This window comes from Lineus longissimus, chromosome 1, assembly GCF_910592395.1.
Source record: "Lineus longissimus chromosome 1, tnLinLong1.2, whole genome shotgun sequence".
Classification (NCBI taxonomy): Eukaryota; Metazoa; Nemertea; class Pilidiophora; order Heteronemertea; family Lineidae; genus Lineus; species Lineus longissimus.
Genome location: NC_088308.1, coordinates 26,938,203 through 27,010,291, shown reverse-complemented (window position 1 = coordinate 27,010,291; position 72,089 = coordinate 26,938,203). Strand labels below are relative to the sequence as shown.

General features: G+C 40.2%; 1 protein-coding gene across 1 annotated transcript; it reads left to right on the top strand.

The window, feature by feature from the left end:
• Positions 1 to 12,268: 12,268 nt before the first annotated feature.
• Positions 12,269 to 42,094, top strand: LOC135495088 (somatostatin receptor type 2-like). The gene is made up of 2 exons (XM_064783506.1): positions 12,269 to 14,874; positions 41,128 to 42,094. Exon 1 carries the CDS (start codon positions 13,037 to 13,039, stop codon positions 14,255 to 14,257), a length of 1,221 nt encoding a protein of 406 aa, XP_064639576.1. The 5' UTR covers positions 12,269 to 13,036; the 3' UTR covers positions 14,258 to 14,874; positions 41,128 to 42,094.
• The last annotated feature ends 29,995 nt before the right edge of the window (positions 42,095 to 72,089 follow it).

Genomic DNA, 72,089 nt, shown 5'->3' with positions numbered 1-72,089 from the left:
ATCGGAATAATGAGTCTCATAGCGTGTTAGACATGGAGGGTAACGACCTTGATCCATATTGGGCTCCAAAGTAGTTTTGAGTTGGTCATCATATTAAAGATTATCACTGAAAAATAGCAGCAAAAATCGTTGTCGGCGGTGATAAATGACGATTACGTCCAGGCGTGCTTGGTGCATAAGTAGCTCTTTTTAACATTGGTACCCAGATCACAACTTTGTCGATGACTGATGAATCGCATGCATGTATTAAGCAGAACAGACATTTTACACAGCAATATGACAAGACATTTTCGACTGTTTCTCGCTTGTACTATTACAGCATTGCGTAGCTTTCGGAGAGAAAATAAAATTTCCTACTTCGGAAAGTTTATGTAAGACAATCAGCAATATGTTGACTGATCGCGATCATAAAGGGCGTATCCCCGAGGCATTCTCTTAAACCTTGAAATAATTTAGCGGCATACCTAGGATATCAGACTGATCGTCCTGGTGTCGTCTCAGAGGAGCAAGAAATGTTTAATGTGATTTAAATCATATTCTAATGAATAATCATGAGCACAGTCTCTAAATCTCAAAATTTCGAATATTTGACTAAAACTTCCGGAATGTGAGATTTGGTAATCATACCTCGGAGCCGTTTACTCTCGTAAATTATTACTAGAAATCGACCATTGGTTATCATCCTTCAATTTTTCTGTTAAAATTCATGTCAAGATAAAATTTATTTTGAACAGCTGTCATATTAATGGCAATAAAAAGAAATCAGTGCGGGCGCATATAGGGAATCACCCATCCGATAGAAATGTAGGGCTGCACGTGACGTATGTGAGGATGTAATATTGACAGATATTTACTCTTGGATGATTGAACCGTTCTTGCCCCTCGGGTAGAAGTCTTATGAAAGGAAGTGTAAGGAAATTAATGGTTGTTATAAGCTTTCTCAAAGTGGTAACTGCAGAAATGGGCATCCATCCTAGTTTCTGCTTATTCGCGACATATGGCTGGATGGTGATGTTGCCTGAATTCTTCGAGATTGTGCAACCTGTCGTTTGTGGCAAATTGGGATGAGGAGTAGGCCTATAGAAATCCTGAATTAGTTACTTCCACAAAGAAAGGACAGCTTATTAAATTGATGGCATCTAACGGCTTTTGGAATTATTACTTATCTATACTCGGTACCGTTGCATACTGCAGGTTGCTCTGTGAAATTGATTTACCACTTCTAATCATCGAAACAATGGTCATAAAGTAAATGATGTTACGGTATCTTGGTAACATTCATATGATATGGACGTATGTATCGGGCATTCTGTTTGGCCGCAGTCAACACATTGGCCTGCGCACCGCCAAGGTCATTAACTCACGCTAGATCGCGTCGTCATCTCGGATCATTGGCATGATTGGAGGGAGATATATATGACGTATGACGTATTCAAAGGTTCAACCAAGGTGCCCCTTTGGTGTGACTACCATGTGATTATGATGTGAAACGAATAAACGCTTAAAAAGTGGCAACATTTCATCAGTTGGTGACACCATAATACTTCGTACATTTCGGGAATATTTCATGAATTGGTCAATTTCGATTCAACATTGATATTCATTCGGTCCCCTCCCAGTTCACCCTCAATTGCTGAGCTGAGCTGGTCATACGGAAGCCACAGCACTTCCATTGTTACCGTTCATCACGTTAGGATTCACTTCAACTATCAAGAATAAGATCCAACGCTGCCCTCTTCAGACATGTCAATTCTATCAGAGATCTGATCAAAGGAAGATGCCTTTCAAATAGGACAGTATTCTTAACATGTCCGATGAAAAAAATGCGGCACAGTGACCGGTCAGGAACATAACAAGGTTTAGTGCACCCGGTCCAGATTCCGGCTAATCAATCAATCACTTTTATCACGAGACATGCATTGCGATAGCACTGGGGAGTAATTGACATCAGTTATCACTTGGCTGTGGAATGGTTGATTGCATGTCCATTACAAGGATATAGCCTGTGATGTCTATCAAGGGAAGATAGGTAAAGGTAGTGTCCGTCATCATGGCTTACCAGTGGGTATTGAGTGTGATACTCCTCATTTGAAAGTAAGCCTATTTAACGCTGGGTGTTTGGCGGTTATACTCTGAAGAATAATACAAATGTGATATTGGCTAAATGTATATTTGACGTTTTCAGAGGGGTTATACTGCAGCTTTTGGGAGGTTCATGAGTGGTTAATTCTCAAAGGGGAAATAAGATTGTTTCTCTAACGGGACAAATGACCTGATACTAGATTGAGGTTCAGAATCTTTTACACGAATTGTGCTGTCCACAAAGCAGTTGTGCATGCTGAAAACTGGTGGAAAGGGTGTCGGGGATCAACAGGTGAACGCGAAAAATCCTGATTGAGATTGGCATAGATATTTATGTTTATGATACACACAGACAGCATCAAAGTAATATCTAACTTGGCATGTACATGACCCATCTTATAAATGAGAGCTTACTTCCACGCCGTATTCCAACTCGCCATATGCAGTGAGTGCTTGGGGGCGAGTTTGCCATCGCCAGCTGACCATATGGTATTGATGGAATTTGGTCTTGGCAATAACTGACCCATGGCGTTGAACCTTCTCTGCTGAATTGAATATGCTAATTATCAATAAGCCAAAACGATTTCCAGACACATGATTTGATCGTCGATATTACCTCACCATGTAATAGAAACCTGATATAGCCCCCCCCCCCCCCCCCCCCATCTCGCCATTATCACGATTGCTGACAAATACGATAGTGTCAATTATATATATGTTACTCAAATCTGGATTTACGGGAGGTGTCGCATTGGATTCAAGCCATTACCCAATAATTTACTGACTTGGCCGTTTGTTGATTTATTGAGTAAGTCATTTGATACCAATAAGGCAATACTGAAGAAGGCTATGGGCTTTGGGTAAGGCCCATATACGGAGGACACACAATCTATTCAAAGGTCACCTTTGAGACAACCTCATGTGCACACCTTCAATGATACTTTCTCTTCCATTCGAACCAAACGTCTTCCTGTTGGCCAGTCAAGAAAGAACAAGTCTGCGTTTCTCCATTGCTTGTTCGCCATTGTGTGTTAATGGATGAAATATTGCATGAACCCGTCATTTTAGTGGTTTATAATATAGCTTCAGTCTTCCGTACGTATGTTCGTTTGTTTGATGATACATTCGACAAATTAGGTTAGACAGAAATGCCTTTCTTTGAACGGAATTCCCTCTCGCCACATTAGCTATCATAATCTGAAATCTCGGCTGAAGTATACCTCGGGTCGTCCATGGCTACTGGTCGATAAATCAACTTTGAAAAAAAAACACCATTTGTAAGTATCCTTCTGTATCTAAATTTTGGCTAGTGTTTCGCCGACATCTGCTCACTGCTCATTCCATTACCGCGATATCACTTGTTAATAGGTGGTTTGTGTATTGCATCTACTTAAGTGGATTAAATGGTAATTGACAAGGCCAGTGGTTCATAATCTTGTTATTATAAGTAGGTTAAGGATAAATCGTCTGTCGGAACTCATTTGCAATGCCGAATTAAATGAATATACGATACCTGTTGACAGGCACGTGGTTTATGAGAGACATGGGCACAGTGAAGTGACCGATATAACCAAGGTAGGGGGAAAATAAGAAAGCTTCATTGACGAGATTGACTAAATTGAATCACTTGACGATAATTTACGAGTCAGATGCCCTCGGGTTAGTGCCGAAGATTCTTTACATGTTCATCGTTTCAGCGTGGGGGTCGACGAGGTACCATATTGGGTATTACATTTGAGGGGACCCGTTGCTTTTGTATGGTAGCTATAAGTTACATCTATGCATCCATTAAGCAAATATTTCTTAAAAGCTATCTTACAAATGTCCACATATTCTGTCCTTTAAAGAGGATGACACATGATAACCAGAGAAAACAAACACGGAATGCTGCACCGTGGTCGCACATTAAGCTTGGGATTAACAGAACCAAGTGTCATCCTATATTCGCTGTGTGACCCTTTTTCCGTACACCATGTTTACAGGATGTGAAAGCATGTAAACCGTCGAGAAGACCAATTATGACACCATACCCCTGAGCCTCTCACCCTTAGAATTTACACAACCACGAAAACGCTGGTTACCAAGCGTGTACTACAACAGGAAAAAAACTACAAAATAATGATTTCCTGTCTTCAATTTGTCAATAATGGTATTGCTTCTTTACTCTGCGTGTTGTACTAGAGGCACTATCAAATAACTCGAACATCTGCATGTAGCAGTGAAGCAAATAATTAATAGGTCTTTCCAAAGATGATTTTAAATAATATGGAACTCTGGATCTAATAGACTGTGAGGGAATGTAAAGTACCACTGAAAATATCCCTCAAGGGTATTTTGATAAGTGTTTTACTGTAGAAGGAATTGAAACTATATTCAGGTAACACTTTAAAGTTGCGTTGCTTGAGAAACTCACTGATGGTGACCTTGGCTGTTTTATACTGAATACAATACCAACAATGTTTCTTAGAAGTGAGATTATTTAGATCTAACATGACCCACCTTGGCATTAAACTGTCAGGACGGAAGCCATAAACCTTCCTTGTTTTTATAGCAATTATCTAGATTAATGCGCACATAGTCTCATGAGATAGTAAATTTAGCACTCTTCCCCATCAATTTTCTCCTCACAAAGCATGGCTTAATAGTTTTAAGATGGTGAACAATGTCTTTTGGCAAATTTAGGAACTGTTTCGTGTTTGCCGTGTACGTATGCCAGGACCGGCCGAAAACCTCCGGATTACTAGCGGTACTGTCTATTCTTACTATGCGTAGGCAGTTGCAGTTGTAAGATACTAAAAGCCGAGGACAGACTACCATCTATTGCTCACCAAGATCAAAAACAGATGTAGGGTCACCTGGCAAGTCACTCTTGCTGGCCTCAACAACTGTGCGTTCACACCAATGTCAGGCCCAGACAGTTTTAGCTACCTGTACCTCTCTGTGACGTCACTGGAGGGAAAAATTTTCCCAACTGGTACATTGCATAATCATCATGATCACCTGATGCACAGCTTACTTATGAGACCCATTGCTGTCATTGCTCCTGATTAATCAGGTATATACCTGTAGTTTTATAGGCCCATGGACATTCTCAAAACAGCCACCCATCTTCAAAGTACGGGTTTACATGTCAAAAACATATAATCGGAACTCCACCTTGAAATGTAGACTCAAATAGCTAAAATAGCTAGTGCCTAGTAACATGAATTCATTTTTTCTTGGTGTAAAGGGCTTGAAAGAGTTAAAAACAAAACCTCTTGTTTACATTTTCCTTGCTCGAAACAGTTGGTGAACCATTCACAAACGACAATTCTACCTGAAGTAGCCCCCCTGTGGTGGCAATCTTGGCGAAAATATAGAACTCCCCACCAACTCACCAAGACTGGGTGAGAGTATCTAATTTCATTGGCCAAGTGAATTGCCGGACCGTTCACATATGACAAGACATCTGCAGTCAATTAAATTAATCACCATTGGCCAATTTTTCTTGGTAGTCTGTCCTCGCCTAAAGAGTGGTTGCATTTCAATGCAAAGCTCATTCTGGCTTTGACAAGCAAAATGGCTGACAACATCTTAATTGCACGCCCAGTTGATGTGGGGCCAACACTGCAAAGTAAACCGAATGAATTTTAGTTCAGTTAAGACGGATTCTTGCGTGTGTTTTTCTGATACTGAGGCTGGCATATTCAGCTTTATTGACAACGAAAAAGTGTTACATCTGATTTTCGATGATCTTACGTTCGTCTGAATACTGCGTGCACATTCTCAATTGCCATCATATTAATAATTGTTCCCTCAACAATTCTGTTATACCACACTCGCGCGTCTTAATTGCTAGCTGTGGTAACACTTATCTTGTTTACTTTCTGATCATATTTCATAATATGGCTCTTCCAAACAACCTCTCTCTGTAGTAACGGTTATCCATACACGACAGCCCGGTAGAATATCAAATATGAAACGGAAAATGTCCACTTCAGCCAACTCCGATTCTGAGAGTAAACATCTTCTCTATTCGGTGTATATGAACAGGCATTTCAATACCTGTCAACGTATTTGTATAAGCTTTTCCACAGCAATTAACCTTATCATAAACGTGTTCATCATCTTCGAATGAGTACCTTCCCTAAGTAGTTGAAAAAGTATGGTGCGGTTTTTGCTGACGACGGTGAATCAGATTTCATAACGCTTTCGAATGTTCGGCATTGCTTGGCACAAACGAAAGTCGTGATACAAATTTTTTACAATTATCTTACTCTAAGAGTAAGTATTTTGGTTTGGTTAATATAAGCTACAATGATATAATGCCTTTCGCAAAGAAACACAGTGATGAAAGTTATCAGTATTTTATACGAAGACTGCCCATGGTGAATAGTTTTGGAATATATTCTTCAGCCATCGTCGTTTTGGTGAACAATGTATCTCCCATTTTACAATTTATCAACAGCGTTGCAACATGACAAAGGTTCCGTTGATACATCGTTGACGTGCATACAAAACTAACCAATGACCCAATCCATCTTAGTTTGGACCATTGTCAAATCACTGACAAGTGGATGGGACATGTACCCAAGCATGCATATCAGGAAGTATCGTGTTGTGAGAAGATCTTCACGTATCACCCGGGGTCTGCAAGATGACCTTCGCACCCACAACTAACATGGCCAATGATTGTGACGCCGGTATATCTAAGCAATATGATGATAGGACAGATTAAGAAGTATACGGTCATGTCAAGGCTACTGGCGTGATGGCTGATAAAGGCAGTTCCACATGTTTATTATCAAGTGAGGCAATTTAGGGTACAGTGTTATTTAGAGTCTGCTGTTTGGTGATATGGACGCAGCCTCCGAGTGAATACAGCGACTTTGGGGAGGTTTGAGAGACCAAAACGCACGAGTGTCCAAAGCACTAGGCTTATAGTCTACTTAGTCTCCTTGGTATGAAACCTTAGGCATATTATGCCTTACCCTTAGGACATTCCTCTAATAGACGGGTAGCGAAATACTGCATAAGTTTATATTGATGCAGTTAACGAAGTTGATATTGAATGATTCAAGATGTCCTTTTGAGAAGAAGTACTTTGACAGTACATTTTAGATCCGCTGTCATACTCCGAATCCAAGCACAGGATGTCGCAGGGTAGCAGGATGAACACAACCTCTATAGGTTGTAAATTATAGATCAATGTCCTTCCCTTCATCAAAGCAATCACCACACCTACCATAGCATTATGTCGCACGAGATCCCTTCTCTTCCGTGCTCTTTTCTTTTTCGGAAGTGAGGTCATCGATGTGGCTGGCATAAGACATCTCGTTAAGGGACGATAAAAGGTGTCCTGTTCCTGAGTTGTAATCGGAAAAGGATGGTCCGACTGGTCGTATATTTGCCAACAGACATGCTAGTTGTTAGTAATTGTAGAGGACATGCTAACGAGTGAACTATACTGGATGAATCAGAAGGATGATCCATTGTGATAGGCGCAACTTTGATTCGATGAGCCTGTCTGCTGTCAGTAATATGGCCTTTCACGGTTTGCAAATTCCTTAATCTTAACGATTTTATCAGCCTGAGCAGTTGACTGATGCAATTAACTGATCAAACTGTCTCATAACAGATCGACACAAGCCTGCTTTATCATAACGTCTTATTGTTATATCTGAAATAAAAATATTTATTGATCTACTTCAGCAATATCGTTCTCAAATCGGATAACTGTCCACTGCCGAAGTCCCCGACCCATTATAGTCCTGTATTTGTCCTCCTACTGTATCATGTTATTCTGTTGTATACCTGCTAATGCGTATGGTCAATTAATTGCCATTGCTAAGCAAATATTGAGACGTGAGTTTTCAATTAGGCTTCCCATATTTATTATCACGTCATTACTGGTTATATGGATCTCCACTGACCGAAATAGGATACCCTCATAGATTGAATGGCTTCGAGTAGTGCAAGGACTGGTGGTGAGCAGCATCAATAACGTAGATATCGTCAGCGACCAGATGACTTCGATAGGTACCGTGCTATATAGATTGGCAATTCTAAACTCAAAATATCGGTCAAGTGCAAGTATCGAAATTTTATACGATTTACAACCGCTTCCATATCCCAATTCGCATGACCACGTAACCTCTGTCTCTCTGGTACCATCATGTTATCGGGCGATTTCTGCTATTTCGACTTAATAATTCTATTTTGGTTGGTCAGTAACTTGTATCATTCACCGCTTACTCCTCTTACACGTAATTTGTTTGAGAAGTTAGTGATTTCGACATCGCGTTCGAACTAATCGACGCAACTACAGAATAATAACATATTTTGCGCTCACCTGATTCAAAATTCTTAGCAGTTTTATTGTTGCCTCGGATGACTACAAAATTCTGATAAACGAAAAATCCTGCAATAGTTTCCTGCAGGTAATTTCAGTTTGTTCTGATTGATGGCCAGCAATAATGACCGATAACCTTAAATTGGCTGTGAAGTTTAAGAAAGCTAACTTAAAAGCTTGGTTCTTCCTCCTCCTCTTTTATCTGGTTGATTTGTCTTGGTTCAGATTGCAACAGTTTGATACTTGTGATATCTCAAGTCTAAGTCTTAGTCCTTTTTAAAACACTTCGAACATTACCAGTTAAAACCAATAATATGACTTATCAAACCCATACACGGGTTAGGCAACCACTCTGTGGTATCTGAAAGACGGCCCTTAATGGTGTAGCCGGCTCGGAGGCACTCGGTTGGCTTCTCATAACTGTTTGGCTTCAGTCGTAGGCGAATGGATCCTGTGACAGTTAAAACTAAGTAGCTGTGGTACTGGAACATTGCTGTTTTCAAAACAATGTGGAACCAGTGATTGTTGTATGCACCCATTTGACAAGAACAATACAGCTTTGTGTTTATTTTTTGGCCTAGCTGTTATTAGTTGATATTTGGCGTGTAAGACATCATAGTCGCAAACACCGTAAAACATGTTACATGGCATAATTTCTCTCGGGAAAGGATTCGTTAGTCGGCGGTCGATCTTTTTCTCATGGATTGAAATCGAAAAAAAGACAAACTTGCCATGAGTCTAGACATCACAGCCTCGTGTTTTTCATCCCTGATCAAATGTAACAGTGGAAGTATTTGCCTGAACCAACTACGAAATTAATCATTTGAGCATCATTCTGCTCAAATGAATTCAAATAATCGAACAGTGAATTCAGTTGGAGTAGTCTCTTTTCTAGCAATTTCGTTCACCGAACTCATCATTCTGACTGAGTCTAACAGACTTACCCACCAAATGGTAAACATGGTCACTCCAAAAACTGTTGATAATCTGTCAATTACGAGGAGAATATGACTTTAGCTGATTTTTTTCCTCTCGATAGATTGAGCGGACTCGTTACCATGCGACATAATGAACCAAAAGCCAACATATCATTGATATGTCTCTGAGACGCAGTCACTTTCTCTTAAATGCTTTCAGAGTCCCCTTTATCAACCTCTTTATGTTTCGTATCGAGTCAAAAATGACAACATACCATAATCAATAGCAATGACATTTGGGTATTCGCGACATAAGACCCGTCTGGGAAATTTGTCATGCCACCAATGTTCTATAAAGAGATATGCTATTTTGCCTGACGGTCGGATGTTAGGTAAGGTGAGTGACTTTGCTAGCAATTTGCTAGCCATTGTCATCTTAAAACGAAAAAAGATGGAAAATGGTGTGGATTTCTGGTGAGGCTGGAACTAGAATTCGAGTTGTTAATTGTATTGAACGTCATGGGTGGGGGGGGGGGGGGGGGGAGGTATTCGCTGAATGAAGTAATACTTTAATTAATATATATATCAACAATCATGGGAGTTTCTTGCTTTATCACAATAAGCTTCCTTTAGGCTGTAAAATGAACCAAACTGTTAGATTTTGCCAAGCCTTCATAACTGGAGTCCGATGACTATCTCGTTATAACTGCACCATTTAGCAATTATTACGGCCACAATATCATAAGGACAAGCAGATGATATACGACTCCCTGGTTTTACCTTTGACCAATTCCAAAGTTATCAGTCATACATCACGCCGACATCCCTTAGATATCACCACATTATAACGTGTGATTATTTCGCGACCAACCTGGTGTGGTTAAATCCTTCCTTCCCAAGAAAGACAAACCTCTCTTTTTGTCTTATCTTGAATAAATGGCGTTAACGACATTAAAACCACTGACGTGGCTAAGATTAAGAATGGAGGAAGTCATTTTTCTAACCAGACTTGCTTTCGAATTTAGATAGATTATTCTCAGTTATCAATGTCTCCCTCAGTAAATCACGATAGATTGGCCTGATGAATGGATGAGATCCAATGTTAATATGGTTTTATTCATTGAGTGCCCATTTCCAAATTGCTTGCTGATGATCGAGCTTTTGTCGGTTGTTGAAAGGGAAATATATATCAGACATGCCAGCGAGGGCAACATTGCTGTTTAGCTTATGTCTATGTACTATCAGAACAATCTCAACTTATCATTCTTCCAGTGTTAAGGGACCAGTTGATAAATGCCTTGCCTGCAGATAGCATTCTGTACTGGGACGAGCAGAGGGTATCTACCACATGTGTAGTCTAGTCCCTAACCAGGCTTTATTGATAAAGAATTGACCATACCTCCCAACGGCCAACGAAGCCCACAAATAATGACATGGGGGCTCGGCCAGTCCATCAATTAGCTCACCTATGAAGCCCGGACGAGTGCCAAAACATAACAAATGGATATTTATCGTGGACATTGAGAGAAGGTTGCTAAGGGTCAATACCCCTCCTGGTGAAAGCAGAGCCATCATGAATGAATCTAAACCTATCAATCTTGGAATGGTCTTGAACATCACGTACAGGGCGCAATGCCGACAGAGACAATGAATGTTGTACTATCACGTACTTCGAGTTATCGTGGGATCGCAAGGCTATTAGAATTGGTCACGCTACTGAAATCACGTTCCGCCAAGAATCTTGATGACATTCTTAGCAAGTACTGTGTAGAGGCCATTCATTAATAAACCACAGCATTGCCTCAGCCACAAGAATGCCTGCAAATAGAAGGGAGAGACCCCCTTGTCAGTAACTCACATAACACTTTTTTCACATCTTCTCAAGGAAAACGAGAAATAGTTCACAAATATGGTCACTAAATGTGTGTGTGTAGTATCAGATGCCTAGTTTGCTTTTAGATTGCTGTGGTTAGTCTGGTGTGTTGACTCCATTTACAGATTCAAGGCATCTGATTATGTAGATGTTTTCTCGAATTGCAGACTGTTCTTATTCATTACCTTTTACAACCCTCACCATGGGTATTAGTTGGGATCGAGAATGGTCTGAATAGAGTCTGTTATGGAAGGTTTTCTGAAGAGAATTTAGGTACAACCCTATAGACGAGAAAAAAGGTGGTGCTACTCCAACCCATATTCAAGCGAACCTCTTGATTCTGTGAAGTTTCATCCCTTTATCACTCTAACTAAAACCCCAATATAACTTACTCATTGATATTGATTATATCAGGAACTTATGATTGCTCAAAATACACGACTCCTTGCCTATTCAGCCATACTTGAGACAAACTTGAACTAGTATCATAGGATCCCTGAGAGTCACAGTCCCCCTAGTTATACAAACAAACATACATGTGTAGTTGTATGAAATGTTGAATCAGGATGTTTTTCAAGTAGTTCTACGAATCATTTGAAAGTATACAAATCCATGAGTGTCAGCGAAGCAGCAAAATCATTTTATGGTTTGGAAAAGTGACACATCTAATCAGTTTTACCATTAAAATTAAATCGCAATTTCTACTTTACATTACAGGTAACAGCTACCGTTACACAATATTCGATCCAGCTGTATCCCAAAATAAGGCGTGGCAGATGAAAAACATTCATCAGATAGTCCTCCTACTGACGTAGCCTCGACTTTTGACAAAGAGGAGATAAATGATTTCCCAAACAGTTCCTCATCAATTATAAATCAAAGGACCAGGTATGAAAGCCCTGCACGTAGTAGGTTGACTCTAGCAATTCTGTGGTTACTTATAGTGTTCTGGTCTCAGAGAGCGACATCTCTGCGCAGTGGTATCAGGCGGTGGTGAGGAGACGGTAGCGATGATAAATTCAGAGCCAGCCGGCCACGCCAGCAGTTGTATTCAGTCCATTACGAGCGCACAAAGTTCTCCTGCGAGGTGTCTTCCCTGTCGCGATCTTTTTGTTTGAAAGGATTACAGGAAATCAATGCATGCAATTGTTCATCTGGAGCTTCCTCGATTTCTGTTGGAATGAGTTACCCGATTTGGACAATTTCTTTGGGTGTGTGGCGGTTCTCCACACCAACTTTAATTGATTTTTGTCTCACGTTATAGTGCAGCAGCTGAGCAGTGTCAGGTGTAATTTTCGCTCCAGTTTTATTACAGACGTATATCACTGGTGATATTCATGAAAACTGCGGATCACACTCTGACGGAATAAAACTACGGTAATTCTTTGCCCTATCTGCACTCACAGCATAGGGCCTTCTTCGTCCGCTGAGAACACTACGGTAACCAGAGATAATTTGATGCTTACGACACGCGGCAGTGCCTGCAGTTAGCGACCATCATCATACCACCATTAAGTTGTAAGTGTGTCAACCTGGGAGATAATTATCTGTCTAGATTTCTGTTCAAGGTTGGCGGAACGTTTTGCACCTTTTTGATTCGACTCAGTGCATGATACGCATTGCATCTCAAACCGCATTATTACAAAATTCACTACCAAATGACTTCAGTTTTTCAGAGCGAGGATTCTTAAAAAACATCAATTCAGTCTATTAAGGATAAAATACAAGGGATAGTTACGTATCCAAAAGGCTCTTTAGTGTAAGCAAGGAAGTGTTGCATCTGCTGGATTTTTCATATTATGAGCAACTGGGTAACAATTAACAACCAGCAATATGTCTACGATGGCGGCTACCCCGCTTTATACGGAGATAACTTCGGATTACAATGAGAGTGACCCCAACTCAACCGCGGAGTATGATGACTACGGCGGCGGTGGGATGGCCATTGACAGCATATTCCTGGACCTGACGGCAGCGATTATATATTCTTTAACCTGTATTATAGGGATTATAGGAAACTCCCTAGTCATATTCGTTGTTTTTCGTTATGCAAAAATGAAAACCGTCACAAACTTATACATTTTGAATTTGGCCATTGCAGATGTCTTGTTTCTCATTGGCATTCCTTTGATGATTGTGACGATGATGGTAAAGACGTGGGTGTTTGGCTACCATATGTGTAAAATATTCTTCATATTGACTTCTGTGAACTGGTTTACAAGTATGTTTACTTTGACTGTAATGAGTGCTGATCGGTACATGGCTGTCTGTCACCCCGTGACATCAATGCGCTACAGAACACCTATGATTTCAAAAATAGTTTGTGTGATTGTTTGGGGGTTGTCGCTACTGGTAATGATGCCTATAATGCTGTACACTAAAACCGCCCCACGCGGCGAAAATATTCTAGCATGTACGATATCCTGGCCGAGCGGACAACCTATTCCTCCGGACAAAGCCTTCATATGGTATACATTTCTTCTGGGATTCGCAATTCCTACAGCCTTGATAAGCGTGTTCTACTTTTTAGTAATCACCCGTCTAAGAACAGTCGGACCAGTAAAAAAGTCTAAAGAACGCCGTAGATCGCACCGAAAAGTTACGAGACTAGTTTTAACTGTTATAGCTGTATATTTCTTTTGCTGGGTCCCATACTGGATTTTCCAAGTTCACCTTACTTTTGCCTCGCCATCGTTTGGCGTAAATGATAGCTGGAAGATATACGTTTTTCAAGTGATTACCATCCTTAGTTATGCGAACAGTTCACTGAATCCTATTCTGTATGCATTTTTTTCGGATAACTTCAGGAAGAGTTTCTTAAAGGCCTTCAAGTGCGCTGGAGCAGCAGAAGCAAATAGTGCGCTAACAGTAGAAACGAGTGTGTTCCCGAGACGCGCCAACCAGAACTCGAATAAGAGTGTTGCACAGGACCCGCCTTCTGACTGCGATGATATGGAGCTGACAAGGCTTAATTCTAATTCCAATAACAAGGAGCCTGTGCACACGCAGGTATCCTGTACAAAACCGAAAGGCTGTTGTAACTGTACCAAGTGACTAGTGGTAATGAGATGCGATGTAGACCGAAGGAAGGACGATAACTTACTTTGAGTTGCCTCTCAGAACTGTGAAGAAGTCACAATAGTACGCTACCATGTCCATCTCAGCTGAGCCTCAACAACATTAGTCTGATAAATGCGCATTCGTTAATGAAATACAATTATTACGTTATTTCACAACGTGCCTGATATACAAACATTATAAAGCCAAGACGTTGACCTCTTTCCATCGCTGCCGAGAGCTTGGAGGACGCGTTGGTGCTCCGTCTCTTACCGAATCATGTGTCTCTTGTACATACATATATAAACACCATGTATCGATGTTAATGTACGATTCCTAATCCTGACGAAGCTACTGAAGTGAGTGTTTTGTGGATATTGTTTCATAACCGACACCGGGGTGACTTTAAGGCGCAGCAACGTGAAGTGGTTGTTCTGAGGTTTAGATGAATATATAAGAGACGATTGTAAAATTCAAAAGGATAGCTTATACCCTTTTAGAAAAATGAACCAGGATGATGGAATCGCCGATGTGGTTTGAAGGATATCTCATCTTTGGAGATCGCCTTGTACAGGATCAGACAACTATAGTAAAAACTGTGTTGGAAATTAAAGGTGAATTCGGTCTGAAAATTGTCACGCTGAATTTGAAATGGATGTAGGGTTTATTGATTGATTTGAAAGGTAGTGGTAAGTTTATAGACATAGCGATATTGCATTGTGATTTTGTGTGAATGACATTTTATTGTTTTTGATCAACTGTACATACATCATCCCTTTCTGGACCAGTGACATTAGCGCTAGTGTAGGTGGAATAGGTAAGTACATAATCCGATGAGGTATCGCCATCCTTCCCCTATTAGTTAATTGCTTCTTGACCGTAATACTGCATTAAACTAGTATCACGAAGGACACTATAATGACTACAATTAGGGTCATCTCAACCAATTTGGAGTGCGAATGCAAAGCAATTTATAGAAGCAAATACAAAAACAACAAAAACGATCCTGGACCGAAAAAGCATAAGTGGTTAAAGATGAACAATACGTCAAAAGTGGCATTTATACGATCCCATGAGCCTTTTTTGAAAACAAACACACTGATCTTGATCATAGTCATGGTTTTGTCTCTCGGAAGCAATGTTTCGAACTGCCCTTAATATTTGTATTTTACTTTGTACGAACGTGTTATGTAATTTACGAGGCCGGGGAAGTTTACCATATCTTCCGCAATGACAGAGTATTTCCCCTTGATTCGCCTGGACAAATGTGTGGATGTATCAATTATTACAACTTGATTCGGTGATGTCTTGTCTTTTCGTAGAATTTCGTCTACTGTTTGATGGTGATTAAAATTTCGCGCAGAAACTAAATGAACCATCACGCATGCTTTCTTACTCATACGTTTTCTAACTGTGTCAATGAAATATTTAGGAAGACGGAACCGGTGCAGTTACTGCCCTTGGAATATCATTTCTACTAAAGATTTTTAAACCATCTGTTAATAGAATGAGGCGCGTTTGAGACTGGCAAAAAATGCGTCTTTGAAGGAACATACTTGATAATGTGAAAGAAGATTATTTCAGAGAATTTTGCTTTTGAGACGCCGTTCCTTTTTTATTAAAGTACGACTAGTAAGCTTATGAATTATGGGTACACATTCGATCCATTCGACGAAACCTTTGTTTAGGTTTTTACCAATGAACAGTTTACAGGTTTGGCTGTCTAATGCAGAGCCGACCTAATGATGATTAATGGGATTTGTCCTATGTTAAGGAAAATTAATGATCAATGGGAGCCTTTTAATAGTATGTGTAACAAAGATAAATAGATTCGGAAAAACTCATTATACCATGTTGCATTGATTGTTGCACTGGTACTGAACCGAACGTAACACGTGATTTATTTATATAGCCGTCTATATAAATCAGTCTCCTAAGGAAATTTCTTTTTTTTATAGTTGGTGGATTGCTGATGTCTACGGATATCACATCGCACAAGCCAACAGTATGGATTTGTATATCCAGTGCGTGACATAATGCAACGCGGATAACGTGTTCTAATGGCCTATTGATATGACAATTTCGAGAAAACATCCTGCTATCTCGCAGCTGTGACAACAATCCTTGAATAATGTATTTGTCAATTATATTGGTATCATCGATTGGTTTTTTTATGATATTGTCTTTTTGATGATACGGTCAGCAAATAACAAGTTTTTAATCTCAAACCGAATAATCATTGTCTTTATATCATTATCATTATGTTACAAAATCTCTTAATTGTATTGTCGGTGTACTGCTTGCTTCTTGGCATTGTGCAAGCAGAACTGATCACGCTGCAGTGGCTAAAGGCTATGGGCAACGAATGAAATCTATAAGCAAAAACGTGTTGAATGCGATTGGAGAATGGAATTATTGCGTGTGTAGTTGTTTAGCCAGATAAATTACTACTTTGTAGTGTTATAAAAGTCCCATGTTTCTCGTACGGCTCCTTCTCCATTCATGTTCTCCTTCCAAGACCATTAAGTTCTGCGTAGATATATCATTGATCGTCATTCCATTCATGTTTTTGGCTGATTCTTCGCTGACTCTCGATTTAACCTGTCCTTCTAATAGTTATAATTTCTTTAAACTTGTCGGTAATGTACTGATATGACAAAAATTATTGAGCCTATTTACCAACTTCAGTTAAGATATCAACTCCACTATCACGTTACAGGGAATACGCACGCTGTGAATAACAAAGAAATACTATAACATCAAAGGCAGAAGAACTCGAATTGTCTTAGATAATGGATGTGCGATCTGATGATCCCTTGCATTCTTAGTATCTTGACTTGAGGCACAGCCGGCTGATGTAGCCACTAAAGGCTTCCCGGGATAACCCTCTTTGTCGCAACCCTCTCTTGCCAAGACGAATCCTTGCAAATTCAATATTCTTATTCTGTTTATTGATTTGGTCTTCTTCCCTTGGAGGGCATAGACGGGCTACACTCGATTAATTTCCCTTGGTCGCCAGAGATCACGTCACCTAATCACGTCAGTGTTATCATTGCGAGATGCTTTGAGTCGGCTGCAGCCATTCCCTCGACCAATGTGGCGAGGATCAGTCGACTGACAGGTGCGGCTGAGATAGAGCTCCTAATCGCTCTATAAGCCTGGTTTCCAGCGACGGAATATGATTATTAGATACTTATTTCCTAATTATGTACTTATTTACATCGCGGAAAAGCACATTTTAATGTGTTTGAAGATTTAGCGGGTATGATACATCGAAAAGGAGTGTCCACAGAGGATTCTCATTTCATTTGTTGTTTGATAATCTTTTCTGGACGTTTACCTATTAAATAAAATGTTGACGTTGTTTCAAGAATGTTATTCTCATTTTCCGAAAATCGTATTAAGTACTCGTATGATTTGATTATTTCAGTTCAGAACCTTATGTAGCTCATAATTGAGCAGCCTAAAATGCCCCAGTGGTCAATAATATCGTCTCGCGAACTTCTGTTAGACGAGGGCATTTTCAAGCGGACAGTAATGTTCCCCTCGGGTCCTGAGGCAGCGAAGGCGGCAGCCTCCAGGAATTGATGATGCAGTAAGCGCTCGGCTATCTCGGCTAAGGCGGCAGACTGTATCTAAAACCTGGTCATTCATGCGAACTTTTGCTTCATTCTTGAAAACATGTTGATGATGTTTGGCAGAAGCAGCCAAACAGCGAAGAGCTAGTGACCACGTGATTCACTAGCTGGATCAAATAGCAAATCCTTGGCTTTACCCGTAAGTTCAATTATAATAACATGACTGAAATCTCCGACATGTTGACCACGGCAGCGAATCCAGGTTGAGCATGGTGACTTAAAAGACAAAATTTAGACCTCGGACAGGTTAAAATAGGTGGCAAAGTGTCTTGATAATCTTGATTAACGGTTATTTAATGCTTTAAAGACTTTTATGTTGTAAACGCTCTGACATGTTAGCCAATGCGCTTAATCCGGGGTTGGCACGGTGACTTATAAGAGAAAACTATGAGCCAGACAGAATGAGAGAGGCGGCAAAGCCCATCTTGATTAAGGCTTATGTTCTAAAGGCTGTGGCAGGTTGACAGCGGGGACTACGTCAGGGTGACCAAAAAAAGTATTAAGGGTTAAGACAGGTTGAATAAGGTTGCCAATCGTATCTTGATAAAGGGAAGCAGAGTAAGAGCTCAGCTAACTTGACAAAGGCAGCTCTCACTGTCCGAAAGGAAGGGATGAGTAAGAGCTTAGCCAGCTGGACCAAGGCATCAAAACGTATAACAATTGACGCAACAAATTGTTTCAGATAAGAGTTCGTCAGCTTGACCAAGTCTGAATGATTTTTCCAAGTCTGGTGAATGAGCGGATGGATGAGTGAGGTGGTGTCGGTGTGGATACATGGATTACACAGAGATCGATTGCACAACCAGCAAATCGATGTTGATTTTCCAACTAATCATCATTTAATCAATGATCCCAGATATTGGATGCCACGAGTGATGTATGTAGCTGTTAGGAAATTAGGGAGGCTATTGCCTTTCATAATCTGTACACACAGGGAAATACCAACCCGTGATTCGAGGTGACTTGGTGACGTGGTGACCAGGTGAACCATAAGACTGAACCTTATTTCGATATAATTGAGTTACTATTACACAGGCATCAAGTATATCTTTCCGGCGCGGTGTAAACTGACACATATCCGCAACTTGTCAAATCAAGTTTGCGCCCGGAAATGGGAACGGTTGGAATCGATATTTCTAAACACATGTACAACAAAATCACAGGAAGTCTTATGAGATTGCATGTACAGGTTTTCAGTGTAGCCCAAGTGATAAGACGCAATCATTTAGGATTAGTTTGCTTGTAGGCAGCGCCTTATTGAAGATAATGCCAACTTGCAATTTTATTTCAGTTGAATCTAAGTCACTTAGTCATAGTCAGTTTGGCAAAAAGGAATCATGATTTTACCCTCCCGCTGATTGATATTCCAAGTCACTTTATCCAATGATAGTAATGGCAGGTCTTCCAGTGTATGCTTCAGTTCTTTCCTTCAATCAAGCTTGATAATATCAGGGTTTCTATCAGCGAAGTGTTTGTCGTCACATCAAAGATGTTCTGCTAATGTACATTTCAGTCTCTGACAATGTGATCACTTAACCAACACTCGCGTCGGGTTTGACTCCTGCAAGCAGCTTTGATCATGGAATTATACCCTTTTAAAGGAAAAAAACGTGACCTTTTTACCGGGATGCTGGAAAAAGATAACGGTGGTTTCATTCAATGGGAAATTGAGTTGGCATGTAATGTCTTTGAATTTCAACAGAATATTTTTTCTTCGACCCAGAAAGGTCTATCAGCAGGTGATTTCAGACGCCAAAAAACCCTGAATTTTTGTTCTTTGTAGTTTTAAGAAAAAGAAACCAATGATTTCATTAGAAAGCGTAGGTTTAAAGGTTAAAACCAAGAGAGAAGAACCACACGATTGCTTATGTCTCCTGAGTCACTGTAACAATTCGAAGTGATCAAGTTATTTTTTTACTGGCAATATAATCATGCAGCTACCTTCTGCAGTGTTACTCATTATCCATCCTGAAACACTCAGGAATGTATCACTAAACGAGAAGCTGATTTATTCACGGCAAGGGGTGCAGTGGTTAAAAGACGTTTAAAGAAATAAATGAAACAATTGTTTGAACACCATTTATGATGGCTAACACGAACTATCCATGAGGGCACCACCTAAATGAGAACATTTCCCACCCTAATGGCGTATATTTGTATGGATGCGGCTCAAACGTCAAGTTTGACTGACCTCAAGGGACTTACTTGTTTTGAAACACAAGGCCCATGACGCTGAAGTCTGGATCGAAAGCCAATTGTGGCTCGATACTGATTACACTATATCGCATAGGAAGATCTAATTATCTGGAAGCACCAGAATGGGTTATCTCACAGACTAATGCATTACAGCTAAAAGCATATTGAAGATTTGGTTTCAGAAAACATACAACTGCATTAAAATGTTTTCCGAATTCCATCCGCCGTGAACAAATTACATGTACGGCAATTCAAAGAAGCCTTGAAATGTATTTATGTTATGTGGGTAATGGGTTCCATCTCCAATTGGGTATAATGTACGTTTAAACTAATGTAAAAGGAATTGCTTCGTAGTCAATTGATCGTGAGCGCAGGTGCGGAAACCAGAAGAAGTTGCGATTCATGACAATTGCAGCTCTAGGTGATCACCTGCAGATCTCGCGACCTCTTCACAAGACAATTGCTCTTCACGTCCTGTTTGCAACTTTTTCGGGTTTTATCTCTGAATGGCAAGGAAATCTTTCGCTTCTGGTGTTAATGCTATGTTCTTTAGGTTGTGACATGTTTGCATCAGCTGGCCCGATATGGTTTTTTGAGCAAAGGCCGTACAATACTTGATCGTTTTTGATGGCATCGGCAAAGAGGCGGTTTTTTCTATCATTTGTCTATAACCATTATCTGACATTTAAAGCATTTGAGTAACACCTTCACGACAAAGTAGCTAGAACCAACTAATCCGAACGCCTCACCTTTTATGGGCAGAAGTTACAGGCTGGGTATAAGACTGTTGAGAATGACGGAAGTCTATTGCAAAAGATACTAAGATAGAAGTTCCATCTGTTCTTAGAGTTACCAGCTTGGATACTCTAAGATCTCTTTTATCTGTAGTCTGATTCAGGGGAAGACAGTAATCTGTTTAAATCTATCTGAACGAAACAGGACCTGGTCCCGGAAATACAATATTGCGTTAATCCTTGCTTCGAGGCTGTTTCAGATGACATTTCATTTGGTATCCCTTGTGGTTTGGAAAAACTATTTCAAAGAATAATGAAATATAATTGACAAGAAAGGCTACCAACCCCGTTGTTTCTACTATGCGATCCCATCGCTCTGAATGTCGTGTCAAATAATGTACTGTCAGCAGCAGAGCTCCAACGACCTTAAATTAAATTCAGGAGCAAGAAAAAGCTTCCTTTGGACGCGATAGAGCGAACGAGATTAGATTTGAATTGATTCGCGCTGCGAAGTTGTCATGGGCGGTTACTGCCTCCCCGAGAGACAGACCCAATTATTTAAGAGATGCCCTAGGTTGTCTCGTCTTAATAAGATCTAGTTCCCTATTCACATGCAGCTGCCAATGCAATGACATTTAACGCATTAATGATGTTATGGATCAAAGATCAAGACCCCTTCCATCGTCAAGTGACGTATGCAGACAATCACTTCACACCCAATTTCATCATTGCCAATAGTAGTAGACAATCCTTTGGGGTATAAGAAATACCCGAATTACCTTGTAATACCAGCTGCAAGTGGTCTCGACAATTCTCGTCAGCAGAAGCAGATTATTCATTTGCCATTCATGACAAAAACTTATGAGAACTCATTTCTTGACTTTGCGATATACATTGTACAACAATGAAGTAATACAAGCATACTCTAAGGTAATACCAACTGCATGTATTCGCGACAATTCTCTGTCGACTTAAGCGGATTCGTTATTTTCCAGTCGTGACAATTATGACGAAAACCATAGAAATCTTTTCAGAACGTGGTCCTCTTCTATTTTTTTCTTGAATTTGTTATGCATAGAAAGATTCCCTAAGAACATGGGCAATGTAATCATTCAACACAATCGCTCTAAACTATAAGGAGATGTTGCATATTGTCAAGTAACATCTCTTGAGAAAAGGGGGATCATTATACAACTATTATAAAGAATGCTGAGGAGGACTGTATGCCCATTATGCAACAGAGCTGTCTGTGAGTCACTAAAGTTAAAGTGAATGATTCCTTGTCCCATTCACACATTCGCAATATGTGTTCTGTAGCTCTGGCCTAAGACAATATCGTCTTCCGTCAACTTGTTCGTGGACAAGTTTATTTAGGGCGTATTCTTTCTTACTCATGGCATATGCATATGCTTCCCGATTAAAAAAAACCCGCACGATTTATCATGCAAATATACAGGAAAACAACACTCTCATAGATTCCCCTCATGCCGTTTTACTGCATATGGATGGAAGTGAGCGTACTAAAACGTAATGGCCTGTGCATGAACCTGCATAGATAATTAGATCATAAAAGTCGTAGTACCAGCTGTCTGTGAATATCGTGCACAAGTTATTTCAAAACCCTTGAAATGATTTTGTCTGAGTTGAACCTTTCCCGGATAAAGTGCAATGAATGTTTCGTTTAGATACCAGTACGGTGGCCTGTAGATTTTGATCGTAAGTACGTTAAGAGCCATTACTGGCCGCTGGATATTTGCCCGGAATTCTGCAACTGGGTCTTATCTCCCTGTCACACTTACCGCTTTACAACTGGTTAACCACGTGGAGCAGTAGGGAGAGTGATCGATTCTGCTTCTGCTGTACGCCTTAATTTCTAGTGCAAGATTGTCTATCTCTCTGATTAAGTTATGGTGCCGATGATTATTTCCTACGGCACAATCTAAGATTATATTTGCCAGCAGATTTCCTGAGGAAAAATGAAAATAACTACTGCGTATTCTGCCTTTGCCAAAGGCAAAATATCATGCATTGCATACAGTCAGTCTTGGATTCCCGGCTATTTACATGGAATGCAGCATTGTAATTGGTTTCATTACTTATGTAGTGAAGCCAGAAAAAATGAAGTCTTTCTAATGAATTCCGAGATTTCTTTACTTTTAAAAAACAAATAGAACTCACGATCGGTGTCTGGTGGAGGCCAGATATCAAGTGAAGGAGTGCACTATTGGTGATATGAAACCAGTGTTTTATGGACCAGTAGTACACAGGTCACGTATCAACTTGATATATACATCTGCTTGATACATGGAGTAACACCAGCTGCTTTTGTCGCCATTGACCGCCATCACTTCATTACTGTACATGTACTTGCAGTAGTTCCTGTCAAATTTGACTTTGATAGCGGTAAAATGTGAGGCAATTGTGTTCGTGTAACGCAACACACATTGTCCAAGGCGGTATAAACCGGATTATGCCACATCACATAAGAAAAGTTGTCAATGCCCTTTCGCGTTCCTGTCTGAGAAACAGATTAACTGTAACAATGAACATATTGTTTAGTTGTTGTCACATTCCTGGTTAGGCGCATTGTCACTGTCCTTTCTTTTAACAAAGGCATGCGCGTTAGTGGTTTGCAAAAAACTCACAGCCTGAACGCAGTTGTCCTGGTTTTGTTGCATGTACGAAATCGGAGCTCAAGGCCATAAGGACGCATTGCATATTGACGACCAGAAAGCATGTGTGCCTAAGGAACATGGTCGATGAGATAAGTTTGGAGCGTGTGCTGAGCGTGATGGAAGAATAAGCATTCGTATTGAGCAACAATCCCAATGCATCAGTCAACAAGATGTTACTGGTTATACAGAATGTTCGTGGTCGTTAGTAGCCGGGGTTCAATTGACATTTATTCTTTCAAATGCAGCTTTCTTTTACTAGGGCAAGTGATAGCCTATTACAGCCTCGCTTGCCGATAAACTTTAGACTCATTCTGCCAGACAATCGTATATTCTTGACTGAAAACATCGAAGATACACTTCCTCTTAATGTGTAATTCTGATCGCTGCATGCATTGCCAAGTAGGAATCTAGCGACCATGAAGGAGTCGAGCTTGGTGCCCCTGCTTTGAGGCCAGTTGTTTGGCTGTTTTACAGTCTCGCCTAGGCTTTGACTTGACAAGTACAGCTGCTTGAAGCCAGTACCCTAACTATTGTGAGTCTTATCTTGCCTCGGAGCTATCAGGTCATGGGAGGAGACTGAATGAAATATCGGTTTACCAAAGTCACTGGTGCCAATTTTCAAATTTCCTAGGTTTATTGGATCGGAAGTCACTGGATTAAATTTACTGAGACGGAAATGGTAAGCCTAAGGGAAATCTACATCAGGAAACAAGATCGATTAAAGTGATCGTTTCCGAATAGTGGAATAAGTGTATAAATATTCTCAAACATCACCAAAGAATCTCCTTCATGCAAATCTCATTTTGGAAGGGTGGTGTATTGAGTGTTTGATTCATTCGCAGAAAGTGCTCATAAAAGCCTATGATTGAAAGGGCGGACATTATTCAACATTTTCACCACCACACAAAGTGATTTGATAAGAAACCAATACTGCTATCTATGAGCTGTGAGCGGCTAGCTTTGTTAGCATACAACATGAAGCTGCACAACGCCCAAAGTGAAGCCAGGATGGTCTCATAATCATTAATAAGCTGATGAACCCTATTTTTGATGGATTACCGATGTCGCCAATAGGAACAGAAATCACGTAACACCTGTTATCCTGCTCGAATATATTTCGAAGCAGATACCAGCAAAAAGTTGTCGCTGGTTTAGATTACGTACTTCATTACGCCCCTTCGTGACGCTAATGGTCCCTTGATTGGCTTCGGTGCCAGTTGGGCAAAGACAAAGAGTGCAGCAACATTGCCCAGAAATCGCCGTGTGTTGCGGTAATGATTTCTTCGAACAATCTTACCATGCACTTGTATGATTTCGACTCTCTCGACGTGCTCGGCGGCGGATAGATCGGGAACGCGATAAGGTCGCATAAGCCTGTCATGAAGCGCTCACGTATCTTGGAGAGTGCGCGAATTGGCGAGAAACAAATGTAGAAGCCGGGCGATATCTGAGTTTTATATTACGAGAATTGTTATTTCAGTACTGTTTATCTGGTGGCCACTCACATGTATTGTGAACGTATGGTATCCATCCATTCTTGGTCCTCTAAACAGTTTTATTGTAGCTCTATGGGGGGGGGGGGGGGGGGGGGGAGGGGATATGGCATCACTCTGCTGATAGCACTTTTCACTTAGCCTAATTGTGGAATTCCCAGTTTTGCTTTGTGTTGCGGTGCGACCATAGGAGGTGTCGCTATAAAACATTGTGGTTGACTATTTTATTTTCCCTTGTAGCTTACGCTGCAGTTTTTAGCAACTTGACCGTCTTCGTGCAAGCTGCCCAAGCAAGGGCGTATACATGTATTTGCATGTAGGCTGAGAGCATTCAATGCACGCGCCAATCTACAGTAATCTTCAAAGATCACTTTTATTCAGTTTGCCTGCAATCTACTGGCTGATTAACTGTTTCTTACCATTCTGTTTCATTTATTTACCTGACCTGCATCCCATCGACCTCGTTTTCCATAAAATCATATGGATGTCTCGCAATCTACGGTCACCTGTGATTATGTGATGAATGGCGACCGACGACCGACGAAGGTCCAAATCGTCATCCCTGATTCGTAATTTCGGATTTCGCTGATGAACGGACGACGATGAACGAATGAATTTCACAGCAGATTGCTTAACCAAGACACCAACGCATAAAAGATTGATCAAAACGCACCAATATTGAAAATGGTTTTCTCCTATTTCTGGCCAAGTTTAAAGCTACTCTCCGAATCTACCGCAATGTTAAAACATAGCGTTGCCTTACAGAAGAAACTTGAACTTCCAAAAAATTTGGCCCTTGTTTTTTTTCGAACATATCAGGACGATTTAAAGACAATTTCCAATATTCCTCGGGATCAAATTTGCGCTGGAATTGGTGACGTAGTTTGCGAATCGTCGTTCATGGTCTCTCAAACCTATCTATTGGCCATAACCAACGAGGTACGATTCTGTGCCCAATGATTTATATCCATCTAAAGAGTCTAAAGATGGAAATTAGGTAGCTTACACAGCATTAGGTCGCGGAAGGAGGCAACACGTATTATCGTGATGGTGAATTTCTTTGGGGGATGAATCAGTTTTGGAATTCAGTTGGTATATAGGGCAGTACATTACGCATGGTTTATCTCTTCTGCTTCCCTTATACATATAAGCTGGCAAAATATCATTAAAGCATGGATTTCCACAAAAAAGAGTGGGAACCAGCCAAGGCAACGTTTGATAAAAAGCAACTATAATTTATTGTCATGTTCATATCGCCATAGCCTGGCTATTAGAGTCGAAGAAAATCTCCACTCTAACATGAAAACCTCTGTGGTTCAGCGGTTAGAATGCTGGACCTTTGACCTTTTAGGTAAATTGTACTTTGATACGATAACATCTGTAAAGTATCCCGGCGACATTTTCTTGTATAAGCGATAGATGGTTGATTAGGGAGTCAATTATTTTCATATTCTCGGCGTCTCTTGGCCGCGGCTTTATCTATGGCTTTCCTGTCATATTGTGTCTTATACAGATGTTTAATGGTCAATCTATACTGATTCTGCTCTGGAAAGCTGACAAGATGAAACTAGCTACTTTATTCATATTCTCAGTGTGTGAGACATCATTCCGGATTTGTTACAAATGACTATCTGAAATTACTAGTAAGTGGCTAATCGTCTGTCCATTAGTCTGTCATATCTATCATAGCTAGAAGTAAAGCCATGGTTAACATCCTTCAGAGTTTATCTGCCATTTCTTATTCATGGGTGAATCCGTGATAAATGTAGACACAGTCCGGAGGATTTGTCGCGTAGCTCAGCTAATCCATCATATCATTCATCCAAGCATGTGCTGTTTTCAACTTGATTGTTAGTTTGAATTACAGTAAATCCATGCACTGCAGGCAAGGACTGGTATGCTTGATAACACAAGTTTAGCATCTGTCGACTTTCGTAATGGTACGATTATTATCGCAAAAGCAATGCCAGCTGTGCGGAATGTATCTGATATTCCTGCAGAGAGTTGTTAAAGTAATAGCTTACATGACCCATGTTACTTTTCTTCATCGTGCAGTGCTCTTCCTGTCCCTGGGGAAATTACTAGACGTCTGCTTCATACCACAGATGGGCTATTTTTCGCAATGGCCAGAAAACAAGGACATGTTTTACCCCGTGTATCACAATGTGTGTACAAACAACATGTCTTCGTTCTGAGAACTGAAAACCTGATTGAGTATATGGAGCTTGTACAATTAAGCCCGTGAATGTATTGTGATTTGAAATTGCATGTTGAAATACAGTATTTTTCATGAGTTTGAGTCCGGCAATTGTTTTAAGTCATGTTTTGACTACAAATGAGTGTAGGAGAGATATTGAACCGATTCAATGTGCATTCCATTACTTCATATATTTCACAAACATGGTTTGTAAGGTACATTATAGAATCACAAGGTCAATATATTAAAGTCAACTTTTGAAGTTACAGCAAAGCTTAGATAGCGCTAATTGCCGCGTTAAAACATTTTCGTGCTGTTATTGCCGAGCAAGCAAAACATTGTTTCTTCCAAGTCAAGCACTTTGTCTTCCCAATTCACAAAAGGAAGACTCTTGAACTCGCTTAAATTAACGGTAGATCGACACGATGGCAATTAGGCGTTGTCAAATGCATAATAGAGCAATAGGAAAGTGGTATTAATACCACATGGATTAATGAGCGAAGATGCTCCCGACGAACGTCAGCGCCAAGTTTTCAATTTACCAGTCTTTCTACTGACTGGCCTGAAAGTGAAATTCGACCCATTCCTTCGTAATAACCTCTCATTGAACGTGACATTTCTTATTCGATTCCATCCCAGGAAGCTCTCATTTGTTGAAAGGTAATTTAAAGTTCAGTCTTATTTCAAAAAATAGATCCATGGTTTGTTCTTTCGCAAGAGTGCGGGCGAAATCCATTGATAGCATTCATAGGAAACCACCATGTACTAAAAGTATTGAGATTAGTTTCATTCGGCCCAATAAGGTTATTTTAAATTGATTTTTTTGTAAACGTTAATGGACGGCGTAAAAGATCCAGTGATTTGGGTTACAGCATGCCACCCTGGTTATTAGTGAGTCAAATATTTTATTAATTGCTGCCTGTGCGAGACATAAAATGAAACTAAACCCAGCAAAGTGAGCAGAAGATTAGGTTAGCCGCGTGCCAATCACCTACATGGTGTGCATTATTTGAGGATGAGTAAAGTCAATTTTATCCATGTCCGGCTTTATGGATCTATATTTTTCATGAATAGACTGAGATGTTTTCGTTGCAGCATGTCTTCTTTGGAATAGCTTCGAAGTTCACTCTTAGTAAAAAATTTAGTTGGTCAATCAATTGAAAACACAGTTAGTGTTCTGGCTGAGGAGTGGCGGAGAATATAAAATCAAATCATTGTGTGGCTGAATGGACATCCGTGTATAAACAAACGAATAACTACCAACGAAACATGCTAACGAATTTATCTCCACTTCAAACTCAAGCCTTTTGAACGCAGTAAGTTCGTCGATAAAAAAAGAGCTTTGCCTGGTATAACACACATTAGAGTTTTCTGCGCATTTTGTCATGTTCAGCAGTGATCATCGCAATTGGTTCGCCAGATTTATTGTCGCAGTGTGGCTGTGCCACCTGGGTACATTCCGACAATAAACGACTTTGGTTAGATTCTGAACTGCGAGTGGTTCTGTCAATTGATTTGGCAAATCTGAAATCACATCATGGCGAAGGTCCGTGGAATAAAACATTGATATATCAGGCCAATCATCTAACTTCTTTCAAAGATCCCCGCCGCCAAGCGTGCCAAGTAACCTACCGAGGGAACTTGCTGAAAGATACCAGCAGATCATTGTGAACAGGTTTTTCAACGGATGATTCTTCATCATGCAAATCCAATTAAAACAGAACACATTCTTCTCATGTCTCTCCCATTTTGCGTTTTGGATGTAACTTGATTGTAGATTACGCAGCTGCTTCCACTGGGACTTTTCAGATAAGATAAATTGCAATTTTTAAATTGATGAATCGAATCGGATCTTCGATCTGGCTGTATCTAAGTCAATGCTGATAAGATGCAGGTGGTGTGCGTAACGCGTTTTTTTTATGGACCTGATTATCAGCATTCTGTTTCGCCAAATGCTGCACTGGGTGACAGGGGTTCTCAACATGTTTTGAGTAGAACGAGACTAAATCGATAGAACACTTGAAATATAACACTCAACGGAGACTGAAGGGCTTTCATAATCAGGACCGCGCCCATTCAGTGCTAGTGCTCTATGAATAGAGAAAACACTGACTCAGATTGCTGCCGGTCCGTCACCTACGCCCAAAACAAATCTCCTGTCACGTCAAAATTAACAATGACCATTTTTATTTTCGACAAATGATTCGCATAGGCTGCGGCCATTTTTTAGGTTTTTTGGTATCACTTTTAGATAAATCGCCCACGATTTTGCACTTAGTGATAATAGTGCGAACATTAACATAATCCTCTCTCTTTAAATAGTGTATTTCATCAGATGATTCTAAAAGCAGAGAGCATACAAACATGAAAAATAAAGCGAAATTCTGCAGTCAGTTATAGCTTCAATTCTTTTTACAACGACGTTCATAAATCCAAAATCGCACGTGTTTGAATGAAACAGATAAAATATAACGATTTCTGTGTTCTAAGTCAATATTTCAAAGTAAACAAAATGTAATGTCAAGAGCAGCTGCTTCAAAATGGACATATGGGGATAATATCACAGTCGCGTTTAAATTTTCCTTGGTAATCTTAGTGGTTGCTATACATTTTGATATGTACGTGACAATCTGATCTAAGTGAAAAACTAGCATCAGATGAGAAAGCCAATATTACTTGCAGCATGTCGACATCTGTTTTATATGGGTGTTGGTAAAAACTAGAGTCTCATTTCTTGGTCTGGACACTGGTACCAATGTTAAAGCAACTAGTAGTTCTTATCGTATGGATCAAAGGAAACAGTGTCTTACTAGAGTCATGGTAAAGAGTCTACAAAATCAACGCTTTAATTCATCTGAGGACATCGTACTGACGCCAACAGGCGCCTATGGTTCTTTATGAAGCAGAAATAGAAAGGGAGAGCTAGGGCTATATCAAACAATTTATTTCGGTAGTAAACTATCCCTTGTTCCCGTAGCATGACTCTCAATTATCAATCCAACACCACAATTCTAAAACACAAATCAGTTTCAGTCGTTTACATGTGTTGCGCTGTGCATTGTAATCATTGATGATGCATTCAATGCACGCCGTACCCATCATGACCATGAGAGCAATCGTGCAATTCAGCTTGACGTAATAACACGAATTGTTCAAAGGAGCTTTACGTGTCGAAACAAATTGTCTTTTCGATCTCGCTTTGATCATTGCAGTAAAAGTCGTCTATGGATTATCTTGAAGGCAGAACACACAAATTGCGCCTCTTATTCAGACACTCAGAAGCTGACTATAAACGCGAAGTCCACGGGTGTTTTATTTGGCTGTTTCAATTTCTTTCTCATTACACCTTAATTGGAATATATTTCCTTTGTTTTATCACCCATGGCGATACGTAAATCAACATGAAAGAACTGAAGTAGCGAGATACGAATGGTGAGAATGAGAGATGATTACTTGTGCTTCCAGTTTTTTGGTGTGATTCTTTGTATTGAGGAAGGAGCATGACAGGTTTGACTGAGATTGTTGATAGAAGTGAATGAGTACAGTAGTTGCAGACTTGGCCATCAGAAGTGACACCCCATGACAGTCGTGTCTGAGACATGTGGCAGCTCGGGAATTCATGAAGTTATAAGTTTCTCCGCTTCCCGCTTCCTTCACCAAAGGATTAAACCGGTGCCTAAAACACATCACACAGCCAATATTATGATGTACAAATCTGTTGCTGATGTGAACAGCTGGATTTACACACGTCGTGCGAACGCGTAGGGTTGTCCTCCAAACAGCTCATCTGAAGAAGTGGATCGGGCAATAATGCTTATATATTTACACGAACTGTCTGTCTGATCTGTGTGACATATAATGCATCGACGTAAGCCAGTTGAAACAGGCCTTTAAAACACATGCTGGTATAAGTTAGATAGTTCTCCCATCCTGGGTTCCCTCAACCGGTTGATAATTGCGTCGATTCCTCCGTATTGTATATTGCACGCAGAATTTACACCTGCGCATTGAAGCTTAAAGCTTTGGTTTAAAAACATCCATAATACAATTGTAACTTCCTACTTATGAAATCAATGACACAAGGAACATCCCTTTGAAGTGCACTGCACTTACAACTATTTGCAAGTCAGATAGATTCTATAGTTATTGAGTGATATAACGAATCTAATAATCCGGTTTTTAGACGTTCTCAAACGATAACTTAAACATGGTTAATTGAATTTTTTCAATTTGAACCTCACACCGGGGCTTACCAATTTTTCTAAGATATACAACGCGCGGTAATTATCAAGATTGCTAGCGTTGATTAGTGTTTTTTATTTGACTTCGGATTGCAATTAAAATGAACCTTCTTAACTACTAAAAGCTTGCCAGCGTAATTTGTGTAATAAATCAGTCGGTTATTGAAACTGACAGGGTTAGTAGAGAACTCATCAAACCTTCATTACAGTAACGAAAAATCGGTATAGAATTAGTAGCTGACAGGAGTGTATAGTACGACAATTTGATTGCAATAAAACTTAAAACGGATCTCGAGTTCCATCCTTGAGGCAAGTTAAATGCATTTCAATTCACTGCCTGATCTTCTCTCTGTTAGCCAGTGAGTAAGCTAGGTTTCTGTACTCCTTTAACGAGGTTAGTATTACTACCACTTTCCTGGAGCTAAATGGCTGAGAACATTCCGATATGTAACATAACATGCTGTAGGGGACAGATTTCATCTAAAACAATCGTTATTTCAAAAGGGCTGTGATATGAATCTTTGTTGAGGAGTCAAAAGAAGCATGTGAGTGCTGTGAGTGCGTGTGTGTGCACATGTAAGATTCGCATAGTGTGTGAATGATGGTCATGCGTCTAAAGTTTGCTAGGATTCGTCATCATAATTATTATTATTTCTCTGCACTCATCGAAATACAGGTTTTGTGCTTTTGAAAAATCCAACTTTAACGGTTTGTCCTGGCTGAAAAACCCTCAACTGTTTTTTAAAAGCTTGAAAGGTGTGAATACCCTAGTCATGATCGCTCGCAATGTGCAGGTGCGTCCTGTCGGCCTTAATTGTCGGCCTTAATCTGAAATCTTTGAAGTGTTTTTAGTACTACATATAGTATTGAGGCATCCAATCACCGTTTCAACAATTTCACCCTTCCCTATCAGCTGTTAAAATTGATGGACGAACGACCTTTTAATCCATTTACGTGGGCACTGTATTGCATTGTATGCAGCCACCACTGTGACGAAGTCACAGCTTGACCTATCAACCAGTTAGCGTAACTAATGGCAGTTGATTAATAGAACTGGTAATAGGACTAATTCAGCTTCATGGTAATACCATTAGAGCTTACAATTTGCTGCATTAAGATACATAATTTATCATCTCGCTTCGCTACCTCTGTCATCCCTGATTACTGGGAAATCTATTAGAATGTCTGTGGCAATAAATATAATATCCCTCGTGTTTGTGTCATGTGACATTAGAGAACAAGATCAACGTCATTCCTGAATTTACAATTTTTTAGTGATGGAATATTTACTATACGTTGTCCCACAGTTCATATTTTGTAAATGCGTGCTTCTTGTAACAACCTGTAACCATTTTAAACCTTGGTGCTGATTTTGATGGCCAAAAGAGAGAGTAAGAAAAATACACATTTTTATAAGAAGCAGTACATAGCGTGGTTGAGAAATCTATTATACACGCTTCTATCAAATGCCCTTTGTGTTACCAAGAACTTACAAAAATGGCAAAACCAACAAAACTTATGTTAAAAAAATTCCCGATTTATTGTGGTGTGCGCATGCATATACCCTGCCATATTACAACCAAGCCCAACGTAATCGTATGTGTCTAGCCGTATATTACTTTAAAGTATCACAAAGACAGGATGTAATCTCCAGACAGGATATCAATTGGTCTACATCAATGAACTAATCGATATTTAGAAAGTACGCTCTCGCGAGTTGTTGAATGGATTTTTCCTGTTCCATTGATTTGTTGCGGGAACCACATGGTCAGGTAAACAGACTCGAAAACAAATATTGCCATTAATGATAGGATTGGTATTAGATTTGGTCAGTCAATTCCTGGTTCAATTTACATGGTTGACCGAAACGTGTTGCTGAAAGTCATCATGGCCCTCGCGATATTTTGATTGGTTTTTATTGTTCGCTCAACATCTTCAGCCACGTCTCCCTCCACTTCAGCGTACCATGATGCGTTTTGACGGTCAGTTTCCACTGACAATGAGCCTGACTTTTTGTTACTCGACTGTGACAAGGTGATGGTTACTAGTGTACACATGAACTGTACGCATGGCCAGGCATTGATTCAGACGAGGGATGTTCCTCCAATGCGGTGTACCTTTTTTTATACAGAATAGAACCGCAACCTTTTCCCTTGTCTTAATGAGAAGATGTCGCGACTAATAACTATCATTGCTTGTTTGAAGTGTTGGAAAATGGTGATGGATAGAAAAACCGCATCGTCTTTTCATACGCAATACTGATACCACACGATCTTGACTTTACTTATGGGCAAACTAAAGGTAACATAGACAATGCTTTGGTATTCACGAAACCTGTCATTACAAGTTATTCGAAGGGCGTCCAGACATCACTTCCCCCAGTTCAACACCCCCCACATACCGATTAGGCTAAGGAGAGTGCGAAAAAGAATGATAAATAGGCAATATCCGTTGACCAATTGGAATTACACCTGTCGGTCTCTCTAATGTTCAGTTTCGCTTGCGTAGGACAATTTACCATTACGCCACTATAGCAGTTTCTGCCGGATGAATATAATAATTGCCATCACTTTGCCAGTCAACCCAAATATGATGATAGCCAGCATGGCATAGGCACTGACTTGGTGAGTTAACTATAGATATGGAATGATCGTGCGTCTTAACACGAAGGAATAAAAACATATGAACTCGTCACGGACTTTGGAATGAAATTTTAAAGAAAACGTCAGATTAATGTCAGATTGCTTTGTAATCAATTTGAATAGAATTTTGAAACAATTTGGTTGTTGATTTCAAGATCGTAGCGTTTGGCTTGTTCATTTTATGTAAACAAGTTGATTTGCTTGATGTTTGTCTGTTTGATTAACATGTCTCCCCTGCAGCATTTTTGCCGCTTGTGGTCGAAACATTGATTGATAATATCAATAAGACCAGCCTCAGACCGCACATAAAAACACAGCTCTCAGTCAATTAGATGACACGGGGGATCTGACTCTGATAGAAAATTGTGGGGGAGAAGATTAATCAGCACACAGCTCAGCAATAATACGCCTTAGTTTCCCCCCAATGACCCTTTTAATCAAATACAGAAATAACGGAAGTTGTTTTTGTGGCTGCGACCCATGAATTATCAAGGCAAGACCACCAGCCTCACAATCATGGACAGGGGTGATGATTTTGTTGTCAGCGAGGAGAAGGCGGCCTAATAGCACGCCTTGAATTGCTCCTTTGAGAACTATTATCAGATAAAGCTTGTTTGAAAGTGTTTGCGCTTTATGTTGCCATGGGTAACCTTTGGTTTATACGAGTACATAGGCATGTTCCAGGCTCCTTAATGTATCATGACCACCAAAAAGGTAGTGGTAGCCTTGGTTACGGCCATGTTAACTTGAACGAATATACGAAGCAGTGTTGGTCATCAAGAGCCAACCATAGTCGCTAAACTGCACTAGAATTAGTCACCTCATTGCTTCCCCTTATTCATTAGGTAACGATGCAGCATTGTATTCTATTTAACCTTTTAGCAGTGAACAAGACCAACCCTCCAGAAGGTCCTGATTGACACAAGTGACATCGTTATCAGCTTATAACGAATGGACATAGAGAAGCTTCTGGTGTGTAGCTAGTTAGCGAATACTTCAACCTGCCAATCGTAGTATTCGGTTCTACTTTGCTCCCGGTGACGGCATCATGTTATAATCATTAGTTCAGCTTTCCTGACATCTCCTAGTCAAACGCTGTATTTCCACCCCTCGCATCAGCGACGGTGACGGATTTTCAAGTTGCTCATCATAAAACCTCCTGTTGCGCGTTTGAAAGAATATTGATTAACCTTTTTCTTTTCCCTTTTTGAACTTTCACGATGATTGAACGGTTCACTTATCCAGGTTGCGTATGTGTTTTAGCCTGCTTGCCAAAAAGTAGCAAAAGTTGTATCTTTTGTGTCTTTGTTGATTCTGTTCACAACGTTAGCTGGCAGTATCAACGCTGCCCTACGCATTCATATATTGATATAAAGGTGGACGTCAATAGGCTTTGCTATACTCACATTATTGTCGCCCATTACTGTTTACATGGCTAATGACGTTCCTGCTGATGGCAAATGATGCTCACCTCTCAAATCAATGTCTTAATGAAATTTATTGTGTTTTGTTAATCCGCATCAGAAAAAGGTCTTGAGAATTAAAGTTCTCATATTTAAGCGGTCGCATATGAAGGAAAAAAAAGTAATAAATCTACGCGAGCAAAATATTAGTGCCACGTTTGTGTAGTATAGAAGATACAGTAGGAATTAAGTTGGCAAGCTAATAAACCGGTTCTATGCTTACTTTTGGTAATCTGCGACGGTGTTGACACTTGTTCCAGTGATATTTAGCCAGGATAAGGCATTGCTAGGAACGTATACCATGTGATATTGACCGTTGTCATGGTCGTGATGCTGGTATTGTATGCTGGCTGCGTATGTTGTGAGTGCGGTGCGAATGACGGTCAATAGAGTTTAAAGCGGACAAAGGGAATCCTTTATCAATAGTGCACAGTGTTCATATCATGAATGCATCAGTCGAGGGAAACCGTTAAATTTCTTTGACGATAGTTTGGGTGCATCCCACATAACGGGAACGAGTCAAAACATTTCACTGTGTCACTTGGTGCAGTAATAATGTTTGGGAAGCCACGAAGAATACCGTCCAATTATCACGTGATGCCATCGTCTCCAATGTTTGTTTATCTAGCTGGCATGAATAGCCTTGCAAAAATGATTTGATTTTCTTGATAACAGAGTGTGGATTAGATTCTGCCAACACCAGCGACAGGTTCTTGTTTCTTTTATAATGATGCGTATATCTAGTTCACCATATCTCCTAGTTTCCTAAGACAAGCTGGGAGGATAATATGTACAAACGGAGCTTCCATCTGCCAAGAATCATTTCTTCAGCGTATGACCCAAGAATCAGGTCTCGGATCAGGAATAATGAGCTGGCTTCGGTCTCCATACTGAACAAGATCGAATATGTATGATTGCCATCAACATTTTGTATACTGTCAAAACAAGGGACAGCATGTTCTACAAGTTACAGCCTGAGGGCGAGTGGTGTCATTGTTTTTTTGTAGCGTACAATTAATTTGAATACAAGTGGCTGATTCCTCTTGAAACTCTGCTACAATTTTCAAAATGGTTCTCTGTGATGTGAATAAATGGAATATCTATTGGTGAGTCTGTCAGATTTGTGGAAATTGGTAGAGGAATTTCCAATCTGACTAATTCTTTTAAAATGCAGTGAGGTCCTCTCGTCGAGGGGGGGGGGGGGAGGGGGCCAGAGAACAACTAAACGAAACTAAAAAAGAGCTCCTTAAAGATGTGTAAACTGTCCAAAGGCGGCAAGTCCTCCTATAGGGGACAAACTGTTTGGATAATAGTATCTCCTTTGAAACCATATACAAAAAAACCATATACAAAAAAACCATCGTCTATTCTAAGAACTGCAATTTCAACAACACTCAATGGAAGGAATATATCTTCCAAGATGCATGATTTAAGAGCAATTAACTAAGAACGGTCATTTTATTAGTGGTAAATCCCATGACTTTACGAGCTGACACAGTCTCTTCATTTTGCTACCATTTAAGGCATTGCCAATGGTCATTAAAAGTCACTCACCGGTGCTCGTGCATAGAAAGCAAACAAAGTGAATGGTTTCTGTCAACAATTTTTACGAACAGGCGCCGCAACATTTGCAAAGGGAAATGAATTGTCTCACTCTAGAACCGCAAAACACTTTGGAATGTCGAAATTGTGTTGATGGCTTTCAAAGTATCCGAAAGCAAAGAAAGCAAGGGTCGTGTTGCTTTCTTCGTTCAGTTAGCCCGTATTCCGCCCCACCAATAGGCATTAATTGCATGTCTGGAGCTCGGTTAGAGATCTGAGTATGCGTGCATTCTTTTTTTAACTATTTACGCTGTGATCAGTCACGTGTTAATGAATCAATGTAAGGTCTTTCTCTGAACAGCTTAGCCATGTGTTCAAAAGTTAATTAGTTTGGTCATGAATTATGAACAAAATATCGAATATCGGGCATGCACTTCAAATACGAATAGACATGAGACCAGATAAGGCTCAAACGTGTTGCTTTGGGCCGTGATACGATCTATCATTGTTTTACTTTATATTAGATTCTTTACTCTTAGCGTGGGTATCAGTGTTTGAACATATAGCCATGGTGATGTTTGATGGATACCAAGTGAGTGAAGGGATTAGTATATTGTGTGACCATGCTGCTTTATCGATTTTACAATGTAGTATTAGCGTACCAAAGTTTCATGTTATGAACAATTTAAGTACCTTGCGAGCATTTTATTTCATTATGAAACGGTGCTGTTTTGACATTGACAACAACTCGTCCATCCACGATTGAAATATCGTGCCACAAAACGCCCTAAAATTATCACAAACATATAGATGTGTACACTTGATAGGAAAGACCGTTTCGGTTCGAAGCTTAAGTTGAAATTGTTTCCTCCAGATGCTGCTGTGGCGAGGTATCAAAGCAAATAACAACAAGAATACTACAACCATGCTAATCTGAAAAGAAAAGGTCCCTTTCTAAAGCAATGCCTCGTTGATTATTGCGACCAAGTAAGAGTTAGCAAAAACTGTCTTCTCTATTACAGGTTCGAACCTATAGAGACAAACAGCACACTTAATGTTCAATGGATGAGTTATTTTCTTGTATTTCTTGTATTTTCCTTTACGTTTGCAAAACATGTCGATTGCGGTGAAAAAGGCAATTTGTGGCCGTTCATCTAAGTAAGCTTACCAAAAACTGTCTTCCCTATTACAGGTTCGAATCTGTAGAGACAAACAGCACACTTAATGTTCAATGGATGAGTTATTTTCTTGTATTTCTTGTATTTTCCTTTAAGCGTGCAAAACATGACGATTGCGGTGAAAAAGGCAATTTATGGCCGTTCATCTAAGTAAGCTTACCAAAATGTGGCTGATTCTCCAAAGTCGTTAATAATGCATTCGTTTGGTTCAATGGTCTTCTTATAAGGCACCAAGCAAACGTGATCCACGCACCAAAATCGAGCAAAAAACCTCAAACCGAGTAATTGACAAAAAGCGTCACGCTGTGAATAGTGGGAGTTGTATTTTTGAGAAGGAAGTCTAAAGCTGACAAAAATTGATGCTGCATCCTTCTTGGACTAACGAAAGAGTAAGACAGAGAACTCTAAACGTGTGGTGGGATCTGTTAGGAGAATGTGTTTGAATGAGTGGATCTGAGGACATGAGTCTGTATATGAGTGAATGGTGTTGGTCCAGGATGTCGGATTCAGGTCAGGACCAGATGGCAACTGGACCACATAGAGCACTGGTCCCGCTGCATGATTCGACGCTTCCACTCTGACAAGAGGTACGTGATGTGCGCCCAGTGTCTGGTATAAACGTATGTGTAGGTTCGGTGAAGTCTTCCTACGGCAACAGTCTGGCACAAATGTGCACTTTAACAGTAAGAGTTCGGTCTACTTCAAGAACATTTAAGTTTCTGATAGTTAAGCTAAAAGCCTTTTCAAACGGAAACTGCATCTTTCGAGCCGCATCGTGTCTGCTTTGAATGGCAATAAGAGAAAAAATCCGATGGATGTTTACAATGCGCCTGCAATATTCGGTAATTGCTAACGATTGATATTTGTCACGAGATCAATTCTTAATCTCAATGATGAAGCACAGTCTATCAACGCAAATATTAGCGTAATCAAGTGCCGATCCACTTGTGGTTGACTTCCAACCATAAAAGCAGGACCGTGTAGTAATTAGCGAATCTGGCACCCTCTTGAACTAGTCTGATGACTCTAGCCTATCCTCGTGGAAACTTGATATCGATGTGCCGTTCGCGATGTTTAATTATGGGTAACAAACTCAAAACAATTCTGGTGATGATATAGTATAATCAGGGCGGCTATATAATTATTGACATTGTCGGGGTGCAAGGCAAGAAATGACCTCAGCTGCTAAATAAGGAACATCTATCCTGATATTTTCAACTGTGAAATTAATGTCCGTATATTCCCATCCGGGAGGGGAACTTGGGTTTTGTGATACGGCCCTTTTTGGTAAACTATTCTAAGTCACTTTTTTCAAGGTTGTCCAAACTAATGCATTTCCGTTCAGTGATTTCCCTGAGATATGCATTGTATATCCTCTTTCTAAACACACCTTTTCATCACAAAAAATGCTGATTCATGTAATTCAGTAAGAAACCCAATCACCACTTTGCCAAGTGGAGGAAACGTCAGAATATATTGGCAATCGCACACTTTTGATAGTCAACCTTTAATATCAAATTGACTCGAGCAAATAAACCAGCAGTTGTTCACCATCCACCATCGCAAGTTTTTTTTCTTCATAACCGTTGAAATGATTTGGTATATCCACACATTCATCTCTGCAACTAGCATCAGCGTAAACATGGTCAATGCTATTATTTGAATGCAACAATTTCCCGTCGGCCTGGTAAACCCACTCGTAACCAAAATGACACGCCCAGCTGTACAATAAATTTGATCAGGATATGGCTCTTGGCGAATAGATTTCGTCTTATTAATCATGTAAGGTCAACTACCGGGATCAATTTGAAGATTACCAATCGCGGAAGTGGCCTCGATGGGCTACTCCATTCCGTGTAGTAGCGATGTAGAAGTCGAAGATGTCCCCCTGTTAAAAGTATCTGGGTCTATTGTACTTTGGCAGATTGTAGTTTATGGTTTTATAGAGAACATGACTGTCAATGCCTCAGAAGTTAAATTATTGAGTGTATTATTGTGGTTGATTAGCATTTCAGCACATATCACGAGCAGCGGCAAGGTAGAATGACATTAAGAATCACCATAGATGTTCTCAACGGCTTCATGCCTCGCATGCTTCTTAGCAGATTCGAAAAATAAGAACATTGTACAGTTTGCGTTGTTCCGTATCTGACGCGTTGTTCTTTGTGCTCCCGTGCAAATCGACCACTATAAATCGAGCTATGTAGAATGTTTACGGATGCATTTGATTTCATAAGTTAATAATTCATTCAGCAAATCATTAGCAAATTGATCAGGCGGTCTAAGAGCGTTCAAATAGATTTTAGAACGGAATAAGATCCATGGCAAACAACTTTCCAAGAAACCCGTTGCCAGTTTTCTTATCGAACGCCGGTAAAGCTATCAGCGGGACCCCGTGTTCAAAAAGTGTTTGCTCAGTATCATGAAGATAATCGTCCTGATCCAGTTAAAAGACATGGCATTAAGTTATAGTCACTGTCGAGCTAGCGATTCTTTTTTAACAAAGATCTGATCGATATCATTCCCAATATGTTTACTATCCAACTACGACAGGACAACTGTTATTTACCACAATTAATTTGCTTGACGAAACCTTGCCAGTTTTCTTTCAACCATATTGTAGCTTTTGTAATGGCATTAACAATTGAACCGAATTGGTCTCATTATATTTTCAATTTCACATTTTAATTATTGTTATCATGAAAATGAATGATTTCGTCATCATCGCATGGAATTCTGAACGAAATTGGAGTTGCTGTACGATTTCGTGCTGCTTATCTTTTTTACAAGTACATTTTAGTGCAAATTTAATGCGGTTCCTCTTTGCAGTTGAGTGGTTATTCCATTATTTTATCGTTTGAGTAACAGGTTACCTATGGTGAGAATGCACCCAAAGGATACGGAGTGCTCATCTAGGGACTAAAAGCTAATATGGAATTATGTCCCTGTTGCCTTGGTGATAATCAACGCTAAATGCTGTTATCTAGAGAGTATGGAGCGGAAATGATCACAAGTCACGACGATGAGATTAGCTGAAAATGTTCGAGGCAGAAGGAAATTGAATTTAAAGGAGTATAAACTAATTGAGAGTAAAATAACGTTATACGATCAAAAACGAACTATTTATCCGACACGTTCCAGGTTCCCGGTTTTAACCAATAAAAGCCTCGGTGATGGCCCCGGCTCCATTAATGGACGGGGAAAAACGCAACAATGAGCCTTACAGGATTCTACTGGCGTATCACATTAGTATCTTGTCGCCATGACCACTCATGCACTTATTTGAGGATGTGTCAACTCCAGCGGGAACGGCAACAAGAAAGCATTGGGCATTTGTCCCTCTCAATTAGAACTGGCGAAATGTACCAGAGAGTGGGTCTCTGTCCTTGAATAATACCCATTACATCCCTCACTTGATGACATGTATGTGGCAAGCAGAAGAAGGTTTTTCAAATAACGATGTTCACGCAGTTATGCTGCGGGTGTAATCACGCTGGTCAACCGTATGAGTAGCCTATATCTAAATGACATTTTCTTAGTCAAAATGTTTCGAAATTGGCAAGCGTTGCCTTATTACTGTGTGAATGAGTACATTGATGCTGTCCGAGTACATTGATGCTGTCTATGTATATAATCATTGTGCACGTATGATGCTGTTGCCTCTTTTCATAAATGAGTTACTCGGCTCTGGTTTGAACATTTCTATACTCAGTTTAAGGTACTGAGAGTTGTATGTCGATGTAGTTAAGGAATATATATTTGTGTTGTTGTTAAGCATGAAAATATCATTAGAAATAAATTGTATAGGATTCGTTAAGTAAGGATCTTGTTCTAATATTGTTTTTTCTTAGTACTTGGCGTGCTTGGCGCTACAGCCATGTATGTGCGAAACCATGTATCCCCCTATACATTTTGACATGGACTTGATACAAAAAAACAACTTTTGTCAAGTCATGTCATAATAGAGCTTTAGGTATTTCTATCACTTTAGAGCCAAATCACATGATACCATCATTAGCCTGCTAGAACTGTTCACCGATCCTTCTTTGTCGGACCCACTACAATTGTTTATGCCAGCTGTTTTTTTCGCTTTCCCCATTGACGGCCCAACATGAGTTTGCCAAACTGACCTCAGCACCTGTGCTGAACTAAAAATCATATCTCGGAGCTTCTGGACAATCAAAACATACGGAGGAGGCCTTTCCCCCTCCTCTTAACATGTCGCTCATTTCTAACGACCTCTCCAAACTGTGTGACAGTGATCAGCCTCCCCATACATCTATTGAACCTGGACAAAACGCTCTTATACGGGCCTGTAAACGCAGACTGCTAACGGTAATGTACAAAGATTCGTATACAGAAATCGACGCACGGAAAAAACAATAGTTCCGTCGACAGGAAATTTCTTTTACCACCCTTCATTGCTCTGATCATTTTTGTCCAGTCTCGAAAACGTGACTATTTAACCCAAGACCCCGGTGATATTGATTTCTATCCGGCTAAGAAACCTTTTAAGTGCTGGTGATGGGTAAAGGAAGGCACGCTTCTAGAGTATCAACACGTCCCTGTCTTTCGTGATCGTGGCAGTAGATGGACTATTATTCTTGAATTTCTAACTGTACCCGGGCTTATCCATCCATACCAAAAATTTGCAATCTAAGACGTGCCGCTGCTGAATGCCAAATTTAATCTGGGTAGACAACCATTCAGTAGAAACATGTCTAGGAAACGTACGACAAGAATAGTTTTCTTTCCAATAGTTTGACATTCGGATGTTCAATATTTCAAGAAAGTGTCGCGAATGCAGCCTGATACTTATGATATGATAAATGTAGGTTGTGTTCAGCTTGCGCTCAACAGAAAATGAACGGAGGGTATGATGATTGTGACTGGGGCTGTCAGCATGATTTTACGACATTACAACATATTATAAGCAAAGGTAACATAATGAGGTATAAAGTCCTCATATTCGCCTCGAGAGTAAACAGTGACACTAAACCTTTTCTGGAAATCACTTCACTTCATCTCTTCTCTTCTCCTTCATGTAGACATGAGAGAGTTGCAAGCGAAAATATATTTTCATCTAAAGCACAAATAGTGACTTTTACGTCGAGAAACTCCAAGCACCTTTCCCACTCCTCTCGCTTTGATCACATTTGAGATTCTTAAGGTAATGTCAACATGCCTGATTATCTGTTTCCGCCAAAATTGTGATGACAACGTATGTTACAGCGTAACCTTTCACCATGTCAAACGTAAGCTTTGATATCGACAGCCTAACGTGTGGATGCGATTTGCCCTGTTGATCCTGCTACCAGCACGATTTATCGTTATGCAGCATTTCTCCTTCATTCGGATCAAACAATTGTTAAGAAAAACTTGAGAGCTGAATTATCATCCCGCATCGCGCAGTGTCTTTGAACGTGTTTTATACCATTCTGCGTGTGAACAAGATGCATTAATCAACAACAAAGCAATGTGATGACTTAGAGGCGCGTGTCAAATGTTTTGACTTGCTCGTCTTTAACTGTAAATTTATTAATATCATAGTACTAAAATAATGTAATGTAATATAAAACCGATCAAACATGTTTAAAGCAGTTTGCATTGAAAGGAAAAGCCAATCAAAATAATTACTAAAACGGTGCGTTCTGGATGCCAGGGAGAGGCTGCAACCTTGACAATTTCTGTCTAGGGGCAATGCAATGGAATTCTGTTTCATCATCATTTCCCTTGAGATGGTTACGTGTAAGCCTCTCCCTGACCTCCCTGACTTGTTTCCACTTTGGAAATAGCAAGACGTCGACCCTCTGGTGTGACACCGAACTTCTCGTTCATTGAACACCGTCAGTTTCTATACAAAACATTGGTGTCTCACAAGTAAAGTATATTGATTGATTTTAATTGCAATATTCTTAATCTTTAACTTGAACAGTGAATGCACAATAGTGAGAGAAATTCCTTGTAATTTCGTATTCAAATAATAACTCCAAATCAACTACATGATGTACTTTAAATTCGATGAAATGAAATTGCAATTCATTCATGGAGTACGCGCATATTTCATGGTCTGAAATTACATTGCGATGCATCTTAATTGCATTTAAGAACTTTGTCAACTTTGTTAACTATTATCAATATCGTCAATTATAAAACATTCATTCTCATTAGGTGAATTCCGCTTTTGAAGGAAACGCACTTCTAATTTATGAAGATAGATTTCATGCCTTGCGGTAACCGTGTTAATCAAGAAATATCCTGGACTGCAGCTGCCGGAAAGAGCCAATTGTAGGTGTGTTGTTTGTGCTTTTATGTGACTTAAGGGGTATTAGCACACGGGGAAAACGATCCATTGTGTACGATTCTGATGATTCAGCTCAGCAATGAAATACGTATCACTATAGTCTATGCCAGGAAAATGGTGATTACGAAAGCATGCCTTTGTGTTCCCCAGTTACTTTTTATCGTATCTCCGGAACAGAAGCTAAATTGTTACTTAACTGTCTGTTAATGGAAAGCGCTTTCAATCCCATTGGAGGATGGTTGCCGTTTGGCGGTAACAACTCCTAAAGAAAAAAATCGTTAATACTAATGACATTTCGTGTATGCCAAATGATGTTGTTGTCTTATCGTCCTTTTCCGTGCCAAGGCCACAAACAGCATGAATGCATTGGATAAAATCTTGCTGTTTCTCTAGTTACTCCAGTTACTTCAAAAATCGCTCTGAGCTAATTGCGAAGAAGACCTCCAACTCGCACACCTTTAACGGAAATGATCCATCTTGATCTCCTATTCGTGATTTGGAAATCACGTTGGCTTTACATGCACTTTCATAAATGAGCACTGGTAATAGAACACGATGTAGAAAATGGTTTCAGAGTATTTCAGTTCTTGTTCGATCGCGTTTGCACTGGCCCTCCTCAGTTTATAGCAGTCCATTGTAGGCAGAAAGGTACCCATTTGTATCTAGATTGACAGATTTCAGAAACGTTCACTGCTTCATATTCTGGCCCTGATCAGTAGTTGATCACCACTTGCACCCTATAAATTCGTAAACCCGTTATTTATGTGCCTGATTGATGTCTAATGCCTGACATTTATTTCAGAGACGGGCGTCGGATTTAGAATGTCCCCGGAGATGAAGCTGATCAGATCGGTCATAGGGAGTTACCCTGACCAGATCGCTTCGCAGCTTCACTTTACATCTCGTCGGCTCCGGTTAGCTAATGTGGATGCGTCACTATCATTCTGCCTGAGTAGTTTAATCGATTCTGAGCTCCTTGTACTGACAACAGTTTTTGTATCACTAAAAAAGTTTCTTGTCGACGGAAAATTACATGACGGATAATGTCAGTAAAACCTAGGAAGACCGTTAACCAATACTAGACAACACCATAATTTGAATATCTGTAAAACTTTGAAAACAATTTCAGTTCTAACAAATCTTTTGTCAGCAAAATAAGCTTATATTTGGATCAAACTTAACAATACACACTACCATTTTTGCTCTGCTGATAAACATCGCAGAACACGATCCACTTGATTTGACACAGCCGAGAAAACTCAAAAAAGTTTTAACGAAATTACTGCTATAGTGGTAATTCTAAATGCCACCCAAGGCGGTGCTTGAGGAATAAAAAGAAAATGATCATCGATATAACCTGCTCCTTTTCTTTACGTACGCCAGGTAAGGTGTAGAAGGTTTTGTAGAAGATTCTACCTCGGCTCGTGATTGGCTACACAGTGTGCAGCCATTAAGAAAATCTAACTCAAGGCAGAAAAGGGAAGGAACGGGACGAGAGGAGAAGGAGGAGGAGGAAGAAAAGAAGAATAGGAAGAACAGGCACTGTCCAAGTGTAGTTCGTGAAACCGACTCGCGTCTGACGAATTATCTCTGGTTAAGACCAGACAAAGATATTCCATATGACCCGGGGGTATACGTTTCTCTCGAATAATGAATATTTCTTCCTCAGATCACGTCTCATTAGAGGTCTCTGGGCATCCGTGGCTTCGTCTGAAATGTTTTCTTTGAAAATGGGAAGATGAGTCTAGCGTGATTCAAACGATCACATCTCCACTTTAAATACGAAACTTGAAATACGCTAACATCTGAATTCGTTAAACTATGACGAGAACGTTTTACTGTATCTTAATCTTGTTTGAAGTTTTTTAATGAGGGAAAAAGAAGTAGAAACGAATTTTCTCTGATAATGCCTAGAATCCTTCCTAATCATAGTCCGCTGATTATAAGAAGCATCACATAAACCCGAGCGCAGTGTCAGATTAAAGTCCCCAAGATGTGGTTTGCTGGGAGAAAAGATATTTACTGACTGTGACAACGCTACGGTGCATTTTAAAGAAGGTATATTGATTTTGCGATTATCATGACATTTTATCCCAGCCTGTAAATATTGACCTTAGCAAGTAAATAAATATGCAAGTAAGACATTTTCATGGGCCATTTGTTTGTGATATGGAGATATTGGCCCCACAGGAAATCTATCTTGATCGAGGCTTTGAATGTAACGTTTTATAACAGTCTAAAGTGCGACATCGAAAATTGCCATTTGGGCCTGACGTGTACTTACGTGCTACTCTCGATAGGGTTGGCGATATTGTTTTGTATCTGCTGGTCTGACGGGATATATATTTCGTAAGAAACAGTCCTGCAAATAGCGATTCGGCTGTTTGATTGCAAATTCAGCGCCGGTCCATTGGGAGTGACTAGAAATGGGGCTTAACTCACCCAATCGCAACGTCATCATAAGAAAGGAACATATTGCTAGTGGGTTTCCAGTCTTGAGAGGGCGACAATTTGGAGAGTTCCGTTGCCCTCCAATAGAGTGTCGACAAAACGTCAATTACTTTGGAACTCGATCATACCCGGACAGTCATGCGATGGTGATTGCAAGGCCACCGATATCTGTTTACAACAATCCATTGCCATCTCTCTCGAGAGCCATTGACACGTGTCTTTCCTCTAGTTGATCTTTCGGGAATCAAGTGTGAGGATCTGGCGCCGTGCAGGGGACAGTCACTCTCCACATGAACCATATTAGGAGCTGGTCTAATGTGATATTTATGAGCCTTTTCGGATTACGAAGAACTTCCATTGCTTTGTTTTAGGCGCCTTTACGAAATCATTAATAGGCCACACTTTTCCTGGAGACCTCGGAAGGTGGTGTCGTCATTTTATTCGATCTTAAAATAATGGGTTTAACTGTGTTGGAATGATCTCGAAAGCGCCCCACAAACCAAATTGCACTGACCTATGATTAAAATCAAACCGAGCCAAACCCACGGTCTAAACGTGATGAGAAATTTTTTGTCGCACATTGCAGCGATTATCATTGCTGGTCGCCGTGAGAAAAATCGCTCTTTTACGCCATGATTTGGCCACACTGGAGACCATCTTTGTTTTCCTGCTGGTATCTGGTTGAGCAATTTAAACTACCCATTGGAATCATGTGTCATTGAGGATGGGCGGGTCGGGTCTACCCCCTATATCAACTGATGAATACCAATTGCTACACGGCCCACATTCCTTGCACTGGCATGAAAATTATAGCACAAAGCTATAAAATAAAACATAGTTGATGCAGAAGTTTCATTCTGAATGACAGGGATTGGAATTGATGTCCCGGCGGAAACTACTCGGAATGAGATGGGCCGTGGGCAAATAGCTTACGGGAACTCGTCGGTTCGTCATAGCAGTTTGATGTAACTAGATAAATCAGCTTATCAGTATTCGCACCAACTTCCATCTATCTCAGCCTGAGGCTTATGAAGACGAGATAGCCAAGTCGTGATTTTGTGTATGCACCTGTAATCACAAATGGTTTCCTACATGCCAGTATGAGAACACCTCTTAACTCTTAACTGCCCTTTGGACTCGTATGCGTAACCGTCGGCCTGGGGAATGAAAAAAAACCAAGTCGTCACTCTTTCCGATGATTCGAAGATAAATTATTTGTTCAACTCCATAACTTGATGTTTGATTTTTGCGCTTTTATTTCACTTATCGCGAGGCCGCCGCCGGTGCCTCCTCCCCACTCCCTCTCTAACCGTCCGGGTTTAATGTCAACTTTTTTTCCTCTCCATCATGTGGTTTATTCATACAAGCCGTGACTTTCCTTCACACAAAACTCAAGGATAACTCGGGCCTTGCCACAATAATCGCTTTAAACGTGGAGAGACTGATAACAGGTCAGGCTAAATATGCTAGTAAATGCTTTCAGCCTACATGTATTTGATATATGCCGTTGCAGTACAATCATCAAAAGTAACACTGCTAAACAAACGTTTCTACCCACGTCTTGAACGAGTTCATATAGATAAAAATAATAGTTATCTGTTGGTGACAATTGACCCAAACATTTTCATGCATGGCTGTCTCAGGACGAGATATTATCTAGCTGCGACATTGCTAAAAGCTGTGTTTTTTCCTTAAACGTGATGATAGAAATCCGATTTTATGGTTTTTTATCTGTTGTCTACCCATATTTTCTTCGAATGTATGGCTGCAATACATAGTTCATGACATTGCTAAGATTTGTAAGACTTCTTTTATATTAGGAGAACCACCACTGCTTCAAAATGATCGTCTCTCCAAGCAAAGTAAGAGGAGATACATGGGTAATCGCAGTCAATCTTTTGGTAATAATGGTGGCAATCTGCCCTTCATCAAAGCCACTGGGCTGTGGTATCATCCGTAATTCCCTGGTGAATTTTCCTCTGTGTGGTTGTCAGATTGATGCTTTAATCATGTCTGCTTTGATATTCCTCCGGCTACAGAGCTTGATATTGACTATTGGAAAGAATAAAAGATACTATTTGACAAACGATGCTGATCTATAACCGCAATGAACATGATATCAAGTAGGACATTTGTGTGGGGGAACGAACGATTCGGAAAAAGTTTCATTGAAGAGAAATATATTACATCGAGGGAAAAACAGACAGTTGTATAAGATTTTATGCATTAATGCACGTATAGTTACCGCAACGCTTTTTTTATTAGTACGATAATGAGCGATATCATTCTGTTGGTACTTGTCTTGTCGTCCAACCTTTCTAAATGGCAATTGCAGTCGAGCTGTATGCAATTCAAAAATAAACATATTTTATTGGTTCAGTAGTTCATTCTTCTTCAGCGCATTATTTGGGGAACTAAAACTCCTGAATTGTCGGAGTAGAAAAGGGAAGGAATTCATTATGCTAAAGATTATGACATCCAGTCCGGGTCCTCGCCAGCGCAATACTAAGGAGCGGTAGTTGCCGTATACTAACCAATGCAAGACGCAATCACACCCCCAATTTGCTCCTACGTAAGAGTGGTAAGAGCTATATCACAGTGAAGGTTCTGGCCGTCTTTGGACTTGAGTAAATCATCGATCAGACAGAACAGGTTATCCTAAATCAGATCAGATTGATTACTCCATTGAAAAATGGGAATTGCGCCATATGCCAGAGATTACGATAGTCGCATCAAAAACGCATAACGGAAATACTTGCCAGCGGCATCGTGCATTGACATTTCCCCTACAGATTAGGCTTACAGATGAACTTAGCAAAAGAAAGTTCTTCAACTTGGTGTGACATCTTGGAGCATTATGGCGCAGGGATATATGGGGGATTATGTCTAAGTTTACGATGGATTAGAATAAAACAGAGGTTAGCATTTCGCTAAAAGGACTGGATCTTCATAAGCGAAGTTTTCGGATTTAAATAAAATGACAAAGATTAGACAAAGTTTCCACAAAAGATACAAAGATTGTCCCAAGTTAATGGAACAGTCGGGAGATAAATTGAGAGGATTCAGAACTATAGTACAGGCCAAAAGGACAATTATCATTCGATTGGAAAGTTCATTTGTTGCAGGATGAACTATTTTACTACTCAACTGCCTATAGGCCAAGTAGTTATATTTCAAAGTTCATCAAGTTGCCTGAGAACGACCTGATATGAAAAATAAAATTGCTGCATTGGTGTCATTAGACTCAACCGAAATTGTTTATCATAATAACCTGTCGTTGTCATTAATTATATCAAACTGATAATACTAACGTTCTGTTACATACAAAGATTGTGCACTAGTCTAGACCTGTTGAGTGCAACGTGCTTAGTCATTCGTTTCAAGCAATACATGTTCTGTAAACCAGCTCTGCCTAAGAACACATATATAGTAATCAAGAGTAAGGTTAGCCTGCCTGACCCTTCTAGGTATAACCCTCTTCGATTTCCTTTAAAGTTCCATATACCCTCGGGACCAAATCTTCGATAGCCGATTTGAAGGAGGGGTCTGCAGATTGCCGGTAAGATTAAAAGTAATATTGCCTTAGGACTGCCCACTCCTGGAAGAGACCTAGGCATAACTGACATCAACGTCTTGTTCAGCAAGGACCTTTCTTGTGATGGTAATCCTGTCCTTCGGGCAATGTCCTCAATAATGTAATAGGATGTCAACAGGAAAAACTGGTTGTAAGGCTCGACGATGCGAGGCAGTGCTGGATAAAATATAAAGAGGATTGTATCTGGGGTTTCCGAATATGATGAGCTGCGTGATGCTGAGAGGTCATTAGCCTTTACATGTCAATTATCGTTGTATTCTTAAAGCGGTGATGCCTTAACGATTGGTACGCTATCGTCATGCTTCCCCCGTCATGTCTACTACTTTAAAGGAACTGCAACAAATGACCTGAACTTGTACACCCCACAAAAACTTGGTCGCCAGAATCTTGCCTCGTCTACTAAACAGACTATTGATACATGTAGATTGTACATTACTTTTGTGCCTTACGATAATGGCTAAAACATGAACCATGTTTTATGCTGGCGCCACCTTGGTATGGGCACAACTATCACCACCATCACTATAACCCAATATGGTAGTGTCCCTGAACGAAAATGCGACAAGCAACATAAGGCGAAAGTCACGTCTTTTTAAAAATCCTTCACAAAACTATTGATGTCTCGTCTCTCCCTGAGGTGATTTGGCTTAATCTGGAGATAACCACCTTCAGTCACAAATATGATATGATAGCGGTCTAAGACCCTTTTGACGAGTAGCTGGCATGTGGCATCCGGCAACAAGGATTAGACTGAGTCTAAAAGCAATTTATATTGTCTTACAGCAAAAGACACGAAGATAGTCATGCTCTTCTAGCACATTGTTGGTAGAACTAGGTGTTTGCAACTTTTGATGAGACAGAAAGATGCACAGGGTCATTTCCATTATACGTATACGCTTACAGTTGAGGTCAGAAGTTTACATACACCTGGGTCGAGAACATTCAACTCAAATTTTCAAAAGGTTTAATTGTACTTACAAAAACGATTTTGATGTGATAATATACCTCAGAGGTCTACTTTATTTTCTTACTGCATTCGTTTATTTCAGTTTCTTTATTTCAGAATTATTTGACATAGTTTGATATCTCCATTAAAGCCAGTGGGTCAAAAGTTTACATACACCAAGTGAAACTCTAAAAACACAACCTTGAATCATCAAGAAATTGACATATAGGGCCTCACAGATGATTTCACAGGCCATTGGCCACTACAGAAATTATGTAATAACCCAAGCATTCTTTAGGGGCTATATAAAAAGGCATTTCTATAGTGTATAGCCCATTTCAGTGTTCACAAGCATAGAGACAAGATGGGTAGATCCAAAGAGCACAGCCAAGACCTTAGAAGACGTGTGGTTGATCTTCACAAGGCAGGGTCCTCACTAGGCCACATTGCTAGGCAGTTGAATCTACCCAGGTCTTCCGTTCAGACAATCGTCAAGAAGTACAGGGACCTCGGGACCACATTAACCAAGCCATGGAGCGGAAGAAAACGGAAACTGACCCCCAAAGATGAACAGACCGTGGTGCGCAAGGTGAAGATCAACCCCAGGTCAACAAAAAAGCAAATTTGCAAACATCTGCAGGATGCAGGAGTGAGTGTCTCAGGATCCACAGTGAAGCGCATTCTTCATCGAGCTGGACTGAAGGGATATCGCCCCAGGAAGAAGCCACTGCTTAAAGATCGGCACCGAAAAGCAAGACAGGAGTTTGCAAAGAAACATCAATACAAACCGACAGCATTTTGGAGGAATGTTATGTGGTCTGATGAGAAGAAAATGGAGCTGTTTGGTCATAACGACCAGCGGTAAATATGGCGTGAACAGGGTGAAGCCTTCAACCCTAAAAACACCGTCCCAACCGTAAAGCATGGTGGTGGCAGCATCATGCTTTGGGGTTGCTTTGCTGCATCAGGAATGGGAAGACTCCAGAAAATAAATGGTATCATGAAAAAAGAACACTACATCCAGATTCTTGATGACAATGTCAAGGCCTCTGCCCAAATGTTGAAGCTTGGTCGGGGTTGGAGTTTTCAGCAAGACAATGATACCAAGCATACGGCGAAAGTAGTCACCAAATGGTTTAAGGACAACAAGGTGAAGGTTTTAGAGTGGCCTTCACAAAGCCCAGATTTAAATCCAATCGAAAATCTTTGGACTGAACTTAAGAAGCGGGTCCGAGCAAGGAAGCCAAAAATTTTTACTGAATTACATAACTTCTGCCAGGAGGAATGGCCCAAAATTCCCCAAGAGTATTGTAAGAAACTTGTAGACAGCTATCCCAAACGTCTGAGTCAGGTGATTGCTGTAAAAGGCAATGCTACCAAGTATTGAAGTATTACTGTATGTACACTTTTGACCCACTGGTTTTAATAGAGATATCAAACTATGTCCAATAATTCTGAAATAAAGAAACAGAAATAAACGAATGCAGTAAGAAAATAAAGTAGACCTCTGAGGTATATCATCACATCAAAATCGTTTTTGTAAGTACAATGAAACCTTTTAAAAATTAGAGTTGAATGTTTTCGACCCAGGTGTATGTAAACTTCTGACCTCAACTGTACATGTTAAAGCAAAACAGCAATTCAAATCCAAACTTTCGATGATCAACCTGAAGCCAAAATCACGTCTGTAGATAATTGGAGTGAAATTGGGAACCTTCACTGGCCTTTACGTATGATATCTTGCCTATGTTATCTCTGCTGGAGATAACCACCTTCTGTCACAAATGTGATGTGAGGCGTATGAGATAGCGGTATCAGACTCCTTTGACGTGGAGCTAACATTGGTCGTCCGGTAACTAATACGCCGGATTCGCCGGTAGTAAGATTCAAAAGCACCGATGGCCTTTGTATCATAGAGAGTCGGTCTAGCAGTTGTAGTCCCTTTCCCTAGCTTTACGGACATCGTTTGATATCCATATACCATGGGATTGGACTGGCGTGCAACGACTTAGATCTTGAAAAAAAATTGAATCCAACCGAATCAATTTGACTAAATGACTTCAAATGGTGTGGACGTGCAAGGTACAAAAAGTTATCTTTATGCAATTAAATTCGCGATTAATTATGTATGGTCTCACCAGAAAAATGAAAATCATTCTGTCAAACTGGGTTGAAACAGTCTGTGGGGTCGTTCAAAGGTGGACAGAAACCTAGGGGACTCCATACGCCTTCAAAAATCCAATAGGGTTAACTTACTACACCGGTAGTGATAATAATGATGATGATGATGACATGCCCATACGCTAAGTATGGCTTACAGCAAGAACCGTTAAGACAATAATGATATGAATAGAAACCAACAGAAAGCACACATGGTGTACTAAGAACGAATCCTTTCTGCTACTGAGTGACTAACTCATTCATTGGTTCGGCCAGAAGCAACGACTATAAAAAGTACAAGTTATTTAAACACTGTTGCGAGTAGAGAAGAGGAGGTCAATAGTATCGCCTTTTCAATAAATGATTCATCAGTAAGACTTCTTTCCTTTCAAACAGATAGCGTGAAGCTAACATAACGAATCTGATATGTTTTCCATCCAGTGCGCTTTTTGCACCATAGCATGAATGGTGATTGTGATTCAACTGTAGATAGCTGAAGAACATAAATCGTTAACTTCTAAATAGCAACATCTTAAATGATATCGTTCATTTTAACTCTACTTAAGTCCTCAAGATGTATATACTTTTCAGATGAAGACTTTTACCCAGTTCTTTTTTAATCTCTTTCAAAATTAACACTACATGTACTTTCATTCATGCTACAAGGTATATGGGTCATTTGAAAGCCTTATCAAGTCATAATCTGGAGTCCAGGTCAATAGTTGGGCAGACGGGCATCGCCCTGTAATGCAAAAAATAGCTGTTGTATGATAATCTGCAAGAGGTCCAAATACTACTGTAATTGCAGTCGACGACCGGGAAACAGTGGAGGTGGAAGACCGCCTTTCCCTTTCGACTGGACGTCGACGATATTTGTAATTGCCAAACACTACTGATCCTGTTAGAATACCCCTTGTTGGTCGCGAAAAGGAGCCGCCATCTCATCTCAGCCTCTGATTGGTTTTTAAGGACCGAATCTCAAATCTCCTGTCGGAGTTTAGTAATCCCGTGAAAGCATAAATGAGCCAAATCAAATTGATCTTAGTGTAGAGTGCAATCTGTCGTAATCCGGGTACAATAAACTTCATCCTTGGATAAGGAAAGTGGAGAAAATCCAAGTTGTGATCAAGACCTTACACGACATTCCCATTTTGTTAAGTTTTCCCCTTACCTTGGTCTCAAGAGTTAGGATTTAACGGTTATTTGTCAAAGAAAAATGTTGCCAGGCAACCAAAAGCTTGGTTTCGGGTGAAAAAAAGGTCAGAGTAATGTCTTTTACATGGTTAAGGAATTGATACGAAAAGGATGTCCTGAGGGAAACTCAGACGGAAACGAGTGCTGGATTTATCATCAATGAACCTAAAACCGTTTGCCATTTAATGGAAACGCTTACTGATACGTTGTCTTACTATATGAGATTTGGTACATTCAACCGTAGTATCATCATGTCCTGAGGGAACTTTGATGTATCTGTTGGTTCATTCAGTCGTGCCTGAATGGGAGTAGGTCGTTTAATGGAATTGTTTGCAATAGACAGCGATACCACCAACGGCCGCCTTGGTAATGCTTTATCTCTTTACTGAACAGTTACAACCCTTGTTACAAAGCGTGACAGGTATAGTCGGTGCCCATGTAGAGAGTTGCCAAAGTTTAGATTCAGACGAAAGAACGCTTTGCTGCAAGCTATATTCATCTGCCTAATCGTCTTTTTCAAATAAACAACGTTATATTCATTGTATTTTCTTCAACGCCTTTTAATTCTAATATTCATTTTCGCGAAGAGATCAGCAAATATTGGCCTTAAGTAAGCACACATATATCATCATCCCAGTTTTCTCAAAACTTGTATTAATGTTTTATACTAAAACATGGAACTTGAGCAAAAGACACAATGAAACTATGCCTTTATAGATAAACACAGGCTGATGTCAGAAACTAACATCAACCATTTACTTACTTAACGTGGCTCAAATCTGCCTAACCGGAAAGAACTGATGAATCGCATATGTTAAATTCTTTTTTTCCATACATCGCGTGTACAGCTTGTTGCTCTCCAGAAACGAAACACTGACGAAAAATTTGAATCTCTAAATGGCACTTTTTTTCCGAAAAACCTACAGGCTTTTTCATTTGTTTTATTCTTCGTCTCGGGAAATGAGGCGTCTGCGAACAATCGATTATGATGCGCTTTGCAAACACCATTAACATCAGCCGAATCAGATTACACAGAAAAATGAGCGACTCTCGAGGTGATTGGCGCAAACCAAATTAACGGAGATAATTCTGTCATTCGCTTTTTTAAAATTGTTGATAGATCTTCGGATTGGAGTGGGAAAGTGGTACAATAGAGTTGGTAATTTTGGTTCATGCTTGTCAGTTTCAATATTTATGATGACTGCACTTAAGTGAGAAGATTGATGCACTTTTGGAATATTAAAATGTTGTTGTTATCTCTTCTGGTGCACTGATGTCATCCAGTAGCTGCATAGGACGCTTAGCTTCTAAAGCGGCGTCATTACAAATGCTACCAAACGATCCTGGCAATAAGAAAACTATATCGTAATCCTTATCAAAAAGCGTGACTGATCCAAATTATCTAGTATTGGTTCCAGCACAATACCAACCTGGTTTTATGCGACATTATCAGGTTGCTTTGTCTTGCACAGTGCATTTGTCACCCGACAGTGATACTGCGTGCATCGTTGTGTCAGAAGTCCATGCTACTTAGTCTGATATGAGTTCTAGGTAGATTCTAAAAGTCAAGCCAGCAAGAGTTGCTAGGTTACCGAATTATGCCGTTACAAATCACACCATTTTGCTCCTCTTTTATGAGGATGTGTTTACAAACCGCTTCATTGTGACAATATTCATTGTTTGTCATTGTCAGTCATCCAATAATCTGCAGCCATCATCCCAGAAAAGGGTTGATCATTAGCTTGTTGCACGTACGAAGCTTTTCACGGTACGTCGTCGAAGGTTTGTGGAAGGGGCAAATGAAATTGACAGTCGTCTTGACCATTCGCGTTTTAACAAGACAATAATTGTTGCCAATTCAATTCCTATTCTAACCGATTTATGTCGGTTATTGAACTTTTCTTGTATGAATACTGATATCTGGCGTATGATATCTTCATCCTTGCATTCAGACAAGTCAATATATCTTTGTGTTTAAAGAACCATTGCTCGATCACAATCTATGGTGGTAAAATGCTACTCTTCCACTGAAATCTCGGTAAAAATTTGAGGTCGCATGTAGTTGAATAAAATGTTCCTCTTTACCTCAGAATATCCGCCAGGAATAACTAAAATGCCACAAAATTACACCAATTTTCCTCTGCGGTGAAAATGAGGATAATTGACAGCACGTCCTAATTGCAGTCCCATCCCCTCGCAGGGTTTTTCAGCAAGGCAGTCGGTTGGGTATGCTATTACATCGACTCTTATGTCAGCGTTGAAGTGATGGTTGTGCCAACACCGACAGGGGGCATCGGTTTATATCGGGTTACCGACGTACTGTGATAGTATATAGAACTTCTCCACTTCTGGCCGTCAATGCCGCCGTCTTTTGACAGTGCGATCCAAGTTGACCCCAGCCATACCATCGGTTATCAGATAATGATAATGAAAATAAACCTTGGAAAGAGCATATATGCATTTGAAATTGATTGATGTAAGGTCGATAAAAATATGACATTTTTGTCCCTGATTTCATTTAACTACATTCTTACGACATTCTAATTCATTCTACTCCAATGAGAGGCTGTAAATTCGCCACTAAATCGCAGTGACAGTTCCAGATAGGTTCGTCCATTTGAATTGACAGTTGTTCACGCATACCTTCACAAACTTTTCAACCTTGAAATGTTGATAAATTGAATTTCTGTCGTTTTTTTGGTTCAGATCAGTGACAGACGGGAAGTAGCTCGATAAGGTGCATTTACTACGTGTTTGCATTCTTGCCCAGCTGACTAAACATTGATTAAGATGATTATGTTCGACAATGTTACTGCGATTCAGATTCAACTTCTGTTCTCAAACGGAAGAGATAACAAACGTATGTCGCGGCCATACCCGTTCCGACTACTAATATTAGGTAGGTTGAGTAACCTTTAATTTATACAAATATCCTTCCATATGAAGGAGGGACTCCAGACAAATCTTTAGCCGTTCAAATGCCATCAGACTCATCTCAGCCGAAGGGAGCTAATAAGAACTCCCTAATTAATTCACAGCACTTACGGCAATATTTCATGGTATGTACTCAACATTGCTCGTTTCTTAGCACTCGTACTTTGAAGCATACCCCATAGTGATGTATCGTCTTCTCCATGTTAAAGGGTGCTCTACTGAGGATATAACGTAAACAAGAAAACTGCATTTTGCTAATAGCAATGGTTCAACTTCGTCAGCGGTGGGAACAACTTGGGGGTTGTGGTGTATGCTAACCGTATTAGGGTGAGATCGCGTCCTGCGTTAGGGGCAGCTGTATAAACCTAGAGTAATGGAACTCGGTCTAGGGAATAATCGCAGCTATATTGAGTAATCAGATATATAAGTAGATACTGAGTGCATTGGCCCCGGGAAGAAGCCACGCAGTTCTCCCTAGCAGCTGGTAGAATGGATGGTGAAAATGCCCTCTTCTTTGGCGAGCCTTCTTTTTTTGTGTTAGATGTTTTGGTTTCACGTTGGTTGGAAGTAAATCGTCCCCATCACGGAGATCGGGTGGTCCATACGGGGATGTCTATAAAGATTTCCATCATTTTTGACAAACATTCACACCAAAGTATTTCACTCCCTTTGCACGTGAACACAAACACGCCCCGTGCCACAACCTGCCAGTTATGCAATATACATGCTTCCCGGAATTGGTGGCTTGCATTGGAACTAACTTTTCCCCCCTTGTCCGTCATTAAAGGCATTCAAGTGTGTTGGTCGACCATGACTATCTCCTTTGTCCCTCCACCATAAGGCCTAGTTTCCCCTTATGACATCACTATTTCGGACACTCAGCGCCCCATTTCTGGAAAGGTGTATAATGACCTTCCATGGTCGTGCACTGCATGTATTCATCAATAAAATTGCGTGCATTCAGGCCTATACCACAAACAAGTGCAGTTGTTACCTCGTCAGGGACTATATGTCGGCTTACCTCCCCCAACGTATGACAAAGAATATCCGGTCGTCGTTTCTAGTTTCTACGTCTCGCATGTAACTTTAAAAATGCCGACTGAGATATCATATTCAAGCCGTTGTGTATGTAGGTCTGCCTGAACGTAAGCAAAATTAGGCCTACTACGCAGTAAATGCTATTCACAATATAGTGACAACAACAAACCAGATACCCGATGCATAATACTTCCTGCTCGACTACATCATTGTTTCCATTGTACTTTTTCTGCTACATTATCTGAAGCCTTTGTGCTATATGATATTGGCACAGCAATACGCTTTATCGCAACGTACTTTTCTTTTATCTCGGAGGAGCTCACTAGTGTCGCTGGTACGCCTTTGACAGCAGACTCTCTTACTGGTATTTTGCCTTCAGGTAACCAACCTAAAGTCGATAGGGAAAACTAATACACTGGTTAAGACAAGGCTAGGCTGATGTTGATCCAACTCGAAATCTGCCTATGTGTAATAATGATCCGGGCCAAGATTGGAAATTGCCTAGCAGGATAGAATATGCGCCAATGTTGGCGATTCTCCGTTGTGGTAGACTGTGTCATCCACTCTGCAGCTTGTGCATGTTGTGCTCATTAAAATAAACTTTTGGAGAAGAGTCGTGGGTAGTGTTAATAGCAGTGCCGGTGACGTGTTAAAATATGTGTGCGTGTGGGGGGGGGGGGGGGGGGGGGGGAGCAGTACATAACTCCAAAGGGGGACATTGTGGTCAATGATGCTCATATCTTGCTTCATATTAGACCGTTTGACTTGAAATAAAGAGGCGACGAGAGAACAATTTTCTACATGCAGGTAATGCGTTTCGGTGCACCTTTTATATCTCAAAGGTGCGGGTCTCGGGAGGGTTGTGACCCAGCCTCGGAATTCACAACTTTACAGCTGACCTTTCTTTTCAAAGAAAAAAGGTGAAAAATGTGTTGCTAACAGTTCAAGTCGAATCCTCAATCTTGAACCGTATTGACGCAGCTGACATGGCTGAAGGCGACGACTATCACCTCATGGGGAGCTTGGAGTCTCCAGCGACCTGACCCCACGTCATCTGATGTTCCAGATGGTTTTCTGATGGAAATATATCTGGAACTCAATCGTATGCGCACGATAAATTTCTCTAATGACGCTCAATAATTATTTGTTTTCGGTACTTGATTTTCATGGCTCGGACCCCAATTTTTTAATACGATTTTAACCTGCCAAAAAACCCGCATTTTCACAAACCATTATCTACGGATTTTTCAATCAAAATGATTTGAGCTAGCTGTCGTATTTCTGCTACCATCACCAATTGGCAAGAAAATGTGTGAGCAGCTGGCTGTCCAGAATCTTATCTTATTTAATCCCACCAAGGCGACATCTACCACAAATCAACATTGATTATCAGGCTGATACAACGATCAATGCATTTAACCTGACAGTATTGCTAGAGTTGTGACCGGAGGACAAATATGTATGACATCGATCAAATTTTATAATGGCAGTTCCCCAATCCTGCAAATTTGCTTATTTGACAGCGCTGAGAGCATCAGTCGTCGCTGATTAGACTTTTGTGACCTTCGCTTAAGCATTTCTACGGTGTAGGTGACAGTTTCTTAAGAGATTATAGCCACGACAGCATATATCCGATGGTTAGCTGCAACCTCACATCCTTGAATGAATTGTACAGCCACTGGCACATTTTGTAGGAAACAACTTTAGCAATGTAAGCATTTAGCGTAAGAATTTCTGTAATAGACATACTTATTCTGCTCTTCTGTGTTGCGGGTCTGGTGGTAGCTCATTGGGACTGGTTAGGAGAAGGCCCTTTCTTACTTTCAGGGCCGTCGCTTATTCAACATGGCTTGACGGCCGTGACCTGATGCCTGTACAATTTATCAAGCGCAGGACGTGGTTGTCAAGACCCCCCATTCGAGATGAAGCCGTATAACGTAACTGGTACAAGAGCGATATACCTTTTTTGCTAAAAGCCTGCCGTCTGTAAGTGCGACGAATCAAGTACGTTCATATTTCCTAGTTTGAACGTTGGTAGATTGTAGTATCTTCTCTTCTGATCATATTCCTGCCAAAGAAAAACGAGATGTTTTCTGGAATTCCCTTTATTCTATACAACGCTGCTTCGATTCTTTACCATTGCTAAGTAAGTGCTTATTTTTTTATAATCTGTGAGATCTTGTTGGTCAAAGGATGGGATGGATAGTTGATAAGGCATGGCACAACTATTGTACGTTTCTAATGGTAACTAAGTTATCTTTTATTACGTGCACTCATGTACCCTAAGGCCATGTCATGTCTGAGACCAAAGTCTGATCTGATCTGATTCGCCTCTTGGCCACCAGCGTACCCAATTTAATAAGCGAGGAGCACTTCAGATACAAATGTCACGTAGTTTTATTTCCTGTGTGACCAGGCAACAGCGTTGATCTGTAAGGCTGCAGTTGACTGTCGTACGCGTGTTTGAAGTGACCAACAAGGAACCTACCGCAATGACCCCGGCAATTTATATTGTTTCTATTATCATTTGTGTAATCGTCATCTTACCTGCCCTCGCTATCAATGCTTATATCTTCTGCAACATTCTTAAGCGACGATATGTTATCAAAATGAACCTTATGGTCATAATATTGGTGATACTGAGTTTCTTGGCCTCCATTTTGCCCCCTTGTATACTACTGCCAATACAAAATGGTTCCCGGGAAGTTCTTTTCGCCTGGAAACGCCCAGATATGATGAACCTTATCGGTGGAAGTTTGCACGTATACGCAAATTCGGAAGGGAACTACATGTACATGTATACCAATGTGCGTCCCAACAAGAATTTGCGCTAAAATGTACTACCATACATTGCATTCAATGCATGCCAAAGGTTTATCTGAAAGCGTGTCTGCTGTAGATATAATGGTTAGACCGTGGATTAGCATAGACAATCAAAAACCTAAAGAAAATATGCTTATGAAAATACAAGCACTTAGCCCTCAAATCTAAAAAATGTTCTTCTGATTCCTGAATTGCTTGAAGTATGACAGATTAAAGAAACATTTGTTGGAGATGATTGTGGCCTACTCTAGTTGACAACAACCAGAAACATGCCGAGGTTTAAAAGTACTAAGTACTATGTACTTCAGATCTCAATAGTACTCATTATAATTTTCTAAAATATATCAAAGTAATGCTTCTTAAAAGCAGTTTACTAAGCGGGCTTTATGGCTCTTCCTTTTTTTACACAACTCGTGATTACTTTAAGACTCCTTTGAGCATGAGCAAAATTAAAAGCAGTTTTTAATTCGTCTCTGAACAAGAGCCATTAGACAATGTCCTTAATGTCTCTTATATCTTGATATAAACGATTGATTATGATTGTTGCCTAAGAGAATTAGGGCAGGACTTACAGAAATTCGTACGTCGTCGCACGTACGGATTGTGAAACTAGTCTGTTGTCGTTTCAGTTGCGCAAGCCGGCCCTGTCTGATGTTTCTTGACATTAATTGAAGAAGAAAGCTCATTATATACGCTGCTTCCAAATCATAGCATGACGTTAACAATCATATTTTACATGTTTGTTTTGCTCAACGGAGCTTTGGCTGATTTTGGGAATTTCAGTACACGAGGTGAATACTTGACTTGCCAAACTCAGAAATGCAGCGCCACTCGCGGACAAAGATAGAACAACTCGACATTTTTTTCACCGGTTTTCGCTGCGCATGCGTACCAGCCATCCGGAAACTAATAATGGCGGCAATCTGAACTTGTTTTGTGTAAGTTTTTGAGAGTTCAAAAAGTTCTTTAAGGCTCATGATTTAAGATAATTTAGCAATCTGATAACTATTACGTGTTAAGAAACAGACGTACCACAGTTATAACCAGTTTACCTGTGTGAATTTGCTTTCACTGCGTGAAGAACAGTTGTTTTTCTCGTCCGTCGCCGCGAAAGATGACGGCTGGTACGCATGCGCAGCGAAAACCGGTGGAAAAAATGTCGAGTTGTTCTATCTTTGTCCGCGAGTGGCGCGGCATTTCTGAGTTTGGCAAGTCAAGTATTGCTTCATAACGATCATTTAAAGATAGAAGGAGTCAAAAGAGTGTCTCTGGTCAACATGACATGTAACCATACGGTAGGCACTGATGAAGCCGTATACGTGGCAATATTCGTGTTTTGTATATCAATTAGAATACTCCCATCAGAGGCCGTAGAAAAAACAGCTTTTGTTGAGAGCATGCGGGCAGTATCTAACGAGAATTTGAAGGGAGGGACCTGAAATAACTGTACCAACTTACACAATCTTTTTAGGGTCTTACTAGTTTTTCGAGGGATGACAATTGTTGCTTTTGTCCATTCCCAATAGAGTTGTCCTCTGAAGAGAACAGTTCTAAAATTTCGAAAATGAATTTGGGGCTAAGGCAGACATGGGTCCGGTTAGAAACACAAAAGTAAAATTATAACGCTGAGCGTGCAATTTCGAATATTTATTTCAGAACAAACAAACAGTACAATACGAAACAATATAAACAAAACTAAAAGCAGTTCGAAATAATCAGTTCCGTCGGTCCTATCGACACAATCAAAAACATCCCAAGACACAAAAGGATTCGCTGGCAGCAATGACAAGACAGACCGGCACACAGCTAATCAAAAGAGCAGGATTCGATGGCAGCAAAGTCAAGATAGACCAGTACACACCTTGTCCTAAAAGTCCCGGTACACAAAAAGATCCGCTGGCAGCAATGTCAAGACAGACTAGAAAACAGCTAATCAAAAGAGCAGGATTCGATGGCAGCAAAGTCAAGATAGACCAGTACACACCTTGTCCTAAAAGTCCCGGTACACAAAAAGATCCGCTGGCAGCAATGTCAAGACAGACTAGAAAACAGCTAATCAAAAGAGCAGGATTCGATGGCAGCAAAGTCAAGATAGACCAGCACACACCTTGTCCTAAAAGGCCCGGTACACAAAAGGATCCGGTGGGCAATGCCAAGACAGACCAGCACACAGCTAATCAAAAGAGCAGGATTCGATGGCAGCAAAGTCAAGATAGACCAGCACACACCGAAGATAACATCTCAGGCGTCCACGACCAAGGCCTCACAGTGGCCCAGTCTAAGCTTCCTTGGTCGACGCTTGTCGTTGGAGACACAGTACAGTGCACCACACACTGTTGCAGGACCGAGAGTGCCGCGTTCCGACCACTGCACATCAACACAAACAGTCCCAAGTCAATGACATAAGTCCTATTAATCGTTTATAAAGTCCCATTCAACCAGCAGTGTTCATTCTTATTGCCCTATTCAACTCGGTGAACAACGTCACTAATGTAACAATACAAAGGTGTAATGCCTATAACCTGGCAAATAACCTGAATGAAATGTTACGTCACATCTTAGCACACCAGAAGTAAATAAAAACGGGACGGGCTGCATGGTAAATTGGAAGCAACGACGTGTAATTGGTTTTGTGGCCAATAGGAAACGGTAAAAATCATATCAAAATTGCCTGATTGAAGACAAAGGAGCGGGCTCATATACCACGTGAAGAAGATTTTTCGGGCGTTAAGCATACCTCCCTAAGATATATAAACTGTAGAGGTTTTTGGGGCCAACGAGGCCAACTGATCCCAAAAGGATATGATATCATTATAGACAAGCATACATCTTCTTTGCATGTATTTTTATGAACACACGCCAACGTTTAGTGATAGACCTTAAATTGTCACTTCTTCTCCATGGATGGAATGCTATTCACCCGCAGGCTCAGTTTAGGACCTTCAAATTTGACAGCAAGAGTGTCGAGTAACATGAGAAATTTTTCTTTCGATATCGGATTTAGTTTGAAATTTACATCAACTTGGCTATTAACGTCATAAAAAACCATCTGGGTGCCTCTGGCGGTTTGCTAAAAAATACTTTTGAACCAATCGTTAAAGTTGGTTGAAATGAACTAAGATGAAAATACGTTTCTTGTGGTTAACCAAGGACAACACAATTGTTGTTGTCATTAACATAAGGGCAGAGACCTGTATTCATCCACGACCGGAAGTAGTCACATAGAGCTTATCAAAATGTCAAGTTGTGGTAAATACATGGCTGGGATGGACCAAAGTGGAATTAATTCTCAATCTGTGGTTGATTCTTAATCTACAGAGTCAGGCCATCACAGAAATATGCTTTTTGATAATACATGTATATTTAAGAAAATGTGGTCTCACTGGTCAGTTTAGAACTTGTACTTTGACAGGGCCATATCAATGCGCCAGTGACGTTTTGATGGATATGGTGAACGGAAATATCTTTTTCTCAGGCAATCGGTATTGGAATTTTTTCAAACTTTATTATGCTATTGGCAAAGGGTTCTTCTTGACACATATAAAATTTTGTGCAGATTGATTGGTCCAATGAGTACTTTTTTTACCAAAACCTATGCACAACAATGTACACGTAATGTACACATGTTTTAATAGAGGACTCTGGCCATAAGCGCTGCTTATCCACCACTGAAGTCTAGATTTGAGCCAATTTTTTTTCCTATCAGTATTTACCCACGGCCACCACAACTATAATTACGCTGGAAGAGCTTTTAAACAACTGCAACAATAAAAGTATCAACCTAGCTAGGTTGATGTCTTTCATTTTCTTGAAGCCTTAAAACTAACGACCCCTGTGACACCTTATCATTTTGTACACAAACTATTGCTGTAACTGAATTGGAAAAGATACGATCTCAGGCGAAGCTGGGGAACTCGGCGTTAATTAAACGGTGAGTGCCACCAGGTTATGGATAGGTCCACATCAACTTTAATCAAGTAAAGCATTTTTGTCAAATTACAAGAAATGTCATTTTGGCTGTCAAGTGTTAATGGAATTCAATTTCCGAACCTCCCTGCTGGGAAACCTTATCCTCTTGCACGAGCGCTCAATTTTAACAAGACAATATTTGTAAAGAGTTGGTTTTGTATTTAATGAATCGGAGTATGAGCTATTAGTGCAATTACATTACGCACTTACTTGGTGTTCGCTGGTCAGTGTTTAGTGTTAGGGTACATTTGATTATTTGTTTCTCGTCGTAGTAACGACTTGTATTTGAAAAGCATTCCTTATGATCAGCGCCAGGCACCAATCTTCAGTGGTCAGCTTACCACAAAATACAATTTTGACCAAGATGATAGTGCAGTCACCAAATATATTTGGACAAAGAACGTTGTCAGATATGGCTGGATTGTGTCATAGACCAACACTGAACAACTCCTAACTCGTAGCCAATGTCCTTTTGAATCTTTTCATTTACAGTTACCATGGCAACGAAATAAAGTATGTATTTGTGTACATTGACAAAGTGCATTGAATTGGGACATCTCCCCTATGTATACTGAATACCAGTTTTTTTATCTCTGCACTGACAAAGCTGAAGCTTAGAAATCATGTTAAGTTGCAATATCAGACTAGTAAAAAAAACCAAGCTCCGAAGAAATCTGACTAGTAGTTCTCTCTCCAGAGCCCCCTCCCCCAAAAATGTTAATAACCTAGATAGCCAATGACTTAAGATCACTTCAGTGCCTATGTTGGCTAGTGTTAGCTCGCCCACAACCCTTTACAACGCTAAAATCATGTTGACTTATCAACCAACACATATCTTAATGCCCCTAAGATACAAAAGCTGCCATTTGTGTGGATTAACATCGCAATATGTCGTTGAGTATTCGTCGCATTTTCGAGAGAACATCTGAAATACACAGGTTTAGCCCGAGGATGGCGCCAATTTTGCTACTGCTTTTTTATTTTACTCATAAAAATGGAATGTTGCGGCAAGGAGTTGAATTCGTGGTGTCATCACAAATGGAGTCAACAAAACGCGCTGTCCAGCGTCACCAGAAATAAAATGTTTACCTTCAGAAAGTAAATGTGAAGCATGCGAGCAAGCAATCAAATGAAATTACCAGAATGTTTCTGTGTTCAGGGACGCCGCAAAGAAAATGAAATGGCGGATGATGTGTTGTGATAAAATCATAGTAGTAATGAGGATTGCGGTAAAATGTTGATGTCCGTCGGTGCTATCACGCAGGTATGGTCCCTACGAGTCCTAACTGGTCGCATGATGCAGATTACGTAAGAGGACATTTGCATATCGCCTGGGAATTTTGTCTTATTTACGTAATTAACAGCTGCGAGTTTCTGGCAAGAATTGGCGAAATAATCGACATGCAGTGTAATTAATATTGCTACGTGTTTGACTCGAGCTCAATAACTGTTGCAGTAAAAACGTGATTCATCTCGCGACGGAAAATATCATACGTGATGAAAATACCGATGCCGGTTCACATCCTTTCCACTACCCAAACCCAAGGACGTCAGCTTTTCGTATCGGGCGCATCAGCAACATTTGTTTTTTCATCTCAACGATACAATATGATGACAGAATGAGACAAAACAGGAAAATCAATAGATCTATGTGGCATATGCATGGAAGTAATGATAATATGCGACCACAAGAAGTCATCCAGATGCGAGTTCTCCTGCACTGTAGCTTGGTTTGTAAACAGGCTGTAGACTTAATACTGCCCAGGTCGAGAGCCCGATGGGATTTTTAGTTTCGAAGTTGTTCAGCACTGTTATTGAAACATCACACAAGCTTTCAGCTGCTTTCACAAGGTGGCCGTGTTTCTTTGCAAAGGAATGAGGAGCCAAGAGAAACATGTCACCAAATTTAATTTTCAACAAGAAAGTACAAGTAGCAACTCTATAATTTAGCAGAGAGCGTTTAAAGACTAACAAAACCACGAGTACGGAACAATGAGAGTCTTAATCAATAATAATCTCGCATCAATCTTGTGAAAAATGTATTTGTAGCTGAATCAGACCTTAGCTAAGAATATTATCCGAATAATTTCTGGATTTTCAAACTGCGTGGCGAGTGGCCTCACAGGAAGACGTGGTGTGTTTTCGAAATCGCCTCTCTCGTTTTGAACTTTCAAAACGAGAGTTGGCTTCAGGTGCTAAATCAGACGGCTACATAATTGAATAAACATTTCCGATCTGACAGTCGTTGTCAATTTAAATGCTGATATGGGACACGCAATTTCCTGTCAATGAATGAAATTGAAGCTTGAGAAGACATTCAGAGTGACTTTTATCCGATTCGGTAATTTGCTTAGCAGCTTTGATGACTTTCAATGAAGTTGTAACCGAACCTGCCTGTCGATTACAATGTTTACAGGATTATAGACATAATTTTCTTCATATCAAACTTTACTTCAAAATAAGCTTTTAGTTTCATATTCCAAATCGCCAATGTTATGGTCTTACCAGGTCCTCCATGGTCACTTAAGAATGTCTGAGAGCGGTATCCTTGAGTGGTGATGTGTGCCCTCGAGGCTAAGATCTTGACTAATCACACACCAAGACGCAGACAATCCGCAGCCTAATCCTAAGGATTTCGTCCAGGTTGAAGTAACGATCTAATGTGGATGAAGGAATCGATAAGTTTCGCCATGTCTTCACCAACATACGGTGAATTCCCAGTGGTTCGAAAGGTAACCATGTCAGTTTATCAGAAGTACGTTTAAGTTGAACCACAAACTGCCACATCTGGTGATGTTACAATTGCTGTAACATATCGATAGTTGGCTGATGTCGATAGACGCTGACATTGAGAAATTGGTAGAAATGGAACACAGTAAAGATTGTACGTGTATATTTATACAAAACTTGATATGATCTTCACTGAGAATTTTGTAAGAAGCTTACCGGGATTTTTGTTAGGGGAAGCCAGAATGTCATTCTGGCCTTCCTTAGAAAATACCTTTTTTATTTCATTATTTTTTAAAACAATACAATACATCCCGAAGAAAAAGTATAATGATCGAACAACCGCATTTTGCCCATATTCTACGGATTGAGACCTACGTAATTTAACACTGGGAGGAAAAAGTAAATTGATGACAAATAAGTTATGTTTTTATTGATCTAAATTACTTGGAAATCCTTTTGGGACGAGCTGAGTGACATGGCCTTCTGGGGTGTCATCTGACTCAAAGGATGGCCAATACATATCACCATGATAATCGAATACTGAACGAACTGTATGCAAGGTGTTGATATCCTCTTAACTGAATACATATTGGGCATCCAGGACCCGTTAGGTTATCACTTTCCAATCGTTAAATTATCGACGCGCAGATGTGGCCAGCCTCAAACGACCTTTGCTCATTATAATCGATATTGTTCGTGATATATACATGTACAACGAACGATTTCCATTTGCTGCGTAGCTTCTGGTCAATTGGTGGAATAAGAAACGATTTTCGGAGATTGGTCAACTTGCCACCAGAACCACATTGATACTTCGAATGAAGGTCACATCCAATTACTTAATTTTTCATTTGCTGTCCCCGCGTGCCCTCAGCAATTTACAATGGCAAAGGCACTATGGCATCATTGATGAAATCAGAATACGGTGTAAAAAAGGTTGGCGCTGTTGCTATTGTAAAAGCTATCTATAGTTAGGCATTTTGATTAACTGTTTTCTTTGTATTTGTTGATTAACTAATTATTACATTTAAAATAGCGTGGAGTTCATTTCCAATATCTCTTGAACCAGATAACCAAGCGTCTGCAACAGGTAGACAGAGTAACGGGTGGCCGCGACGATACCTTGGTCAATAGAAATGCAGTTCTTAAAACAGTACGATAGCTTGCATATCTTTCTGTTCTCCCAAAATCGTACGCAGGAGTAGGTACTAAGATTAGAAAATATGAGGGCACATGTGTGAAAATTATCCACCTCGTTTTTAAAACTTCTCAAAATTTTTTTAAAACACTGACTGCGAGAATCTACCACACTCTCGTTTCGTGCACCGTCATTGTAGGTACGCAATAACGGATCTCTAGATCAATTGACTCGTACGCCCAATCCGTGATATCGCTTTCTAAGTTCGCATGCTCATCTCCGTGATACCTCGCTGTCCAGATTGACTATATAATCCTTATCTGGATAACTTATACAAAAAATGAAAACACGGTCGCCTTAGTTCGGTGAATCCATACTGGCTGAAATATGTAATGACCAACTGAACAACACTCCAATAATAAGGCTACGGTCTGACCAATGGATTGAGTTGGGACTAAGTAGACAAATGAGGTGCTCATCCCCTGCCTGTACACTATTGTTTGCCGATATCAATTGCCGGGTGTTCCGTGTCCAGGTTGGACACCTGCAGATATGCGAGATGAGTTATCAGCCAAAGAAGTAAGTTGCTGATGTAAACAGCAAAACGTCATGAGGATGCGCCAAAGTTTACCGGTCACCTGTCGCGAGGTTTTCACTTTTACAAGCATTTGAAGCGTCTCATCATAACTGCCTCATATATTTAGGAAAAGTTGGTTAGCTATTATAAAGTCGACCCTGAAAAACCGGCTTAAGCGCTTTTTCGTTCAGCCCTCTCAGGTGTTTTTTCGATATACTTTAATGACATTTTATGATGCATTACTGAATTTGGAAATAAAGTGACTAGATAGTCTGGAAAGTTAGCTTTTTTTCATCAAACGACCAAAAGCGATAGTACGCACCTTAACGTATCTCTTAACGCCGGTCACCAAGATCAGCAAGATCTTAGAATATACGGTGCGAAGCGAAAGATCCAGGGCCCACGCAATATACGGGTTGTTGTCTTTTTACTTGTTATAGTTGTGATGGCAAGTTATCTACGTAATTCGACGCATCCTGTTATTGGTGTTATCTGAGGCCCAAGTATGTACATCCGCACATAAGGTGAAATAGATAGCGCATTCATTTGAGACGTGCACCTTATATCCTTTAGTTCATAGAATCCTCACATAATACATTAAGTGCGTCTAGCGAACATTCTTTAGTAACATGATTCTGCTCGTTGTACCATTTTATATATACTTTTCCCATCTGGGAGGCATCAAGTAAGTCAAACTGAGTAATACACGGATGATTTGTCTGCCGCAATCGTTTTTGATATAAGGGATACCACATTAACGACCATTTGCGATCCTAGGAAAGAATAAATGCAATTCGCAATGATATGCGGATGTGCACGATGTTGTTAACACTTTTTGCGAGTAATGTTGCATTTGGCGGGTACGTTTGTCCGCGTCTTGTGTCTTGAATCAAACGCTACATTATTTAAACAGCTTGTGATAGATATGCTGTAAGGAGATACCAGGTTAGCGTATTCCCCTCACCGACTCTCAAGCAAGATTATTATGAGGTGCCAGCAAGAAGCTACAAAGGCCACCATGTGCGACCTTTCTTTGAGCAGCATTTCGTCGTTTCACGGTCATGTACCATACGACGACAAAAAGTGTAATAAATATCAATTTGAGTGACAAATATATATTATAGTCATCGAGTGATAACTTAGCCAAAACATGATGAATTGGAATCGGAGCTGCCCTCAGAAGCATTCTGAAAGCAGCGCTGCATACCGAATTGATGGATATAGCGATTAAGGTATCAGTAAAAGGTGGTGATGGCCACTCTATCAACTCATGTTTAGCCCCCGTCAGAGCTCCCGTCAGATCCTTAAGAAGCGTGTTTGTCTTAGGTTTTTAATGGGTTTATTATTCATGGCGGGTGACCACGACCAAGATGGATGGGTTGGAAGACGGGGATAGCAACTCAAACGATGTTGTCTGGCATCGGCGGCGGTTGTTTTGACTTCTTAAGCATTGGTGATGAACGACACCAATTCTATTTGATCCAATGGTGAAACTCATACATTCAGGCACTTTCAGTAAGAGGACATAGTTCTCATAATTGAAGCCAACAAGTATCAGACTAATATGCTATCCGAATCGTTACAACCGTCATCCTTCAGATACAGACAGGCAGAGGCCACCGAATCAAGGACTTGTGTTAAAATAGTGTACGACCTCGGTTAGGCAGGTACACTGAGCTTCACTCACAGTGACAGGTAAACCAGGTCCTTCGTCTTACTGGGACATCCGCTTCGAGCGGCAAAGTCGTGTGAAGTCTACGATGAATAAATCGCATTGCAAGATATGTTCTAAGTCAGGGAAGTCCTCCAACTTGTACATCAATATCAGTGTTTAGCACTACTACCAATATCATAGCACTGTCACAAAGGGTAAATAGCTTACCCCAAAGACATCATCTTGGTTCATCTTTGACTGAATCCTCCATAAGGCGCTTGATCTTTTGCCTTGTTATGGTCTTATATCAAGGTGCT

Bases quoted from the DNA above. Each gene is read 5' to 3' on its own strand.
- LOC135495088 (XM_064783506.1), top strand. From the start codon at position 13,037: ATGTCTACGATGGCGGCTACCCCGCTTTATACGGAGATAACTTCGGAT.